At 44.2% G+C, this 71,834-nt stretch overlaps 1 protein-coding gene and 1 pseudogene across 1 annotated transcript; both read left to right on the top strand.

The window, feature by feature from the left end:
- Positions 1–29,182: 29,182 nt before the first annotated feature.
- On the top strand, positions 29,183–30,421 carry LOC123954667 (annotated as a pseudogene).
- A 21,570-nt stretch (positions 30,422–51,991) lies between these two features.
- On the top strand, positions 51,992–70,985 carry CPT2 (carnitine palmitoyltransferase 2). The gene is made up of 6 exons (XM_045978793.1): positions 51,992–52,091; positions 52,251–52,736; positions 62,501–62,581; positions 64,286–64,392; positions 68,089–69,393; positions 70,353–70,985. Exons 2-6 carry the CDS (start codon positions 52,582–52,584, stop codon positions 70,682–70,684), a joined length of 1,980 nt encoding a protein of 659 aa, XP_045834749.1. The 5' UTR covers positions 51,992–52,091; positions 52,251–52,581; the 3' UTR covers positions 70,685–70,985.
- The last annotated feature ends 849 nt before the right edge of the window (positions 70,986–71,834 follow it).

Raw genomic sequence — 71,834 nt, 5'->3', positions numbered from 1 at the left:
GCTTCTCTTGCTGCATCCCCTCAGTCTTCTTTCTGTACAGAGCAGGTTATAACACGCCATGTGGACCACTGGTCCCAGACCCAGCAGTACCTGCTTAACCTTTCTGCTTTAGCACCAACATGAGGAATAGCAGCCTCTGGGTCCAATCCCAAATTCCTGGAAGGTGGCTCTGTCTAAAAGAGGTGTCTACCTGGGGAAAGAGGACAGGGCAGCTGAGCCCACACTCCTCATGCAGAAGTCATGGCTGGGGGATGGGACAGAAAGATCATCCAAAGGGATGCCACCCCTGTCCGGCAACTTTTTCTTGCACTTCCAGACCTCAGACTTCAATGGGATCATTCGGGGTCAAGGAACTTGTGAATAGTACAACCATTCTGCAGGAAAAAATGGTGTCCTCAGAAGATTAACTCACTGGAGAGACCAAGGGGGCTTAGGGAAGAGTGGGCAGAGTTAGGGAGCCAACCTGAGATGGTGAAGCACTCTGGGACCAGTACCAGGAGAACCAGTCCCACCCATACATGGGCAAAGGAGGAGAGGCAGGAAGCTGTCACTGCTGAAACCAGAGAGGACTGAAGCCAGGAGTGGTGGGTTAGAGGGCGAGGGTCCAAACTGCAGCTAGAGCAGATGAGGCAAAGCAAGAAATAGCCAACCGCTCTCCCCTCCCTGCTCCACCCCTCCCTCCAACCTAAAGCCAGAGGACAAGGCACTTGGGTTCAGCCTCCTGGATCACAGAGCAGGGCAGATAAGGTTGCCGAGTGGATGCAGCTGGGGAGGCAGGATGGAAATTACCCAGCCCAGATGGTTATGACAAGTGTTTAACTCCTGACTTTGTCACCTTACTCCTGGAAATGTAGCTTGAAGCTATGAGACAAATTAAAATTTGTATTTGTACTACCTTTCGGGAGGCAGTGAGGCTTAAGGACAAAGCCTGGGCTTTGGAGTTAGAAATATCAAATCGCAGTCCAGGCTCTCTTGCTTCTTAGTGTCATGGGATATGGGGGCATGTGGACTGGCCTCTCAGAGCCCCATTTTCTTCATCTATAATACCTGTCTCCCCCTTAAGTAAGCCTTTTTTTTCCTTCAAATAATTCTTTATTGAGAGGCTTAAATAAAACCTTATGAAGTGAAGTGTCTGAGCATGAGGCATCATGGGTGCATCACAAATGGTGGTTGTTATTCCTATGATTTTTTCACTGTAACATTATCTGTAACAAAAAGTATGAAAATAGCCTGGATACCTAACGAGAGGGGAGATTAAAGAATCAAAACTTGCTATCCGGCTCTAGAACCACAACCATGACTCTCATGGTGGAGACAATGAAGCCACATGGGACAACGTCTCCACTGTAAAGCTGAATGAGAGGGAGGCATGGCCAACACTGGGTTTACAATCCTTATGAGTGTTGCGAATACAAGAGAACATGCAGAACATGAAATAATCGATATGCCTGGTGAGGACCGTGGGTATTTTGTTTCTTCTGAAAAAATTTTAGGTGATGTTGACAGTGTTTGTATGAACATGGTATTCAAAATCATACAATTGTATGACGTGAACAAAAGTTCACTCCTTCCTATGGGAGACTGTTTTTGTTTCCTGTGGCTATTGTAATCAATCACCGCAGAACTCAGTGGCTTAAAACAACAGAAATCTAGCCATTCACAGTTCTCAAGGCCAGAAATCCTAAATCCGGGTGTCAGCAGGGCCATGCTCCCTCCAGAAGCTCTGCTGGAGAATCCAATCCATGCCTCTCTCCCAGCTGCCAGTGACTACCGGAATCAAGCCTTGGCACTCTGTAGTCTGTGGCCACATCCCTCCAATCTCTGCCTCCATCTTCACACTGCTTTCTCCCCTGTGTCTGTGTGGTCTCCCTCTGACTCACTCTTTTTTTTTTTTTTTAAGATTTTATTTATTTATTGGACAGAGAGAGAGATCACAAGTAGGCAGAGAGGCAGGCAGAGAGAGAGGGGGAAGCAGGCTCCCTGCTGAGCAGAGAACCTGATGCGGGGCCCGATTCCAGGACCCTGAGATCATGACCTGTGCGGAAGGCAGAGGTTTAACCCACTGAGCCACCCAGGCGCCCCCTTCTCACTCACTCTTATAAGGACACTCATCATTGGATTTAGGGCCTGCCCAGATAATTGAAAATGATCCTAACCTATATACCCAATTACATTAGCAAGGACCCTTTTACCAAATAAGGTCATAGTCACAGATTCCAGGGAACAGAATGTAGAAATATTTTGTTTTCCTTGGGTGTGTGTGGTGGCGGAGGATACCATTCAACCCATTTTTTTTAAAGGGTGCATTTTTTTTTAAAAAGATTTTATCCATTTATTTGACAGACAGAGATCACAGGCAGACAGAGAGGCAGGCAGAGAGAGGGGGAAGCAGGCTCCCTGCTGAGCAGAGAGCCCGATGTGGGGCTCAATCCCAGGACTCTGGGACCATGACCTGAGCCGAAGGCAGAGGCTTTAACCCACTGAGCCACCCAGGCGCCCCGACCATTCAACCCATTTAAGAGAATTCAGAAACTGGAGGAAGAGAGATTCAGAAACTTGGGGGGAGAGGGGCCAACTGACATATCAGAACAGGTGGTGGTTACTGGAGGGAAGCATCATGGAGGAAACAGAAGACAACTTTTCACACAGAATTAACAAATAGAAATGTTTGTTGAGTGAATAGAATGAACACAAAGGAATTGAGGATGAGCCATAACAGAAGTCTGATGTTCCAGACTTGTCTCCCAACCTCACTGGGCAGAACGTGGACTCCAGTGTCTGCTGTCTGTCCGTCACTGTGCTCAACTCCACTCCTTGCTTCTTAGCCCAGTTTTGCCTCTGGCTTGTGTCCGGTTTGATGAACATCTCAAGTAGTCTGCGAATGAAAATCAGGGAAGTGTGTGTACTGAGAGACTGAATACATACATAATGGCCAGACCATAATGACAATGGAGCTCTGACCCACAACCTCTGCAGCAACCAGCTTGGGAAGAAAAACCAAAAAGCTCTACAGTAATCAGCCCAGAACAGTCAGGACATGGTCAATGACCGTCAACTTTCCTATTCTTTGCCCCAACATCCAACTCAGGACAGCCAGAGAAAGCCAAAGCCCCGCCAGTCACATACAGAGGCCCTGCTTCTAGTCAGCTGTTTCCAGCTTCTCTCTGCTAACAGCCCCCCCTCCCCCCACCACCGCAGGGCACCCCTGATGCCCTCCTTTGTTGTTGTTGTTTGACTATAAAGCTTTCAGGCTCCAGTGCTTGCCTTTGAGTTTCTTGTCAAATGCAAGTGATGGGAACTGACTCCTTTGCTACAGCAAGCTCTAAATTGATAGCCCCTGTTTGTTCACACTGGGATCTTTATTTCCACTGGGCAGTCTCTATTCTGCTGAGCTGAGCGAACTTGGCTTCTACACCTTGGTTCTGAGCATCGCCTGTGAAGTTGAACTACTACAACCAGTACAGTGCCTGGCACATAGCAGACACTAAATAAATGATTGTCAAGTGATTAAATAGCCCTCTAGGTTAAGGTGAGATGTATTGCTGCAACTCCAAGTTCTTAGATGAAGTTTAGGGAAGTAAATCCAGAACACTTATGTAAAGGACATTTCAGTGAACTCTTGGTTATTCTGAATTCTTTGAAAAATGGAATTTTCTAGTTAATAGACTATTCTGGTTTACTCAGTCAGAGGGCATAAATGCCCTTAAAAATGGTCCTCGTTGGGGCGCCCGGGTGGCTCAGTGGGTTAAAGCCTCTGCTTTCCGCTCAGGTCATGATCCCAGGGTCCTGGGATCGAGCCCCACATCGGGCTCTCTGCTCCACAAGGAGCCTGCTTCCTCCTCTCTCTCTCTCTGCCTGCCTCTCTGCCTAGTTGTGATTTCTCTGTCGAATAAATAAAATATTTAAAAAAAAAAAAAAAGGTCCTCGTTGAACAGACCTTAATACTTCTTAAAGATGCAGATGGCATGCTATTGTTTTACAAATAGTGCTGTGAAAAGTCTCAAGAGCCACACAGAATGGGCAGAAGTTGGATGGTGTTGGCTGTGGGGCTCCACTCACCTTGGGGGCTATTGTTGAGCTAAAGGTACAACTGGAACTTGTGTTTTTATTATTTATTGCCCATAAAATGGAATGCAAGCTACTCTCATTACCCACCACCCCTACCTCCCCCATAGGGTTCCTTGGTTTTTTAGATGGTGGGTAAACAGGCTGTTGGCCTGTTGGGTTGTTCCTAAGGAGAAGGGTTGGAGGTAACAGAGGTAACAGAGGTCAGAAAGGAAGGACCTGCAGGAAGGAGCTTCAGAAGAGGTTCCTGAGAGGCTACTGTGCCCATGAGAGGCTTGGACCACAGGACCTTCCACTTCTGTTCTCTACGCTAGGTGGTAGGCACCATTTCCAAAGCACAGAGAAGATCATTTCCATGAAAACAGCAAAAAGTTTTTTTACTCTGCCTTTTTTTTAAAAAAAGATTTTATTTATTTATTTGTGAGAGAGGGAGAGGGAGAATGAGAGGGGAGAAGGTCAGAGGGAGAAGCAGACTCCCCATGAAGCTGGGAGCCCGACGTGGGACTTGATCCCGGGACTCCGGGATCATGACCTGAGCAGAAGGCAGTTGCTTAACCAATTGAGCCACCCGGACGGCCCCTTGACTCTGCCTTTTTAAAAAAATTTCAAAACATTCTTTCCAAGTTCTGTTTAGGTCTGTTTATAGCTGTGTTTAGAAAAGCTGAACGAATGACATTTACTTAACACTTCAAACACTGGGCTTTTGGTGGATCACTGTATATTCTATGTTTTGAATATAATTTTGAATTTCATCTCAGCAGGAATTCTGCCCTGAGAATTTATTTACCACAAAAGCGAAAGACTGTTCTTGTCTCCATCTTTCTTTACTTTCCTTCCCCTTCCCCCTCTTCCCATCGTCCCATGCCCATACTAAAATTCTCTTCGTTTCCCCAGCAGACTCATACCCGATCTTGTCGCAGTCTTTGCACATGCTATTCCCACCACCCGGAACGCCCTCTTCTTTCAGTCCATCTGATGAGCCAAACAATCCTCTAAGACTAAACACAAGTGGGGATTCTGGGAAGATGGAGCAGTAGGAAGCACCGGGAATCTGTCTCCTCACCTAGACGACAATTGCACTGGAAGAATCTGTCTGATGTAACTATCTTGGAACTCTGGAGACTGTCTAAGGCTTGCAAATTCCAGGGAAAGACTTGGACAGTACATTGTAGTGAATTTTGATCAATTTTAGCTCTTAGCACAGTAGCAGCTGCCCTCCCCCCACCCCCCACCCCCCAGCCCCAGCCACATGGCAGACAGCTGTGTGTGTGTTCCTGGAGCAGACTGCACTCAACTTGCAAGAGCCAGAGCAGGCAAAAAGAATCCTGTTCTCCAAATATCTGTGCTCTGACACCGATGGCTACTGCCAATGGATCGCAGAAGGTGCAAAGGGGCAGTTGCCATGGTTGTCACACCTCCCACCATTGTTGCAAGCCCCTACCCCACCCCCCAGCTGAAGTGACTTGCTGGGAATTTTACTGGCTGGTGCCCACCGCCCTTCATTTTTCTCTTTTTTCCCTTTTGGGAAGCAGACATTAATGACTAGGACGTTGAAACAAAACAAAACAATTTTCAAGTGAAATTAGAATATGAAAGCACATGCCCAGAAAAGATCTGAAAAGATGTTGTTTATACCTCAGGCTGAGCCTCAGCACAAAGACAGCCTACAATAATCAGAACAACAAAACCAGTAAATAAAAATAACAGCAAAACCAGCAAACCCCCAGGAAGGAGGAGGATCTGATTTCCAGAGTTACCAGAATCTTAGATTCAAATGTCCAATTTCCAATCAAAAAAAAAAAAAAAAAATCACAAGACATACAAAGAAATGGGAAAGTATGGCCCATTCAAAGGGGAAAAAAAATTAATGAACAGAAAGTGTCCCTGAAACAGACCTCACGGCAGCTATACTGGATGAAGACGTTAAAACACCCATCTTAAAGATGCTCCGAGAATCAAAGGAAGAGGTGGAGAAAGAGAATAAAATGATGTCTGAAATAAAAATGCCAGTACAATGAGAGAAAACGTAAAAATCAAGCAAAAGGAAAGTCTGGAGCTGAAAAAACCAATAACTGAAAGGAAAAATATACTAGAGGGATGCAAAGGCAGATTTGAGCAGCAGAAGGAAGGATAAGTGAACTTTAAGATAGGACAACAGAAATTGCTTCCTTACATACATGTCCTAGCGCCTGGGGTGAGGAGAGATCAGTGGATGGCGTGGCCTATGTGAGCAATACAGGGCTGGAGACAGCATGAGATCCTCCCCACAGTGACCCCGTTGGAGTGTGAAAATACCAAGGGGGGGAGGGGGCACTGCTGTAGACCGCCGGCCCATGTCAGGAATGCGGCTGATTTCTAGAGTACTGTGAGGGTTAGTTGAATGCATCAACTTCTCCAGGCCATGACACCCAAATATCTGGTCAGTTATCCTGGATGTTTCTGTGAGGGTGTTTGGGATGAGAATACATTTAAATTGGTGGACTCTGAGTAAAGCAGATTGCCCTCCATAATGTGAGTGAGCTTCATCTAGTAAGCCGAAGGCCTGACTAGAACAAAGGCTGACTCCCCTGAGCAAGAAGGAATTCTACCAGCAGATGGTCTTTGAACTGCAACTCTTGGTTGGGTCTCCAGCCCGCTGTCCTGCCCCGCAGATTTCAGATTTGCATCTCCGTAATCATATGAGCCTTAAAAATAAATGAGTTCCTTTAAAAAAATGAATTCCTTAAAAACAAATCTCTGTCTCTCTCTCCCTCTCTGTACACACACACACACACAAGTATACATGTGGTATACACCTATCCTGTTGGTTCTGTTTCTCTGGAGAACCCTGACCAATACAAGTACCATCCATGCCAAGAAGTCAAGATGGGAACCAGTCAACCACAGCAGAATGTCAGAGGCCCCGTTTGAATAAATATTTGTTGACTCTTGGCAAACATGGTTAATTATCCCAAAGCTGTGAGCCAGATGCAGCAGCATGCCGTCCCCAACTGCTTCCGCTAACCCCTCACCCCCACAAATTCATTTAGGGACGGGTCCTTTCTTTTCCCCACATTTCATCTCTCTCAAGGCTGTCACCCTAGTCTGAGCCATCCAGAGAAATGCCCCGCCCACCCACAGGGCCTTTGATGGCTGAACCACGGCTAACTTCCAGGTCTGATCCCTGCCTTTCCCCATGTTTGCTTGGTGTACCAGCTGACAGAACTCCTCCCCACTGCTTGTATGCCTCAGGCTTTTTATGCTTCTGTGTTTTTCAGTCACCTAACAAATCTCTAGTGAGGACTGCCCTTGTGCATGTCCCCGTGCTAGGGGCGGACCCCACAGGTCCAGGCCTCAGGCACTCTAGTCTTGGGGGAATGTAGGCTTGGAAGCACACAGGTGTACCCCCAGGTCAGCAGTGCCTGAGAGAGACCTACACGGGGTCCAGGCACGTCACACAGGGCAGGATCATCATTGTGTCACCCCAGACTTCCTTTTGCTGCCTATGCCCCTTCCCAGGGAAACTGTCCTACTGCTCAGTATCAGCTACGTACCATCTCTGCTCAAAAGAGCCTATGGGGTCTCCTGGCTCTCTCCAGATGGCATCTGCTCCCCCTAACAGTTCATATTTACCACCTTCCTCACTTGCCACCAAAACCTGCCCCTCAAGTGGTCGCTCTGGGCTAAGCTCACCCTGTAACCCCCTCACACACCAGGGACCAGCATGGCGCCCACCACTCGCAGGGGTGACACTCCCTGCCTCAGTGTCTTGTGGCTCATGAGCGTAATCACTGAAAACCTCCATGCTGAGCACCTTTCCTGGCGCAGGGTAGATAGAAAATGTTTGTCCAATGGAACCACAGTACATTTTTCTTAAGTGTCTGGCTTTGCAAGCCGAATGGAATGGAACAAAGTAAACTGGGAGTATTTGTCAGGAAAGTCTTCAAAAGCAGAGGCCATTGGCTTTTCTTTTGTCATCACTGACATTTGTCACTGTCTGGGCGAGGGCTGGGAGAGAGAAGCCAGATTGTTCCCTCCTTGGTTCAGGTCACAGCACCTTGCTGCCACCAGCCAAGACAACGTGGAACTCGGCAGCTCCAGAATCGCCCAGGCAAGAAGCTCTCCCGGGCGCCATGTCCGTCTCCCTTCTGGGTGCCAGCTGGGGTCTCTCCTGACTGGGGCTGGCGCTGCTGAAGCCAGATGTCTGCAGACAGGATTTGCAAACAACTGGTTCAAGGTTCTGAGCTTTAGTGATCTCATCCAAATGCCTGACTATTGGGGGCTGGGGGGACGGGCTGGCTTATTTTCCTAGGCTACCAGCTCTGAGGGTGAGCGGATGGGGGGTGGCAGTGGAAATTGCACCAGACTTGGGTCCAGAGCCCTGGAGTTGGTTCTCAGCCCTGCCACTTCGGAGCTAAATGATGCTGAACCTCAGTTTCCTTTGCTATAAAATGGAAATGCTGACTGTCCCTACCTCCTGGGGTTGTTATGAGAAGTAAGATGATACATGTGGGACATGCGTTTGACTGTTTTTGCTGTAATGTGCAAGAGACTGTTAGTAATTCACAGAAGGCCAAGTTCCTCAAGCCACAGCCTCGGGACGATGTACCCACCACGGCAAGTACGCCCTCAATAGCAAATGCCAAGATGTCTAGACAACCCAGTCAGTTTATCTGAGTTCATTACTGAGATCCACATAACAGAGAAACTGCTTGTTGAGCTGATTTGGACCAGTTATTTATAGAGGCACCTTGGAACTAGACCAGAATCTGGAGACAGAAATTCTGGAAATGAATCTTGATCCCCAATTTCTGTGTAATGTAAGCATTGCTTTTCAACTTTAAAATGGGCACTAAGGGGCACCTGGGTGGCTCAGTGGGTTAAGCCGCTGCCTTCGGCTCGGGTCATGATCTCAGGATCCTGGGATTGAGTCCCACATTGGGCTCTCTGCTCAGCGGAGAGCCTGCTTCCCTTCCTCTCTCTCTGCCTGCCTCTCTTGTGATTTCTCTCTGTCAAATAAATAAATAAAATCTTTAAAAAAAAAAAATGGGCACTAAGTCGGTTAAGCATCTGACTCTTGATTTCTGCTGAGGTCTTGATCTCAGGGTCATAAAATTGAGCCTCGCGTCCAGCTCTGTGCTGGACATGGAGCCTGTTTAAGATTCTCTCTCCCTCTCCCCCTGTCCCTCCCACTCCCCCACTCCCGGAGCGCATGCACACGCATGCTCTCTCTCAAAAAAAAAAAAAAAAAAAAAAAATTGGGACGATGATCTCTGCTTTGCCTGTGCCCTATGACCGAGCAAGGCTGCTCTTGAATGATATCCCAGGGAAATTCTCTTACAGGGGACCTGGAAGGGGATGTGTAGGAGGATATTCATGGTGGTGGTGTCTTGGTAGCAGAGAGCAAAGGTTTTCCCTACCGGAGGAGTAGACAGGTCAGCTGTGGGGGCAGCTGTAGGATTCTGACAGCCGGCAGAGGCCATGGCTGGACACACATACAGCAACGGGGGCAACTGTGCAAAACAGTGTTGGCTAAAAACATAAGAAGCGGAACATGGGTATCACAATACCGTGGGCATAAACACGAAACACAAGCACACACACAACAAGAGAACACAATTTGCAAGAATACATGCCTATGCACAGATGTATCAAAGGAGTTAGAAGAGATGCCTGTGAGAGGACGGGAAGAGGAGCGGAAATTAGTGGTGGGCGCCGGGGATCAAAGCAGAAAAGAGCATCACGGGGACCAATGACAGCAACGAGCTGTTAACCAAGAGGTGTGATCGATTCAACTTCCTACATCAGAAGTTAAAGAGACATCCCACCTTGAGGTGTTGTCAGAATTGTACAAATGTCCATAAAGGTCCCTGGCACGGTGCAGGGCAGATGGGGCATGGCCAGCAATGGCAATGTTTTTATTATTCACTCATTGAACACCAAACCTATCAAGTGTCTGTATGGGAAGTTGTGCAAGGAGCTAGGGCAGAGACAAAGACTGAGTGTCTCGGGTGTGGGGGCAGAACAGCATCATGAGAGGGGGGCCCTCATCTGGGATCCCGGAAATTGTGCTGTCAGACCTCCTCACTTTCTAAATGAAGGCTGGAAATAGTCACTTTCTCAGGGTCACATGGCAAATTGGTGACTCAGTTAAGGACAACTGTCCAGGTCTCCAGGGCTCTTTCCAGAGCTTTAGCCAAGTGAGGACCTCTGAATCTTAGACCACTGGAAGGCTTTTACCCCAACATTCCTCTCATTTATATCTCCAGGGGTGTGTGTGTGTGTGTGTGTGTGTGTGTGTATAATGGAAAAGTGAATAAACTCTTTTAAAAATGCAGTTTGGTAGCTAAAACTTTTGGGGTTTATGGGGAAAAAAATAGAAATGTTCTGAACCCTGGCAGAGCTGGACTCCAAGCATCCCTCCTGCTCTCCATCTCCTGGGCCTTTTCAGATGGGTTAGTGGGTCCCTGTTCAGTCTCGCAATCAGAAGCAATCTCCAGGGGCACCTGGGTGGCTCAGGGGGTTAAGCCCCTGCCTTCGGCTCAGGTCATGGTCTCAGGGTCCTGGGATCGAGCCCCGCATCGAGCCCCGCATCGGGCCCTCTGCTCAGCGGGGAGCCTGCTTCCCCCTCTCTCTGCCTGCCTCTGCCTACTTGTGATCTCTCTGTCACGTAAATAAAAATAAAATCTTAAAAAAAAAAAAGAAGCAATCTCCACTCCCCACCCTCAAAATTGGCTCTGTTAAATTATTTTTTAAGATTTTATTTATGTATTGGACACAGAGAGAGAGAGATAGTGAGAGACAGAGCACAAGCAGGGGGAGTGGCAGGCAGGCAGGCAGAGGGAAAGGGAGAAGCAGGTTCCCTGCTGAGCAAGGAGCCCGATGTGGGCCTGGATCCCAGAACTCTGGGATCATGACCTGAGCTGAAGGCAGACGCTTAACTGACTGAGCCACCCAGGTGCCCCGTGGCCCTGTTAAATCTTCCCACTTAAATGCTACTCTGAGGAGGGGGGAGACATGTTCCTGTAATCCCCTTCTTTCCTTTCTCACCCTTTACTCGTCTCTAAAATAGCCTGTTCCCTAAAAATGGCAAGAAGGCCTCCAGCCAAGGAGTAAGGATGTTTCTAAGGAGTGCAGCTCTCTGAGATTCAGCGGAGGGGCGGGAAGAACTCTGGGCCTGGCTCATGGGGTGCTGTATCCAGGGATGTGAGAAGGTGGTCAGAGAAGGCCAGAGAAGGCGGGGTGGACATGGCAAAGGGGAGGAACAGGTCCCTGAAGACTCTGCCAACATCTTGCCAACTTTGATTCAAGGGGCTATCACAGCCTTTCCTACGATTTCAGGAAAACTCAAAAGTTTTCCCACAGATTCCAAAATGAGATTGGCAAGAAACTAAGTAACATGCTGATTTTCCAAGAAGAGTTTGGTTAGTTTTGTGTCAGATATGAAGAGAGATGAAGAGGAAAGAATTCTCTCTGATGGGAACTCTCCATCTCTGGGGCATTTGGCACGGCCCTGAGCTGGGACAATGGCTCACTGAGGAGGAGTGTGGCTAATATTTAAGGAACACTTACTCTGTCCCAGACACTGTGATAGGCTCCTACTAGATTGTGTCATTTACCTCTCGCATGGCAACTCTGTGAGCCAGGCACTGTTTAGGGCCTAGTTTTCTGGTAAGATGTGGGGAATTAATGAGTTGCCCCAAATCGTGCTGCTGGGAAGTGGTGGGAGCAGGACTTGAACCCCTGGTCCATGGGCCTAACTGCTAAATGAACCAGCAGCTAAGCCACGGTCTGGTCACTAGGGATCTCCCAGAATAAGGCTGGGTACGTGCCCTAAACAAATGCTTTCCTCTCAGGGCAGGAATCCAAGTGCCTGTCACTCACTGCTCATTTTTGCTGAAGTGTATTTCTTAGGGCCATGCATTCTAGGAAATGATCAATCATCAGCCTCTGTAGCATACTTTTGCTTTGTATATTCTTGGTATTATCTCTAATATTTTATGGTGTGGTCTCTGCTAATGAGCAAACAGCAGAGGATATCATGGGGTTATACACAGCTCCCTTTATTAATATCGATACTCAGCTCTCTCAGTAGCACTGCCCCTGATGGAAGGTTTGGATGACATCGTTATAAGATATTTAAAGAGATTTTAAAGCATAAAACTACATAAAAGCCACCACCATTATCAGAAGACACTGTAAACCCCAGCCTGGTTTAGACAGTACCGACAGGACCTGGGAAGATTTCTGTTTACTGGCTTAAGTGGCGCCACCGTGTGGCAGGAATGTAAACACCATTCGCAATTTGCCGCAGCTTTGAAATTATTTCCTGATAGATTTTTTTTTTAATTCCAGTGAGTTGCTTTAAAGTTGTATATATAAAATCAGTCTTTATTGTTATCTCCTATTGCACTATTTCAAATTATTAGGGACCCTGTAACATAAAGACAAAGGTTTTCCTCAGAAAACGGTCTTTTGTAATTATAATCGCATCACACGTTCACGGTTCGAAATTTCTCAAGCCCTGTGAGGTAAGTGGAAATTCTGATAACCTGACATTAGGTGTATCACAGAGAGGCCTCCGCTGCACCCCATCTAACAGATCCTCAAAAATATGGTAACGAACTGACTTAAAGTAGCACTCTGAAGTTGAACCAAAGAACCTTGGGATCTCTGGGCCTTTTAAAAGAAAGTGTCAGACAAGAGGGTGACCCTTCCAGAAGGCACATGTTAGTCATGTGAATTTAGTAGCGGTCACAAGCTTGCTCTGGCTCAGTAGGGTGTCTTCAGATCAGTTGGATTTGATACTTTTATCTGCCTACCCAGTGCCTCCACTTTTTACCTTCTATGTGGCACTGCTGTCTATATCCTATCCCTCTCCACCTGTCAGTCATCCACCTACATATCTTAATAGCTGCCTCTATCCAGGGGTCTGTCACTTAACCTTTCTCAGATAACCCTGTTAACTGTGAATAATCAGGATGTGGATATTGGCCAGTCGTTTCTTTTATTTCAAGCCAAGACTGTTGTAAAGGCCATCATTTTATTGACCTGTCTGTAGATACTCACCATCTTTAACGGGCATCTTTGCCTCTGGGCACCCTTAGGAAGCACTGATCTCCCCATAGACCTGGAAGTTGTATGTGATTTTTTTAAATGCCAGATTCTTGACATCAGCTCCTTTTGTCATTATTTGTTCTTTTCTCATACAATCTTTAAAAAAAAAGCTGACCAAGTTTTCTGTGTGGTTGAGTTCTGTTAGGTTTTTACTAAACCAGAGCACACCGGTGCGCACACACACACACTCCCATAAAGGTTCTTGCCCACTGAAATCTGCAAAGGGGCCCAAAAGAACTGGGGCCTAAGGACCCAGTAAAGACAAAGGTTTTCCTCAGAAAACGGTCTTTTGTAATTATAATCGCATCACACCCAGGAGGTGGGATAAGGCCATTATTTTTGTGTCTTGAGAGTACCTTCCCTCTTCCCCTCCAGTGCTGACCTGTGGCTATGGGCAGAGGGGCCTGCTGCTACCAGAGAAGTCTACAGGGGAAAATGGCCACAATGGGAAGAGGCTGGAGGTAAGCCTCACCTTCTGCACTTTGGAAGAAGAGTGCACACAGGAGTGCCCTAGAAGTCAGGACTCTATTGCCATGGGGTCCAGGGAGGGGCAGTCTCCCTTAGGAGGCGTAGCGTGCTCAGCTGTGGGTGCAGTTTCCACCTCACCCTGGCCCCGCTCAGGCCCCTTCACAGCCACTTCTCCAGTGCATCCTTATAACCAGGGACCTAGAGGCCTGCCAGCTTGGATGACCAGAACCCGTGTCTGAGATTCTTGAACTCAGTCCTCTGGACCCCTCAAAAGGTGCGCCTTCCATATTACCTGGACCCTGTGAGACCTTTATGCTCTGGCCCTCTGTTCTTTTCCTCCAATAGTTCTGATGTGGAGAAGAAAGGCAAAAGAGGGCGCCTGGGTGACTCAGTGGGTTAAAGCCTCTGCCTTCGGCTCAGGTCATGATCCCAGGGTCCTGGGATCGAGCCCCACATCGGGCTCTCTGCTCCGTGGGGAGCCTGCTTCCTCCTCTCTCTCTGCCTGCCTCTCTGCCTAATTGTGATTTCTGTCAAATAAATAAAATATTTAAAAAAAAAAGGCAAAAGAAAAAGAATTAAACTTGTTTATACCTTACTGCCCATTCACAAGTCCCTGAGACAGGCAGAGTGACCTCCCTCAGAAAGGTTAGCTGCCTCCATGTTAACACATTACTGAGGCAAAAGGCAACCTTAGCTTGACATTAGCCCAACCTCCAGGATCCTGTAAAAATCCCTCTGGAAACTTCCTTTATCTTCCCCGCCCCACCCCAAGACATATGTCAGCAATCATCCTCCAAGCATATGCCCCACTGGTATACATCTGAAGGGTCTCAGGACTAAGGGTTTACTAGATAGTAAATGACCTTTTTCTAACAATGGCTAGCCCCTCAAGGTCGTGGAAACTTTGCTTCCAGATTCCTTAGAGACTTACACTATCCCTAACCCCCTCCCAACTTAGAAGTATGTAATCAGTCACTCCTCACAATGCCAGTGCAGCTCTTTCTGCCTATAGGTCCTGTCCCCGTGCTTTAATAAAACCACCTTTCTGCACTGAAGATACCCCAAGAATTCTTTCTTGACCATTTGCTCCCAAACCCCAATATTTCACATCAGGTCTGGGCAATGCTTCAAAAAGTGAATGTTAGCTTAGTTATAAGTTGAAAGGACAGATTTTTTTTCACATACCATGAATTCCTCATTCATTGGTTTTATCAAATATCTAATGTATCCACACATGAGTTTAAAAGGTCTTTTAATGAGTGTATTGGTCAGGGCTCTCTAGAGAAACAGAAGCAATAGAATATATATAGATAAACAGAAAGAGATCTATTATGAGGGATTGGCTCATGAGATGATGGAGGCTGAGAGGTCTGTCTGCAAGCTAGAAGTCCAGGGAAGCTGGTGAGGTAGCTCCAGTCCAAACCTGAAGGTCCGAGAACCAGGGGTATTGATGTTCTTAGGCAGAAGATGGATGTCCAGTTCAAGCAGAGAACAAACTGACCCTTCCTCCACCTGTTCTATCCAGACCCTCAATGGATTGAAGGATGCCCCCTGCACTGGTGAGGGCAATGTTCTTTACTCAGTCTATTGATTCAAATGCTAATATCTTCCAGAAACACCCTTACAGACACACCCGAAATAATGTTTGCCACCTACCTGAGCACCCCTTAGCCCATTCAAGTTGATGCATATAACCAACCATCACAATGGGGCAGAGAACACATTTTTTTTAAAAGATTTTATTTATTTATTTGACAGACAGAGATCACAAGTAGGCAGAGAGGCAGGCAGAGAGAGAGGGAGAAGCAGGCTCCCCGCTGAGCAGAGAGCCCGATGTGGGGCTCAATCCCAGGACCCTGGGATCATGACCTGAGCCGAAGGCAGAGGCTTCAACCCACTGAGCCACCCAGGTGCCCGAGAACACATTTTTTATACTTCAGTTTCAATTTTTTGTATTTAAATACTTTTTCACATACTGTTTCTCTTTAAAGGTTTGGGGTTCATTACAACAAACCGCACTAAGTCAATTTTGAGGCCTGGCCTGTGAGTTTCCTTATTTTAAGCAATATTTGGTCCAGGTAAGAGCCGGTAGAGCCGAAGAACATGGGGCTGACAGGCCAAGTCTAGGTACTAGTTCCTGTCATTTCTTTCTTTCTTTCTTTCTTTCAGATTTTGTTTATTTGTCAGAGAGAAAGAGAGACAGCACAGCAGGGGGAGCGGCAGGCAGAGGGAAAAGTAGGTTCCCCACCCAGCAGGGTGGCCAATGCGGGACTCAATCCCAGGACCCTGGGATCTTGACCTGGGCTGAAAGCAGACACTTAACTGACTGAGCCCCCAGACATCCCCTCCTGCCATTTCTTTAAATACTTGGATCTCTTTTCATCCAGATGTGAAATCTTCTGATGTTTATTTAAAGTTCATTGTCCTTAAGAACTTTGATTTTGAATGAGAATATTACCTCAAAGGTCATCTGTGTGGCTCAGTTGGTTAAGCATCTGACTCTTGATTTTGGCTCAGATCATGATCTCGGGATCCTTGGATCAAGCCCCATGCTGGGCTCTGTGGTCAGTGTGGAGTCTGCTTAAGATTCTCTCTCTCCCTCTCTCTCTCTCCCCACATGCACACACACACACACACACTCTCTCTCTCTCTCTCTCTCTCTCTCACACACACACACACACACACACACATACACAAACCCCCCAAAAACTATTTTAACTTGACCACCACGTTCTGCTGTTTCATATTAATTTGAAGCAGAGCAGAACTCTGGGATTGCTTCAATACAAACAGTATACTCTTTAGGATTTTTCTCTAAGCAGAGAAAAGCAGAGAAGCTTTCTGACCTTTACATAGCCAAAGCTGATGCTTCTAGTCTTCCAGCTCCGGTTACCCTTAATGTGAACCCGGCATCAAGGCCACCCCAAAGAAAAAGAAAGAAAGCCGCCATCCATGACAGGCCTTGTGTTAGGCACCTGGGTACATTAGTAAAAGCAAGAGCCTTATCTTGGAGGACCTCGAAGTTATTGGGGGAGATGCACTGCAATGAGATCGGTCATAACCTAGTTAGGGTTTATATACACGACACTAAAGGAGGGTGAATGTGCAGTGAAGGGAGGAATGTGTTCTTGTGGGAAAGAGGAGCGATGAGGACTGAGGAAGACTTCCTAGAGGTTGTGGGTTTTGAAGCAGGATTTGGAGGATGTTGGGGTACATTAGGCAGAGATGCATGGAAAGAACATCCTTGATGGAGGCACAGCTAAACAAAAGGCACCAAGTAAGGACAAGGTCTGGGAATGAGGAGTGGTTCAGTGTTACTATGGCATTAAGATCCCTGGGATGACATGATGGGGTTGAGGAACCAGAATTCCTCTCCCTTTCAAGGGTCTTTCTAGTTGGACTAAGAATCAAACTGACATGAGACAGAGTAACAGGGGAAAATCGGATCTAATAGGAATCCACACAGACATGGATACCCCAAGGACAGTCAGGCAAAATGAGGTATTTACCTGAACTGTCTCATATTACATATGTGAAACGACTATCAGATACACATCGGAAGCATCCTGAACTAAGGAGAAGTAGGATAGGAGTCTCGGACTGAAGTCCAAGGAAAGGAACACAATTCATAGGCCATTAAGAAGAAGAGCAGATGTTTGGTAAATTCGATATATGTTCTGTAATGCAGGTGGATCACTCAGATAAAATTTCTCTCTGCTAATAACCCTCATCCTGGGAAAAACTGCTAATTTAGATTCTTCTACGTAGTTACAGGAGGGGCAAAAGTTTCTCTTGAGCCTGCACGGTCTTTTAAAAAAATTTTTTAAAAATTTTTTTGACACAGAGAGAGCAAGCGCACAAGCAGATGAAGCAGCAGGCAGCGGGAAAGGGAGCAGCTGACTCCCTGCTGAGCAGAGAGCCTGATGTGGGACTCAATCCCAGGACCCTGGGAACATGACCTAAGCCAAAGGCAGCTGCTTAACTGACTGAGCCACCCAGGCATCCCTGAGCCTGTAGGATCTTGTTGCTTTCAGCTCAAAATAATTTTCATGTCAAAGTGGCCCATCTTGGGGTGGCCTGCCTTCGACCCTACAGTGGAAACTAGAAAAGCAGGTGAGGGCCAGAATTAGAAGGCCTTGGACACTGGTGTGAGCGGTTAGATTTATTCCTATCAGCTCTGCACCTACGGAAGACTTTGAGCTGTTATATTGGATGCGCACCCTTCCTTGGCCCTCTGTCTCTCGAAGGAAGCCTCTGCTCTTCTGCTGGGCCTGCTGATGCCCTTAGCTCTACATAGCTCCTAATGATTGCTTCAGGTTTCAAGGCTTTGATTTGGATTTGGTGGAATGATTTTTATTATTTATTATTATTATTTTTTTAACTAGACTCCATGCCCAGTGTGGAGCCCAGTACAGGGATTAAACTCACAACCCTGAGATCAAGACCTGAGCTGAGATCAAGAGTCAAAAGTTTAACTAACTGAGCCACCCAGGCATGCCTGGTGGAATGATCTTTTTTTTTTTTCTTTTAAAGATTTTATTTATTTGACACAGAGGGAGAGATCACAAGTGGCAGAGAGGCAGGGAGACTCCCTGCTGAGCAGAGAGCCCAAGGTGGAGCTCCATCCCAGGACCCTGAGATCATGACCTAAGCTGAAGCAGAGGCTTAACCCACTGAGCCACCCACACATTCATAACTTTAAAAATACTCCTGACAAACTAAGAATAGAAGAAAACTTCCTTAATTTGATAGAGGGCATCTATGTAAAAACCTACAGCCAGCCAGTATCATACTCAAAGGTGAAAGATCTAGAATACAAAGAGGTCTACTCACACCACTTCAACATTCTACAAAGGTCCTAGAAAAGGCAATTTAGAAAAAGGAAATAAACAGGCCCTGGGTGGCTCAGTTGCTTCCCCCTCTCTCTCTGCCTGCCTCTCTGCCTACTTGTGATCTCTGTCTGTCAAATAAATAAATAAAATCTTAAAAAAAAATATTTACAACATCAAAAATAGGGATCAATTTAACAAAACGTGTAAAAAGATCTTTACATCAAAATCTACAATGTGTAAAGGCAACATACACAAACGGAAAAATAGATATTAGCAAAAATGCATTCGTGCATTGTATTAATTTTTTAAATTAATTAAAAATATTATAAATAAAGCGAATGTATACAGTACACTATGATACCAGACAGAAAATGGGTTGATCACTTTTCTAAGGAAATCTGTTTTAATCCCAGTCAGCGGCAACAAAAAATGTGCTTAAGATACTGTTAGCGCATACTTAAAAACCCAACTTTTTCATCAGCTATAAACAAATTTACAAATCATACAGCAGCATTTAAAAGCGAGTCCAGGGGCGCCTGGGTAGCTCAGTCGTTAAGCGTTTGCCTCAGCTCGGGTCAAGATCCCGGAGTCGTGGGATCCAGCCCCACACTGGGCTCCCTGCTTGGCGGAAAGCCTGGTTCTCCCTCTCCCACTCCCCCTGCTTGTGGCCCCTCTCTCGCTGTGTCTCTCTCTCTCTGTCAAATAAATAAATAAAATCTTAAATAAATAAATAAATGTGAGTCCAAAAGAGTACAGGAGCACAGACCAGATCTTTGCGGGGCACAAAAGCCTTCGGACAAGGCGTTGTATGCAAACTATCACCTCAGTGAATACTTCCTTCCCTCCGTATTTTAGGTTCACTAGAGCCTTCACCAGATTTTGAGTTCTAAGAGGGCGCCCCTTGAGGCCTTATAGAATGTGGAATCTGACTTCAGAACACCTCCTGTCAGGTTCAGGTTCTTGAGTAAATTAACTTTCAGAGTTCTCAACTTCCCTACACACCAGTAAAAACTGGAGACTATCGATGCGTACAAAAGACGGGAGATAACCAAATTACTCAGTAAGCAGCAAACACACTCTTTTGGTTTGCATTTTGATAAGTTTAGTTTAATAGGAATTCTGCTGGGGCGGGAGAAGAACACATGAAATGAAGGCATTTCAGTCTTGGGGTTCCACTTCCCCCCCGCCGGGCTCAGGAGGGTCGTCCAGTTAAGAGTTGCCAGTTCCAAGACCTGGTGTAGTCGGGACTGCTGGGTCACACCCTCTGTGGGGCACCACGTCCACAACGTACGTGGCAGTACGGTCGAGGTTTGGGGCATTTGGCTCCATTTTGACAGTAATAAGCGCCACCGTCTACTGTCGGCCAAGCCTAGTGCCATGACCCGAGCTTACGTCCAAACTCATCCTACCCTGCAAAATACCGGCTGCCATAGACACAGGCAAGAGTCGGAGGCCCGAGGAGAGGACTCACTCCTCCCCAAGGTGACCCAGGGGGCGGCACTTGCCCCGCCCGCGCCTCCTTGCTGCGGCGCGAGGTCAGTGCGCTCCGCCCTGAGGTTGGGACGCCCGGAGAAAACTCCCTTCCAGCGAGCACTTCGCCAGCGACGACAGGAGCCCAGCCGAGGCTCAACCCTTTCAGCTTTACCCCCGCGTCGGCCGAACAAACAAGCAAGTGCCTTCGCACAGCCTCCGACGACTCCATGACGAGCGTGGCATCCCGCCGAGGTCCGCGTCCGCGCTCCGGTGCTCACCTGCACTACGCAGCAACCCAGCGCATCCTTCTGAGCGTCAGGCGGGACGAGAGTCCGGGGCGAGAGGCCCGGGTGCAAGAAGTGAACCATGGCGACCCCCGTCGGTGGGACCTCAAGAGAGAGCGGGCGTCGAGCTGAGACCCGGATCCCGCGAGAGGACGAGGCGTCTCCAGCCGGGAGGCAGTTGAGCAGCGCCGGCTCCCAGGCAGCGCACGCAGCCCTCACGGCGCTCCGTCCCCGCCGCAAAAGTTTTGAAACGCCCGGCGTGGCGGCGCGCACGCGCCCGCCGCAGCCTCGCCCCCTCCCGCGGAGGCCGGACCGCTGCAGACCCCGCCCCCAGGATGGGCTCTCCCCTCTCCTATTCTCCCCTCCCCCCCCCAAAGTCGACCCCTACCCTACCCTATCAGGGCCCAATCGTCTCCTTTGGGGCACCCGTTCGCCGCCGAAAGCCGGCTTATACTTCTGTGCCACTCACCCAACTCCTACTCACCCCTCTGAGACCAAATTCCCTCAAACCCACACCTTAAAGATTGATATCGCATTCCCGTCACTCCTCTAAATCCTGCCCAGCGACCACTTCAGTGAAGTTGGGGAAGAGGTTATATTTTTATTTTTGCTTTAGTAATCTCTGCACCTATGGTGGGGCTCGAACTCATGACCCAAGATCAAGAGTCGCGTGCGGTACCCACTGAGCCAGCCAAGCACCTGTAGAATATATGTTATACATTAAAAACATATATATTTTAAAGACCGTTCTCCTAAAACTCCGGCACAGGCACCTCTATTATATCGACCTTCTCTGTTTCAACTCCTACTGACATTGGATGATCAAATACCAAAACCACTTCTGACCTTTTAAGTCCGCAAAATGAACTAGTCCACTTTCTTCCAACCTACAAGGTCCAAGAAAGCAACCCTCAAAGAGCAGTGAATTAGTACACTTTAGCTAATGTAGAATAAAATATATCTTGAAAAGGGTACTTCTAAAAGTGTATGAGTCTTGAATTTGAATCTTGGAATGTTTGCTCAGTCCTACCTACTAAGTTGTAAACCTTGGGCAAGATTCTTTATTTCTTTAAAACTCAATATCCCCGGGGCACCTGGGTGGCTCAGTGGGTTAAGCTTCTGCCTCCGGCTCAGGTCATGATCTCAGGGTCCTGGGATCAAGCCCCGCATCGGGCTCTCTGCTTAGCAGGGAGCCTGCTTCCTTTCCTCTCTCTCTGCCTGCCTCTCTGCCTGCTTGTGATTTCTGTCTGTCAAATAAATAAATAAAATCTTAAAAAAAAACCACACATAAAATGCTTGAGACATAGCAAGTCTTTGATAAGTGGATTCAAAAGTTAAAGTAATTTTTCAAGTACACATACTTTGCAAAATGCTTTCCTTTCACATTTATTCTTTTATTTAATCCTCATACCAAAAAAAAAAAAAAAGAAGAAGAAGAAGAAGTCCTTGTCAGTAGGTACCTCCATTTTACCCACAGAGAAACTGAACACCTTGAGAGGTTGAATAGACAAGTTAAATTGTTGCATCTGATGAGTGGAAAACCTGATGGTCAAAATCTAGTTTTCTAACTCCTAGTCCAGCTAATGTTTTGTGTTTTTTTCCAGTGGACTATTTCATAACTTCTCCTCTATCCTCAAACTTCCAAAACTTCCTCCCCCAAAAATATTCTCAGCTGCCTGTTTTACTGAAAAAAGAAAAGCAACTTAAAAAAAAAAAAAAATATCCCAAGCTCCCACCATCACCACCACATCTACCCACCTATGTGTACTATCACCTATTTTGTTCTTACCTAAACCCAACTCCGGCACTTGGACTTGCCCGCTAGATCTAATTCCTTCTTGCTTACTCAAAGATATCATCCCGCAACATCCGTCCGATCTCCTGCATTATCATTTTTCCCCTTTCTTGGATAGTTGCCACCAGCATACAAACAAGCTGGGGGGTACTTAGGGCTCAGTCAGTGCAGCGTGGGACTCTTGATCTTGGTTGTAAGTTCCAGCCCCACGCTGGGTGGAGAGATTGCTTAAAAATAAAACCCTTTAAGGGGCGCCTGGGTGACTCAGTGGGTTGGGGCCTCTGCCTTCACCTCGGGTCATGATCCCAGAATCCTGGGATCCAGCCGGGCATTGGGCTCTCTGCTCAGCGGGGAGCCTGCTTCCCTTCCTCTCTCTGCCTGCCTCTCTGCCTACTTGTGATCTCTGTTTGTCAAATAAATAAATAGAATCTTTAAAAAAATAAAATAAAATCCTTTAAAAAATAAAAAATTGGGGGCTCCTGGGTGACTCAGTCATTAAGCATTAAGCGTCTGCCTTCAACTCAGGTCATGATCCCAGAGTCCTGGGATGAAGAGGGCATTGGACTCCCTGTTCAGTGTAGAATATACTTCTTCTCATTCTCCTCCTTCTTCCCCACCCCCCCAACTGTGCGCTCCTCTCTCTCTCTCTCTCTCTCTCTCTCTCGTGTATAAACAAATAAATATCTTTTAAAAATAAATAATAAGTCAAGCTAATACTTTTCCCATAATAAAAAACAAAAATACTACTTTTGACCTAATTTCTCCATTCAGGTTGTTAAAAAACAAATGGATACCAGCTAGAAAATTCCTTGAACAAAAGAAAAAAGTTTAATTTAGCTTATTCTCCAAAGCTAACTTGACTGGGTCATTTCTTGCTTAGCCTTTGAAAATCATATGCAAAATTTAAACTTAGGGTGCCTGTGTGGCCCCTTCCCACGGCTCATGCTCTCTCAAATAAATAAATAAAATCTTTAAAAAAAAAAAGAGGAGTTAAAAATGATTTCCAAGATTTTTTTAAATATTTTTTTTTATTTATTTGACAGAGAGAAAGAGATCACAAGTAGGCAGAGAGGCAGGCAGAGAGAGAGGAGGAAGCAGGCTCCCTGCTGAGCAGAGAACCTGATTTGGGGCTCCATCCCAGGACCCTGGGATCATGACCTGAGCCAAAGGCAGAGGCTTTAACCCACTGAGCCACCCAGGTGCCCCTGATTTCCAAGATTTTATAAGAAATGAAGAAGTAGATCTATACTGAAATAGGAAGGACTGACAAGAAAAGCAAGTTAGGGAAGGATATTACTTCTTTACTTTTGGACACACTGAGGCTGTTTACATAACCAGGTGACTATGTGAATGGACAGCTGGATATGAGCCTGAAGTTAAAAGTGAGCCATAGGGTAGACATCTTAAAATAGGGATACATCAGCATACAGATTGCTTTTAAAACTATGAAACTAGATAAAATCCCCATGAGAATGGATAGAGGAGAGGTACACAAGTATTAAGTCCTGGCATACACAAAGATGGAGACTCTGGGAGCACCTGGGTGGCTCAGTGTGTTAAGCGTCTGCCTTTGGCTCAGGTCTTGATCCCAGGGTCCTGGGATCGAGCCCACATAGGGCTCCCTGCTCAGCAGGAAACCTGCTTCTCCCTCTCCCACTTCCCTGCTTCTGTTCCCTCTCTCGCTGTCTCTCTCTCTGTCAAATAAATAAGTAAAATCTTAAAAAAAAAAAACAAAAAACAAAAAAAAAGATGGAGCATTCTGGAATCAAGAGGATGAGAAGTGAGAAGGAGCTATCAATGAGGTAGGAGGAAGAGAGAAAGAAAGAAGAAAGGTAGGGATCGGGGAGGAGGAAGGGATGTGTTCTGGAAGCAAATAAAAGTATTTTGGAGAAGAAGATATCACTTGAGTCAAATGCTACTGAATAGTCAAGAAAAAGAATGAAATGTGACCACTGAATTTAGCAACTTGAAAGTTGGCAGGAACTGTTTAATGGAGTGGCCAGAGTGAAAGAAAATGGCAGGAGACTGTGAATACAGACCACACTATGGGGAAGCTTTGCTGTAAAGCATAGAAGAGATGTGGGGGTAATACCTTGTCAAAAGTTCAGAAATATTTGAAGTAAAACCAATGAATCACCAAAGTAGTGATTAGTAAGAGTTTATTGTGCACACCAAAACTCTGCAAAACAAGAGCTCTCAGAACCAAAATAGGGATTATGGTTCAGGGGTATAAAGCAGCTTATATAGTGAGAAAGCAATGATTGTTTATTCTTCACAGTGATTGATTATAATACTAGAGTTTTTTTTAAAATGATAGGGAGTCAGTCAGTGGTTACCAAATAGGAACTTTGGCAAACAGTTTAAGTTTTGTTTGTTTGTTTTTTAAAGATCTTATTTAGGGGCACCTGGGTGGCTCAGTGGGTTAAAGCCTCTGCCTTCAGCTCAGATCATGATCTCGGGGTCCTGGGATTGAGCCCCACATTGGGATCTCTGCTCAGCAGGGAGCCTGCTTCTCCCTCTCTCTCTCTGCCTGCCTCTCTGCCTACTTGTGATCTCTGTCTGTCAAATAAATAAATAAAATCTTAAAAAAATAATAAAAAAATAAAGATCTTATTTATGTGTTTGACAGAGAGACAGAGCATGTGCATGGGAGTATACAAGCAGGGGGAGCAGCAGAGGGAGAAGGAGAAGCAGACTTCCCACTGAGCAGGAAGCCTGATGTGGGGCTCAATCTTAGGACTCTGGGATCATGACCTGAGCCAAAGGCAGAGGCTTAACTGACTGAGCCACCCAAGTACCCCTCTTTTTTTTTTTTTTTAAGTATGCACTACCCCCAACATGGGGCTTGAACTCATGACCCCACGATCAAGAGTCCCATCTTTTCCCAAATGAGCCAGCCAGGTGACCCCTCCTCTTTTATTCTTATATCCCCTATCCTCTCTGTTAAGAAATTCTGTTGGCTCTAGGGGCGCCTGGGTGGCTCAATCGGTTAAGCCTCTGCCTTAGGCTCAGGTCATGATCTCAGGGTCTTGGGATCAAGCCCCACATTGGGCTTTCTGCTCAGCAGGGAGCCTGCTTCCCACCCCCCCACCCCCCCACCCCCGCCTGCCTCATTGCCTACTTGTGATCTCTCTCTGTCAAATAAATAAATAAATAAAATCTTTAAAAAAATAAAAGAAATTCTGTTTGTTATATCTTCAAAATATATCTGGAGACTGTCTATGTCTTACCTCTTCCCTGAATCAAGTGCCTGTGATTGCCCACTTGAATTATTTTTTTTTAATATTTTATTTATTTGACAGAGAGAAATCACAACTAGGCAGAGATGCAGGCAAAGAGAAGAGGAAGCAGGCTCCCTGCCGAGCAGAGAGCCCGATGTGGAGCTTGATCCCAGAACCCTGGGATCATGACCTGAGCCAAAGGCAGAGGCTTTAACCCACTGAGCCACCCAGGTGCCCCTGCCCACTTGAATTTTTACAATATCCTCCTATCTGGTTTCCCAGCTTCCACCCTTGCTCCATTGAACTCTATTCTCAACATGGGCAGCAAAAGTGATTATTTATTTATTTATTTATGAAGGACAGCGAGAGACCAGGTGTGTACGTGGGTACACGAGGGTGGGGCAGGGACAGAGGGAAAGAACAGAATCTTGAGCAGACTGCGCTGAGCTCAGAGCATGACCCGGGCTCAGTCTCAAGATCCTGAGATCATGACCTGTGCTGAAACCAAGAATCAGATTCTTTTTTTTTTTTTTAAGATGTTATTTATTTATTTGACAAAGAAAGAGAGAGATCACAAGTAGGCACAGAGGCAGGCAGAGAGAGAGCAGGAAGCAGGCTCCCCTCTGAGCAGAGAGCCTGATGTGGGGCTCCATCCCAGGACCCTGAGATCATGACCTGAGCCTAAGGCAGAGGCTTAAACCACTGAGCCACCCAGGCACCCTCAGGAATCAGATATTTAACCCACTGAGCCACCCAGACACCCCTAGAGTGATGATATTAAATGGTCATGTCACCCTTCTGCACAAAGCTCTCTAGTAACTTCCTATATCAGGAAAAATTAAAAAAAAAATTATGAAGGACGGTGTTCTATAAGATTCTACATAGTCTGTTCTCTTCAAGCCCTTCTCTCCCTTTACCTTCTGCCGTTCTCCCCTGTGCTTTTTCCACCCCAGCACTGTTGGACTTTTTGCTATTCTCATGGATGGCTCTCTTATCTTCTGCAAGTTTGGGCTCAAATGCTGAGCCTTATCAGTAAGGACTTCCCCGGCTGTGATACATTAAATAGCAGTCCTCACAAGCATCACCACACCATCCTCAAAACGCTTGTTCCTTTTGCTCTGCTTTCATGCTTAACACTATTTGTCACGCTATTTATTTTATTTCTTTTAATTTTCTGACTGCTCCTCTCTATGGAAAAAAGAATGTAAGCTAGTGAGGACAAAGACTTTGTTTTGTTGTATCCCTGGGCCTAGAACAGTGCCTAACTTTTTAGAAGGTGGTCAGTATGGGGTGCCTGGTGGCTCAGTGGGTTAAAGCCTCTGCCTTCGGCTCATGTCATGATCCCAGGGTCCTGCGATCAAGCCCCACATGGTGCTCTCTGCTTGGCAGGGAGCCTGCTTCCTCCTCTCTCTCTGCCTGCCTCTCTGCCTCCTTGTGATCTCTGTCTGTCAAATAAATAAGCAAAATCTTAAAAAAACAAAACAAAACAAAAACACTTCCATGTTCCCATTGTCGTCAGAATGAAACCCGAACTTCTTAGGATGGTTTTCAGTGGCCCTTCGTGATCTGGCTCCTGGTTACCTCTCTAGTTTAAACCACAAGTACTCTCATTATAACCTTTCCTTTGGCCATAGAGTACTGAAATTGTTTCACTTCCAGAAACGTACTTTTGCATACTCGTTGTTGTCCACTCTACCATCCCCTGCTAATTCCTACAGATCCTTTAGATCTCACGTAGGTGTCACCTCCTCTAGAAAGTCCTACTGATATACCCCACCCTCTTCCTGCAGCTCTGAAGAAAAGGTAGGGGAACGATAGTGCAGATGCAGACAAACGGAGAAGTGTAAAGAAATTAAACTTCTGAAATGAAATTAGAAAACCCTAGCTAAGATCTCTTTAAATTACGGTAGAATTTCTTTAAGAATTTTATAAAATCTCTGGGGTGCCTGGGTGCCTCAGTCGTTAAGTGTCTCAGGTCATGATCTCAGGTCTTGCATGGGATCAAGCCCTGCATTGGACTCCCTGCTCTGTGGGAGGCCTGCTTCTCCCTCTCCCAGGCCCCTGCTTGTGTTCCCTCTCTCACTGCCTCTCTATCAAATAAATAAATAAAATCTAAAAAACAACAACAACAACAACAACAAACAAAACCCACAAAAGAACGTTATAAAATCTCTTAAGTTTTGCTGTCCTGAAGTATAGGGGAAAGATCACGAGCTTTGATGTCAAAAAAGCTTGAATTCAAATTCCACTTCACCTCTCCTTTGGGCAGTTACTTAACCTATGAGCTTCAGTTCCCTTTTCTGGAAAATAAGATTAATAATAACACCAAACTCGCAGAATTTCAAAAACTATTAGAATATCTCCCCATGTGTTATTTTTGGTTTCTCAAAGAGAAAGGATGCTTTCTAAGGGAAAGGGTCATGTGAAGCTCTGTAACTTTGAGCAAGTTTTTGTCTCTTCCTGGGCATTAAAGAAACACAAAAATGAGCTATTAACATTTGTGGTTTACCCATATCTATGTCTGTAAGCTTTGGTTTATTTCTCCCATTGTAGTGATCAGCAATAAAACTTTTATTATGGAAAAAGCATGCCTAGGAAATAAAGGAACTGGAATCACAGAGCGGTACAAAGTGTCAGCAACCCTAAGCAGGAAAGGTTTAAATTGGGTTTGAGATTGTCCTTAAAGGTTAAATTGGATTTTCCCTCTTTATAGCACAGTGATTAAGAGCATAGATTTCAGAGCCTGACAGACCTGAGTCTTACTGTGACTCATGCCTAAGAGCTTATGATCTTGGCAAAATTATTTAATACCTCACAATTTCTGTATCCATAAAATGGAATAATTATCATCTTTACAAGGTTGTTGCAAGGCTTAGCTGAGAAAATAGACATAAAAAGGCTTAGCATAGTGCTTGCCTTGATATACTTTCTGGTTATATTGGAATTCCAAGTCAACCATTGGAATCTATCAAGTAACTAGTAGTATTTGAATTTATAGAGCCCCTACAATTGCCACATGGTGCTAATTGATTGCCCCAAATCCTAGACTGTTGTTGGTTTATGCTCATAGGTCTTTAAAGGGGAAAAGTCTTTAAAACCATTGCTAATAGCCACAAACAATGTGATTTTATTTCATGAACCGTTTCAGAGGGCTTTTGATTATAATTATACCTTTGCCTTCACATTGAAAAACATCAGTACTAATATTTTACAAAGTAGCCAAGGTTCTACCAATAGTGGGGACACTAGTGTCCAAACAGTATCTAGGGTTTTTTTTTATTTTTTAATTTTTAATTTTAATTTTAATTTTTAAAAAGATTTTATTTATTTATTTGACAGAGAGATCACAAGCAGGCAGGGGGCGGGGGAAGCAGGCTCCCTGCTAAGCAGAGAGCCCCATGTGGGGCTCCATCCCAGGACCCTGGGATCATGACCTGAGCTGAAGGCAGAGGCTTTAACCCACTGAGCCACCCAGGCACCCAATTTTTTAATTTTTTAATAAATATATAATGTATTATTAGCCCCAGGGGTACAGGTCTGTGAATCGCCAGGTTTACACACTTCATAGCACTCACCATAACACATACCCTCCCCAATGTCCATAAACCCACCACCCTCTCCCTACCCCCATCCCCCACCCCCCCCACCCCCAGCCCCCCTGAGTTTGTTTTGTGAGATTAAGAGTCTCTTATGGTTTGTCTCCAAAACAGTATCTAGGTTTAATCTACAAGTTCTTCTATATTTGACCTCTTTAGGCTTCCTTTCATCTGTAAGATAGGGGATAATTACCTTCTCTTGCAAGATCTTAGAGGGTTAAACGCAGCACTTGGCTCATTATTCATAATATCCACAGTTTTGAAGTGTTTTGTTTAAGGCTGAACTGATGAGACAACGAATTAGGTAGAAAATATGTTTGGGCTTTCTGCCCGTGGACGCCGCCCAGTAAGCATCGTTTAAGTCTCCCTTCCCACCGCCGTCATGTCTAAGTCAGAGTCTCCCAAAGAGCCTGAACCGCTGCGGAAGCTCTTCATCGGAAGTCTGAGCTTTGAAACTACCGATGAGAGTCTGAGGAGCCATTTTGAGCCATGGGGAACACTTACGGACTGTGTGGTCACGAGAGATCCAAACACCAAGCGCTCCAGAGGCTTTGGGTTTGTCACATATGCCCCTGTGGAGGAGGTGGATGAACCATGAACGCAAGGCCACACAAGGTGGATGGAAGAGTTGTGGAACCAAAGAGGGCTGTCTCAAGAGAAGATTCTCAAAGACCTGGTGCCCACTTAACTGTGAAAAAGATTTTTGTTGGTGGCATTAAAGAAGACACTGAAGAACATCGTCTGAGAGATTATTTCGGACAGTATGGGAAAATCGAAGTGATTGAGATCATGACTGACCGAGGCAGTGACAAAAAGAGGGGTTTTGCTTTTGTAACATTTGATGACCATGATTCTGTAGACAAGATTGTCGTTCAAAAATACCATACTGTGGGGGCGCCTGGGTGGCTCAGTGGATTAGGCCACTGCCTTCGGCTCGGGTTGTGGTCTCAGGGTCCTGGGATCGAGCCCCGCGTTGGGCTCTCTGCTCAGCCGGGAGCTTGCTTCCTCCTCTCCCTCTGCCTGACTCTCTGCCTACTTGTGATCTCTCTTTCTCTGTCAAATAAATAAATAAAATCTTTAAAAAAAAAAAATACCATACTGTGAATGGCCACAACTGTGAAGTAAGGAAAGCGCTCTCTAAGCAAGAGATGGCTAGTGCTTCATCCAGCCAAAGAGGTCGAAGTGGTTCTGGAAACTTTGGTGGTGGTCGTGGAGGTGATTTTGGTGGGAATGACAACTTTGGTCGCGGAGGAAACTTCAGTGGTCGAGGTGGCTTTGGTGGCAGTCGAGGTGGTGGTGGATATGGTGGCAGTGGGGATGGCTAGAACGGATTTGGTAATGATGGAAGCAGCTTTGGAGGTGGCGGAAGCTATAATGATTTTGGCAATTACAACAATCAATCCTCAAATTTTGGACCCATGAAAGGAGGCAATTTTGGAGGCAGAAGCTCTGGCCCTTATGGTGGTGGAGGCCAATACTTCGCCAAACCATGAAACCAAGGTGGCTATGGTGGTTCCAGCAGCAGCAGTAGCTGCGGCAGTGGCAGAAGGTTTTAATTCCTGCCAGGAAACAAAGCTTAGCAGGAGAGGAGAGCCAGAGAAGGGACAGGGAAGCGACAGGTTACAACAGATTTGTGAACTCAGCCAAGCACAGTGGTGGCGGGGCCTAGCTGCTACAAAGAAGACATGTTTTAGACAATACTCATGTGTATGGGCAAAAAAACCTCGAGGACTGTATTTGTGACTAATTGTATAACAGGTTATTTTAGTTTCTGTTCTGTGGAAAGTGTAAAGCATTCCAACAAAGGGTTTAAATGTAGATTTTTTTTTTTTGCACCCATGCTGTTGATTGCTAAATGTAATAGTCTGATCATGACGCTGAATAAATGTGTCTTTTTTTTAAATGTGCTGTGTAAAGTTAGTCTACTCTGAAGCCATCTTGGTATACTACCCCAACAGTGTGAAGTTAGAATTCCTTCAGGGTGATGCCAGGTTCCATTCGAAATTTATTTGCAACCTGCTTGGGCACAGAAGCCATTGTCTCCACAAACCTTGGTGTAGTTGAACTGACAGTTAATGTGTTGTGACCTGGAGTTCACCATTAAAAGGTCACCCAAGCAAAGTCCTGGAGTTTATTTAGTTATTAATATGATTGCTGGCACATCCGATGCAATATATCTAAATTGAATTATGGTATCAGATAAAATTATAGATGGGATTAAAGCTTGTGTATCATCCATTATCATGTGTAATCAATAAATGATTTAATATTCTCTTGAAAAAAAAAAGAAAATATGTTTGGTAACTCCTTAATATCCATATTCAAATATGACAATCACAATGCATATGTAATTGAAAATGGTTCCTTTTATAATGTGTATTACTGGGAAGTGACAGGAGATCAAATGTTTTTTAGGTTAGCTTTAAGTGATTTCTGTGCCCAACATGGGGCTCAAACTTTTGATCAAGTGTTGCTTGCTCCACTGTCTGAGCCAGCCAGGCACCTGCACAAAGGTTTTTTTTCATTTTGGGGTCTGACATTCACATCCCAGTCTAGGAGGGATACTCACGAGAGATGGTCTTTGACTGAGTCATTACAAGATGATTTTAAACAGGTGTCCTGCTGAATGCATGGGAGTAAGCCATTTATTTGCAGCATCTGGCTACTAGTGCCATTTCTCCAAACCTGTTCCAAAGACTTACTTCTGGAAGCTAAGAGCTCCCCGTGGGTAGTCCTACCCTACAATTTGCTCTTTCATAGGCAGGAGCCTGTGTAAAGGCTGAATTCTGAGACTGCATTGGAATCCAAAATTATGATTAATGTGAATGCTCACAGTTTCTACCATTCATCGCCTCCTCCCAATTCCAGGAGTTATGCAGTTACTCAGAGAAGTTCACTGGACTCCTGAAATGAAGAAATGCAGATTAAGAATAGAGAATAGGAGATGCAAGGGTAATGGGGAGGAAAGGAAGAATTTAGTCAAGAGAGATTGGGTTAATCTACATAATAAAAACTGTGACAAAGAGTGAGGGAGGGGGAAGAGTGGAGGACTTAAATTTTTCCTTTTTGGACTGTTGGCTATAGACTGCAGGGCTCATCCACTTACCTGGTTAAGTATTAGCCAGAAGTATTTGTTTTCCTCAGTATGTATGGGCCATAGTAATGCCATGTCGCTGTTGAGTGAATTATTGGACAGATAACAAGTTAAAACTAGTAATTATTAGGGCGCCTTGGTGGCTCAGTAGGTTAAGTCTCTGATTTCAGCTCAGGTCATGATCTCAGGGTCCTGGGATGGAGCCACATTGGGCTCTCTGTTCAGCAGGGAGCCTGCTTCCCTCTCTCTCTCTTCCTGCCTCTCTGCCTACTTGTGATCTCTCTCTCTCTCTCTGTGTCAAATAAATAAATAAAATCTTAAAAAAATAATAATAATTCTATAGCATTTAAACATTAATGCTTAGAACACTTCCTCAGGGACAATCTCTACTTCTCTGACCATTTGGTGCACATTATTTTCTGTACCATTCATTTGATGCTTAATCAAATAATGCTAAGAAATCTCATGCTATTATGTAACAGTATGATAGGGAAGAGAGGCCCACTGGATTGGAAGTTGGAAATAAGAACTATAGGGCATTAAGGCCTCTCCCTTCAGCTCGGGTCATGATCCCAGTGTCCTGGGATCGAGCCCCACAGTCAGCTCTCTGCTTGGCGGGGAGCCTGCTTCCTCCTCTTTCTCTGCCTGCCTCTCTGCCTACTTGTGATCTCTGTCTCTGTCAAATAAATAAATAAAATCTCTGAGGAAAAAAAAAGAACCATAGGGCAGAGTCTGTTACTGACTTGCTGTGTGACAGACAAGCTCATTTTATCCAAGACGACGTTTCCTCAACTACAAAATGAGTTTCTGAAACTAAAATAACTAAGGACTCTTCCTGGCTATGGGGTTCTTATACTTTGTTGTTTGGTAATCTCCCTCATTAAATGTACTTAATATACATAAGATCAGTTAATTATCTCAATAGTTGTGTGAATGGATGTCAAACCAGGTATTATGCTCTCTAGGAAGTCTTGTTGGGCTGTGTAATGGGTCCCCACTTTAGATTAAGTGGGATCTCCATGCCTCTATAATGAGCACTTTGGACTGGTCTGTGATACAATGTTAAAATGATATTTATATGTTTAATATTTCTTCTCCACAAAACTGTAAGTTCCCTGAGCAACTTTATAAAGTATAAAAATTCCAAAACTTTAACATTATCTACCGTATTTATTTAATGAAATGAATAGAGTTCCAATACTAGAAACTTCTGCAGTACAACCACGGGTAAGCAACTGTTACAAGTCAATAACCAAAGAATCTAAATCTTTTTTTTTTAAATTTATTTTTATTTATTTTTTTAAGGGATCTAAATCTTGCGTTAGATTTAAAGCAAATGTCTAGAAATAAAGCAGACAAGACACACTTTACATAAAATTTATAACACTTATTTAGGCCAAAAAAAAAAAATTCCCAAACAAAACTCTGTACACACACAACATTAATACCTAAGCGATGTCCTGATTTAAAATATAGCATGATTCATGTACAGAACACTCCCACTCATCTGGCCCCAGTGAGAACAGTGCCTTCAGTCCAGATAACTGAGAGCCCTTAAAATGAACACATTACACTTCCCAATGAATTTTTCATATCCTTTGAAAGGAGTTAAACTCTTCCATCAGAATTCAAGCAAAAGATAGCTCTTCTCTCACAAGTCCATGGGAATTTGACAGTGGGAATTCTACAAAAGTCAAGGATTTTAAAATTTTATTCTTGCAAATTATCTGAGTAGAAATCTTGACATTAACATCATCCCATTTTTAAAGAAAAAAATGCTCTCAAGAATTTCTTGCTTTTATCAAAGTGTCTCAGCTTTCATTAGCTAAGTAGCTTCTTGCTTCTAAACTGATTAAAATAATCTTAAAAGAACCCATTTGAACAGTTTTCCCAAAAGTAAGTTCAAAATTAAGCACATACTATTAATGAACTAGATTTATGACTTCAAAGAATAATTTTGATCAATGTGGATTTTCTAAGTATTCTTAATAGCCATTCTATCTAGCTCTAAAGTTTGGTTGTGCCATCCAAACAAACTTTAATTCATCCAGAGAAATGAGAAATAGCACTGATTTTCCCATAATTTACCCCCAAAAACTGGTGATGGGAGAAACAGGCAGAGAAAGCTCTTTCTCAGGCTACCAATCAGGTAACATAGAATGTCTTAGATTAAGATCTGAAAACTAAAGAATGCATAATTAGGAGTGTACCGTGTCATGCAAAGTCTATGAGATACTAAAAAAGATAAAGCAATTACTCATTAAAAGCACATTCAGCAAATTCCTATTATACTGTTATTCTCATCACTGGATGAAGGCTGGATTTGCATTATTTCTAAAATAGTGTATGAGTTGACACTAAAAATGAAAAATGTGTCCATACAAAGCATATGGTAAAGATTCAACATCCACACAGTCACTTGAAACTGCTACAATAGATTTGAGAGGGAAACTAAGTTTTGCAAACTGCTCTGTAAGCTGTCCTGGTATACACTACTCTGAAGCCCTACCCATATAAGGTTCCTAAACAAGTAACATACAGATAAAAGTGCCCATATCAGCTGGTATTATGATACTGCCTTTTATTTAGATTTTCAATTTAATAATACTGTTTATTCTGTAATAAAAGTTGCACAATGACCAAATAGTGTAAACACACCAGTAGAGGGCAGAAGAGGGGTGGGTTTCAACACACACAAAACGAAGTTTGTTTTCCCTGCTACTCTTGACCTCTTTTCAACCTTGGGGCCTGAGGCTGCATGCTGCTGTTCTATGGGCAGTGATGCACTTTGAAAACACTAAGCCAAAACCTTCATTAACCTAATCTATCATAATTTAGCACATAAAATATGTTTTCATAAAAATATGCTCCAAAGGGCTAGGAGATGGCCCAATGCTCTCTTGACACATAGCATAATTAAACATACAGCTAAATGAAAGTGACGAGGGAGAAAAAGGGCCAACTTAAAAGGTCTCTAGTTAAGAACAAAGAACAACTTTCTAGGTTGGAGAGACTGATGTTTTTAAACATGAATGTTTTGATTCTTTGGAAGTCTGCAAACAAAAGAGATCATGAAATTAAATCCCTGTAGCACCTTTTTATGGTGATTCACCTCCACTTTGGGGAATTAAGTTGACTATTGCTACCAACTGGCATTTCCGTCCAGGCCTAAAGAGCAGCAATATTAAGGTCAATTCCTGGAACTGTGGGTCTGGTAATCTAAAAAAGCCTCAACTAAGATCAGTAACCACTGAGTCCTTGGCCAGAGGGTAAATTAGCCCCTTATTATTACTTGATTTATGTTTTTTTTTTCAACTGCCAACAGGAAAAATGATTTTTTAGAATTTAAAGACCACAAGCAAAATGTACTTGATGGAAAGAACAAGATACCTTATTTTTGCTTTAATTTCAGACCATTTTTGTTTTACTCAGTGATACCAACATGCATCATTATACTCTAAAAAGTCTAATTCCATTTTCTTTGGTAGATCTAGACCTTGCCGCTGCTTGTGGACTGATGGAATGACATTTGACAATATCTGAGTGCACCAGTGATTTCAGCAATGAGTGGTTCAACCCTAGTCTAAGTTGAAACAGCACCTCTAAGCCACTGAAGAGGTAACCCTTGAAGACACCAAGTACTGTTAACATTCCAGTATACACATGTAAAAGGGAGGCCTAACAGATTCTAACTGCAGACACAGGCCAGTTATGCCTCATAATTTCAATATATACCTATTATATTTTAGCCAGATTCAAGACCTTAGAAACAATTCTGTGCCTTAGATACACAATTTTAAGAATCATCCCAACCACAAAGTCACCTACAATTTTTATATATAGGATGTGACCAATTATTTTGCTTTAAAGACTCAGAAATATCCGACCATTACCAATGCTCAAAGTAGTAAGTTTAGAATTAACTTTAAATATTTTTGAGTCTTCATCTATCAAGTTATTCTGAATAATGAAGGGAGTTATTGTTTTCTGTACATTTTTAGCTATTTCTGAAAACAATTTGTAAAGATAAAAACCCAAGATTAGCATATAAGGAACATGCACTTTTGTCTTGAACAAGACATAAGAGAAACTTGAAGCCAAACTTCTCAAACAGACTTTCCCTTAACTATTCAAGCTAAGAGACCTGGAGATAGTAGTCAACATAGCCAGCAACTTCCAAGCTAGTGTAGGCCATCCTATTTTCTACATTTTGCCTTAGACATTAAAATCTGAGAAAAAGGGGGAAAGTTAAAAGAATTTTCCACTTCCTCTGAAATAGACAATCTGTGAAAATTTATCTTGAGCCTATAAAAATTCCTTAAACCAATTAAGTCAGAAGTAACCCAGAATATAATATGGTTTTTAATGGTTCTAAATACCTATTTTCTTTCAGTTTAAGTTTTCATCCCTGCGAAGGAGTACGAAATAATTCAAGTATGATTTTTGTGATAGTGGTTTGAAATACGTATGTCAAAAATGTTATCAGCATATTACTAAGCCAGGTCCTTTCTAAATAAAAATGCATCTAAATAATCACCATAATTTAAACATACCATTTAAATCTCTATTGAAAACATTCTGGCCATCTATGAAGAAAACACAGTCATTTCAAATTGTCATTAACCTTATTCACAAACTAAAATTGAAAATGGAAATTAAGTTTTGTGGTGACTTCCTGCCTCCCAGCTTTCATTATTGATATAATAACTGATTCTTTACTATGTTATAATAGGAATCATAAAGGAAAGGCAATTGTCTAAAAAATAACCCATCAAAAAATATTTCCTTTTTATGCACCGCAACTAGAATCATTACACTTAATAATAGCCTAGTGCTTCTCATTCATTTTTGGCAGTGAGATGTGGACATCTTTCTCCAACATGAGAACATTAAGATACATGTATTTTGAAAGAAAAGAAAATTTAACTTCTTGTGACAAAATTTACTGTTGTTAACTGTGCTTTAACTGAGCCGGTAATACCATGTGTCGTCTCTATTTCACTGAACAAAATGACTTTGAAATAGAGGAAAAAGAACGGTCAGTTTTAACAAGAGACAATTTTATAAAAATTCACATTTCACAACAGTATGACATATAGAGATCCAGACAGTTCTTCTTTAACACAGAATGCTGTAATATTTTACACTGTGATGCCTGGGGAAGTATTTCTACAGAGTAACCAGCAGTCTGTGTAGGAAGCAGCAGCCCATGCTCCCAGGAATAAATATGAACAAGCTACTGCTCACTGCCTCAGGAGGGTTCCAGGACAGCTTGTTCTAGTTTAAAAACTATACTGTAAGAGCAGACCCTTCTCCAGTTCCGAATCTTGTTTCTCTCTTACTTGTTTTCTTTCTAATTTATTTTTTTTTTGCCAACCACCCAGGCTCTCATCAGTGAGTAGCTTTCCAAGAGGACTCGAATTTCTGTTCTTTCACACTAAGAAGGACATCTGATAAAAGGTACACAGACAGAGAATAGAGGCATTTTATACAGAAGCAGTATAAAACTTATAACTGAAGCAGTGCTGGAAATCAGGTTAACAGCTCATCCGAAGCTGCAAATTGATTGGAAGAGACTTTAAGATCAGAAAAGTCTGGCCTAAGGGTTCGTGCAAACTTGATCATAAAACCGGAGAATTTCAAGCACAGGTAAGTTCAAACACAGAAAGATGTGGAAAATTTCCTAAAAGGCAATGACGAAGGAAGAGCCCCTTCATGCCTCAGAAGTTAAAAATCACAAGACAAATTAGAGACTGTTCACATGGCAGTACTGTACACCATCACACCCAAACTGATCTTCTGACTCTTGTCATAGAAACCCCTAAAACAGCACAGAGGATAAGATATTCCAAATGAACCTATCATGAAAAGGATTCCTGTGATTCAGTTATCCAACTACCTATGGCTATCAATTTAGTCTAGCCTGGGGCTGCTTTTTACAGGGAGGTGGTCTGCCATGGCGCACAATATGTTTTTCTAAGCTGTCCAGAATGGCCACAGCGATCTGTTGGACATGGGGATCAGTCTGTTCGTGTTCTTTGATGTTGTATAAATGCTGCAATCCTCCTTCCTCAATCAGCATGCTGCAATACCTTGAGGCTGAAAAAGAGGAGAAAGAGCTTTTCTTACAACACTTAAAAATTATCCCGCACACAAAAAAGTTCTTTTTTCAGAGATCTTAACTATTTTGTTATAGACCACTAACATATGCTACAGCTTGATAAATACCTCTGTAGTGATGTTATGTCTACACTGCAAGTCCCCACAAATAATGATTCTCTCATATATATACACAATATATAGATATATCTATATAGAACAGCCTCATACATATATACTATGTATATATATGTCTTAAAAGATCTTATAAAATACATTTTTAAAAGATTTTATTTATTTATTTGACAGACAGAGATCACAAGTAAGCAGAGAGGCAGGCAGAGAGAGAGGAAGGGAAGCAGGCTCTCTGATGAGCAGAGAGCCCAATGCAGGGCTTGATCCCAGGCCCTGAGCTGAAGGCAGAGGCTTTAACCCACTGAGCCACCGAGGCACCCCAGATTGTATAAAATCTTAAAAACATTTTTTATCAAATAATAACATCTTTTAAAAATTTTTTTTTCTTTTAAGATTTTATTTATTTACTTGAGAGACAGAGATCACAAGTAGGCAGAGAGGCAGGCAGAGAGAGAGGGGGAAGCAGGCTCTCTGCTGAGCAGGGAGCCCGACGTGGGGCTCAATCCCAGGACCCTGAGATCATGACCTGAGCCGAAGGCAAAGGCTTAACCCATTGAGCTACCCAGGCGCCCCTCAAATAATAAAATCTTAAAAAAACATTTTTTAGGGGTCTGGGTGGCTCAATCATTGGGCATCTGCTTTTGGCCTAGGATGACTTCCAAGGTCCTGGGACCGAAGGTTAGGTCAGGCTCCCTGCTGGGCCAGGAGCCTGGTTCTCCCTCTCTTGCTCCCCCTGCTTGTGTTCCCTCTGTCTGTCAAATACATAAAATCTTTTAAAAAAAGCTTTTTTAGTTTTAGTCATATTTATTAAAGTATAATTTATACACAAAAAAATATACCCAAATTTAATTTACAATTTGATGAGTTTTGGCAAATGTATATGTAAAGTTTCCCAGGCGAGGTAAACACAACACCAGGCAAGGTGGGCGCAAGGAAAGATTTATTAAAGGCACTCTCCACCGAAGTTTCAGGGCTCAGGAGAAGGGGAGCCAGGAAAGTCACGCCGGGAGGAGGTGGGCACCCTCAGGTGAGGTTCCTCGACTCTGGAAAGACTAGTCGGGGAAGTCACACTGGGAGGGAGTTGGGGGGGGGTGTCTTTTATCCGGCCAAGGCAGGGCAAGGGCTCACATCCATATTTGGTGATCGGAAGGTATGGGGTGAGGGTTCCTGATACTCCTGTTTCCTGCATAGGTATCGGGTTACCTATGGAGACATGACCTGGGCGTACACCCTTTTGGCGGGAGAGTCTAGGTTAAGGAAGGGGGTGGGGAGGGGACTGGAAGATGGCGGCCCAGGTGGTCATTTCTATTGTTCCTCCTGCATTCCCAGAACGGCGACCCAACAGTATACACTTGTGTAACCACCATTATAATTAGAATATGGAATATTTAAAAAAAAGTTTCCTTGTGCACCACTGTAGTCATTCTCCTCTGTATCCTAACCCAGGCAACCACTCTTCTAATTTCTTTTTTTTTTTTTAAGATTTTATTTATATGACAGAGAGAGATATAGGGAGAGAGGGATTATAATCGGGGTAGTGCGAGAAGGAGAAGCAGGCTCCCTTTGACCAGGGATCCCGATGCAGAGTTCCATCCCAGAACCCTGGGACTATGACCTGAGCCGAAGGAAGACACTTAATGACTGAGTCACCCAGGTGCCCCACTTTTCTAATTTCATGATATAGACTACCCTTGGGTGTTCTAGAACTTCATGCAAATAAAATCATACAGTATGTATTCTTTTGAGTCTGTCTACTTTTGCTGAACATGACGTTTTTGAGATGCATCCATATTGTTACATACATATGTATGTAGCAGTTTTAGGGTTTTTTAAAAAGTATTTTTAGGGGCACCTGGGTGGCTCAGTGGGTTAAGCCTCTGCCCTCAGCTCAGGTCATGATATCAGGGTCCTGTGATCCAGCCCTGTGTTGGGTTCTCTGCTTGGCAGGGAGCCTACTTCCCCCTCTCTCTCTTTGCCTCCCTCTCTGCCTACTTGTGATCTCTGTCTGTTAAATAAATAAATGAAATCTTAAAGAAAAAGAAAAAGTATTTTTAAAAATTTCAGTATTAAGTACAAGTATTTTAAGTAAGCATTCCATTGCATTGAATATAGTACAGGTTTTTAATGTTATTGTACTAATGGACATCTGCTGGATTCTTTTCTCCCAGTGTTTTGTTACAATGACTAAAAATATTCTAATCATTCCTGCAAAAGTTTTGAGGAAATACTCAGAAAGCTGGACAAATGCTAAACGTATGCTTAACTTTGTAAGAAGTCACCAAACTGTTTTCAAAACTGGTTGTATAATTTTTCAATCCCATCAGTAATGAATGAGAAAGCTGTTTCACATCCTTGCCAACACTTGTAATCATCCATATTTTTGTTTATAGGCAGCCTTCTTAGTAGGTGTGAAGTAGTGTCTCATTGTGGTTTTAATTTCTATTTCTCCATGACTAATGATGTTGAGCTTCTTTTCATTTGCTTTTTGGTCATTCATATGCAGTCTTTGTAGAAAGACTGTTTAGATCCTTTGCCCACCTTTAAACTGGGTTATTTTTATTGAGCTGTAAGAGCTCTTTGTATGTTCTGACAACATGCCCCTCATCAGATATATAATTTGCAAATATATCCAACCATTCTGTAAGTTGTCTTTTCACTTTCTTGGTGGTATCCTTTGACGCACAGAAGTTTTCAAATGTTTTATTAAACCCAATTAAATTAGTTTTTCTTTCGTCACTTATGCTTTTGGTGTCCTACAAAGCTATTGCCTAATCTAAGGTTATGGTGATTTATGTCTATGTTCCCTCCTAAAAATTTTATATGTTTATATATATGTAGATGTGGTTCTTACATTTAGGCCTAGGCCTCTTTGGAGTTAATTTTATGTTGAGATAATTTTTATATACAGTATGTGCTAAGGAATCAAGTTCTCTCACATGTGCCAATTCAGTTTTCCTAGCATCATTTGTTGAAAAAACAATTCCTTCCCCATTGAATTGTCTTGACATCCTTGTCAAAAATCAATTGACCATAAATACATGGATTTATTTCTGGACTTTCAATTCTAGTGCACTGATATATATGTTTATCCTAATGCTCTTCAATACCTTTAATGGGCTTATTTGCCTTCCATTAATCTTCTTTGGTAAAGTGTCTGTTCAACTCTTCCGCCCATTTTCTTTTTACTTGTTTTGTTTTCTTATTATTAAGTTTTGAGAGTTCTTTTTGTTTTTTGTTTTTTTTTTAAAGATTTTATTTATTTATTTGACAGAGAGAGATCATAAGTAGGCAGAGAGGTAGTCAGAGAGAGTGAGAGGGAAGCAGGCTCCCTGCTGAGCAGAGAGCCCGATGTGGGACTCGATCCCAGGACCCTGAGATCATGACCTGAGCCGAAGGCAGCGGCTTAAACCACTGAGCCACCCAGGCGCCCCTCTTTTTGTTTTTTTAAATATTTATTTATTTGAGAGAGAGAGAGAGAACACACAAATGGGGGTAGTGGCAGGCAGAGGGAGAGGAAGAAGCAAGCTTCCCGCAGAGCAAAGAGCCCAATGTGGGGCTCAATCCCAGGACCCTGAGCCCAAATCAGATCCTGACCCCAGGAGCATGATCTGAGCCGAAGTCAGATGTTTAACTGACTGAGCCACCAGGTACCCCTAAGTTTTGAGAGTTATCTTTCTTTCTTTCTTTCTTTTTTTGACAGAGGGAGAGAGAGAGCACAAGTAGGCAAAGAGGCAGTCAGGGAGAGAGGGGGAAGTAAGCTCCCCCTGAGCAGAGAGCCAGATGCAGGGCTCAAACCTAGGACCCTGAGATCATAACCTGAGCCGAAGGCAGAGGCTTAACTCACTGAGCCACCCAGGCATCCTTAAGGATTTTTATTTATTTATTTCTTTGACAGAGAGAGAGAGAGAAAGAGAGAGAGGGAGAGAGAGAGCACAAGCAGGGGGAGTGGAAGAGGGAGAAGCAAGCTCCCCATTTGCTTCTGGATCCCAGGGCCCTGGGATCATAGTCTGAGCTGAAGGCAGACGCTTAACTGACTGAGCTACTCAGGTTCCCTGAAAGTTCTTGTTTTTTTTAAAGATTTTACTTATTTATTTTGAAGATTTTATTTATGTATTTATTTTTCAGAGAGAGAGAGAGAGAGAGCACACACAAACAGGAGTGGCAGGCAGAGGCGGAGAGAGAAGCAGACTCCCTGAAGAGCAAGGAGCCTGATGCGGGGACTTGATCCCAGGACCCTTGGACCATGGCCTGAGCCAAAGGCAGTGGCTTAATCGACTGAACCACCCAGGTGTCCTGAGATTTTATTTATCTGAGGAAGAGTGAGAGAGTACAAGTGGGGTGAAGGGCAGAGGGAGAAACAAACTCCCCGCTGAGCAGGGAGCCTGATGCGGGCTCAATCCTAGACTCCAGGATCATGACTGAGCCGAAGACAGACACTTAACCAATTGAGCCACCCAGGATCCCTGAGAGTTCTTTATAAAAATTTTGAATACATGGGCGTCTGGTTGGCTCAGTGGGTTAAAGCCTCTGCTTTCGGCTCAGGTCATGATCTTGGGGTCCTGGGATCGAGCCCCGCATCTGGTTCTCTGCTCAGCGGGGAGCCTGCTTCCCTTCCTCTCTCTGCCTGCCTCTCTGCCTACTTGTGATCTCTGTCTGTCAAATAAATAAATAAAAATCTTAAAAAGAAATTTTTTAATACAAGCACTTTATCAGACATGTGATTTGTAAATATTTTGATCCAGTATGTGCTTTGGCTTTTTATTTTCTCTAACAATGTCTTTCAAAGAACAGAAGTCCTTAAGTTTGATCAAGTGCAATTTAGCAATTTTTTTCTTTTGTACATAGTGCTTTTGTGCATAGTTAAGAAATTTGTGGGGCACCTGGCTACCTCAGCTGGGAGAGCATGCAACTATTGAAATTGGGCTTGTAAAGTTCGAGCCTATGTTGGATGTAGAGATTACTCTTTATAAAGTCTTTATAAATAAAGTCTTTATAAGATCTTTAAAAAATTTTGCCTAACACAAGGTCACAATGATTTTCTCCTGTTTTCTTCTAGAACTATTAATTGTTTTTTTGTTTCATATGTAGGCCTATGATCAATTAAAAACTAATTTTGGGGGGTGCTCGGCTGGCTCAGTTGGAAGAGCATGTAACTCTTGATCATGGGGTCATGAGTTCAAGCCCCAAGTTGGGTGTAGAGATCACAGTCAACCAATCAATAAGTAAATAAGGGTTAATTTTTGTATGTTGTCCAAGGTAAGAAAAGGTCACTTTTTTAAAGTAGACTTTTTTCTTTTTTTCCAGTTAATTTTTTTAGTAATCTCTATACCCAACGTGGGGCGTGGACTCAAGACTCCCAAGATCAAGAGTTGGTCTTTAGACTGAATCAGCCAGGCACCCTGCACTTTTTTTTTGCATATATATATACAATTGTTGTGGCACCATTTGTTCAAAGATTATCATTTCTTTATTGCATTTGCTTTGAACTTATGTCAAAAATTAATCAGCCATATATGTACAAGTCTATTTTTGTATTTTCTATCCTGGTCCATTGAACCACATTTGTCTATTTCTATGCTTGGATTTGTAACTGAAGTCTAAAGTGACAGTAGTCTTGAGGGACTGGCCCTTAACCTAAGGGATCTCCAGGTAAATAATGTCAGAATTGATTCAATTTGTAGAACATTCAATCAGTGTCTGCTAAGAACCAGTGTGTGGAAAAACAGATTAGAATTGGTGTCGAAAGTGGAATTTGTTATAATGGCCCCTGCTCATAAAAACATGTAGTTTGGGGGCACCTGGGTAACTCAGTGGGTTAAGCCTCTGCCTTTGGCTCAGGTCAGGATCTCCGGGTCCTTGGAAAGAGCCCTGCATGGGGCTCTCTGCTCAGTGGATAGCCTTCTTTCGCCACTCCCCCACCCCGGTCTGCCTCTCTATCTACTTGTGATCTCTTTCTCCCTGTCAAATAAATAAATAAAATCTTTGAAAAAACAAAAAAATGCGTGTAGTTTGGGAAGAGAAAAGATGAAAGATGGGATGAAAACCCTCTGACTCCTGGGTGGCCAGGTATTCACCATGGTATGGAGTATAGCTGTGTGTTGTAATCAGTTACTAAAGGAAACAGTTGCCAAGGGAATTTAAAAATGTATCTAAACCTGACCAGCACTTGTGGCAGTGGTTAAGCCAAATTATCAAGATAAAGATTGACAAAAGGTCCATGTTTCCTTGGCATGACCCCCCAGTGAGGACTCAAGTCTTTTAGGTAATAAGGCCGGGTAAATTGGTCAGGAAATGGAGAAGTTACAAAAATGCATAGGTGAAGCCCTCTAATTAGATTGAGAGAAAATAAAATGTAAGGGTTGATGGAATTATGAAAGTTGGAATGTTTAAACAGGTTTTATGTAACGAAGTTGTGTTTCCTTTACCTGAATGTTTTATGGGAATGAGACTGGCTGGAGCACACTTCACCTACCTAGTAATATAAAATCAAAATCTGTGGATGAAGTCCTAATGGAGGTTACAGTTAGGAACAGAAGCATTAAAAAAGGGGGGGGGTAAGCATTGATGGAATTAAACTAAAAGTCTGTAGGAGAACTGGTATAATTAAATAGGCTTTAGGTAAAGTTATTGTATTTCTTTTACCTGATTGTATTATAAGGATGGTCAGTTTACTTGAATAGGGAATGTTTTTCCTACCTAACACTGTAAGACAGAAAGCAACCAAATCCACCCTTCAGGCAATGTTAATTAGACATGTTAAATGGGTACCAGGAGATTAAGAAAAGCCTATAAGCAGTAGAATACAAGGTGAAGTGCTGGTCGGGACAATTTCTCTGTGCCCTACATGAAAGACAGACTGGGGTTCTGGCAAAAGCCTGTAAGTGCCTCCCAGAGATGACTATTGGGACTCTGAACTAGAGAACTTCCATTTGAGGGGCAATTACTACTGTGCTATTTGATATTATCTGAAACTACCCTTATGACTGAAAAACAAAAAATGATCTTAAGACCTGAACTATGCCTGGTGTTCTGGGTAATGTCAGAGAAACACTCTAATGGGGATGGCAGTGCTGGGAGAGTTCTATAGTAATGTGGAAATGGTTTATATAGGATCATGCTACCTGGGGGAATACAATGAGGATATGATCATGAGCAGGGAGCCTCTTTCTCCCCAGGACCAACTTTGAAAGTGCACAAAGAGCTGCTGAATTCTATCATCATTTGGATAGTGCCCTATAGACAGCTTTCCACTAATCAACAAAGAGCTACTCAGTTTGTGGACAGGAGTTTCAAGGTGAACAGACAATATCCTGTTTGAAAGGCCAGCACTGACTTAAAAAAGGTAAAAACAAATCAGCTCTGTGGGCTGAACTGCATGCTCAGTGGATTAAGCCGCTGCCTTCGGCTCGGGTCATGATCTCAGGGTTCTGGGATCGAGTCCCGCATCGGGCTCTCTGCTCTGCAGGGAGCCTGCTTCCTCCTCTCTCTCTGCCTGCCTCTCTGCCTACTTGTGATCTCTCTGTCTGTCAAATAAATAAATAAAATCTTTTAAAAAAAAAATTGAAAAAGTGGGGGGTGCCTGGGTGGCTCAGTCAGTTAAGTGGCTGCCTTCAACTCAGCTCATGGTCCCAGGATCCTGGGATCGAGGCCCACATCAGACTGCCTGCTCAGCAGAGAGACTGCTTCTCCCTCTCCCTCTCCGTGCTGCTCTGCCTTCTTGTGCTATTTCTCTGTCAGACAAATAAAATATTTTTTAAAAAGAAATAAAATAAAAAATTGAAAAGTGATAAAAAGGCTGTTTGGGTTTTAACTGACTCAAGGGCAGTGGCCAATAGCCTGACCATATGGTTGCACAACAGCAACAGACACAGGACCATTAAAGGGATGCTCATATGGGACATGGCTATATGGAAATCACTGTGGGAATCTGAGAAGTATATTAAAATAGGACATTTCTATGCCCATCAGAAGAACTCCCTTCCAGGTTCAGAAGATAATTGAGATAGACAAGCAGATATTCCTGTGAACTTGCTCGGGATGGCCATGTGGGTCCATGAAGTAAGTGGGTATGGTGGTACGACAGCAATGCAGTTATGGGCGGAATCTAGAAATATTCCCCTTGCAATCTTGAGGTACACATTGCCAGTGAGAACTGTTCTATCTGCCAGCAAAACAGACAGAGACTGAAGTTGGCTACATGGTAAAGTGGGGAGAAGGCCCTGATCATAGCTGGCAAGTCAGAATAATGCTCATAGCCCTAGGGAGGCAGGGAGCTATAAATGGATCTTGACAGAAACTGACGTTGACCCTGGACTGGGCTTTGCTCAGTCAGTGATAGATGTTAAACTTAGAATGCTATAAAGGAACCAAAACATAAGACATTTCTCCAATTTGGACAGCCAACTGCCATTTCTTCAGATCAAGGAACATACTTTACAGTGTGTAATGTTGATGGAGTTAGGACACACTGCCCCAAAATACGGGCTCTTGGCATACTGACTACCTTAAGCTAAAATAGTTTGAGAAAACAGCAGAAGCAGGAAGGTCAGTCTGACTTCCCCCCCCTCATCCTTCTTCCCTGAAACAGGTCATAAAATTCCCATGTGAGAAGTACCCTCCCTAGGTGCCTGGGTGGTGCATTTGGTTGAGTGTCTACCTCTTGGTTTCAGCTCAGGTTGTGATCTCAGGGTCGTGGGATTGAGCCCCAAGTTGTGCACTGCATGGAGTTTGCTTGTGATTCTTTCTCCCTCTCCTTCTGCCCCCCTGCTTGTGCTCTCTTGCTTTCTCTAAAATAAAGAAATACATCTTAAAAGAAGAAAAAGAAAAAGTACCCTCTCTGCACTAGGAAGAAGGAAGATATTGTTATCATCAGAGACCATGAATCTGGGAGCTGGGGAATCTGTATAAACCTTGTTTAACTAACCCTTCTTCTTCTAGTCACTCTTCACCATTCACTACCACTAGCCCAAACATCTATGTCCTGTCAATTTTTCACAAATTTCTTTCTTTATCTAAAAGGTATAAAATCTTCCTGTTCTGGTCACTTAAGGGCTTCATTCTTTTTTGAAGATTCCCACATACAATTAAAGTTTTAATGAAGTTGGGGTGCCTGGGTGGCTCAGTCAGTTAAGCGTCTGCCATTGGCTGAGGTCGTGATCCGAGGGTCCTGAGATCAAGCCCTGTGTGGGACTCCCTCCTCAGTGGGGAGTTTGCTTCTCCCTCTGCCCTTCCCCCTCATGTGCTCTCTGTCTCTTTCTCCCAAATAAATAAATAAAATCTAAAACAGTAATAATAATAATAAAGTTTTAATAAAATGTGTATGCTAGGGGCACCTGGGTGGCTCAGTCAGTTGAGCATCCCACTCTTGATTTCAGCTCAGGTCATGGTCTCAGGGTCCTGGGATCTAGCCCCACCTGCGTGCCACAATCAGTGGGGAGTCTGCTTAAGCTTCTCTCTTTCCCTCTGCCCCTCCTCCTGCTGACGCACTCTCTAAAATAAGTAATCTTTAAACATTTTAAAAATGTGTCTGGTTTTCTTTGTAAATCTGTTTTTGTCAGTTTAATTTTCAGACCCATGTGCTCCCTTGAGGTAGCCACCTGGGTCCACGGAATGCGTGGATCTGGGGTACTGCAGCATTGCAGAGACAGGCTGAATCTAGAGAGATTCTTTTTTTTAACTCTGAGGCACAAATTGCCAGAGAGTTGAGTTAAACTTTTTCCTCCCTTCCAAGGTCCAGCAACTGGCAGAGAGAGAGATCTTCCTCAGGTAACAGTTTCAAAGGATTAGATTGGGCAATTCACATATTGGTTATTTTAAAAAGGAAGTAGGGTAGAGGTGAGATACAGGCCTGAAGAGCTGGATTTCATGTCTTTGTGAGAGTATGCTCATGTTCAATATGAGTGGGGCTAAAGGAGTGTCCCCAGGAGATATTCTTCTGTTTTTCTCATAGAGCTAGAGAAGAGGCAGTAGCAAAGGATGCTCTGATGACTATGTAATTCTTGCCAAGGGAGGATACTGTTAAAATGACTATTATATATTTCTCCTTCTCCTTCTTCCCATACCACTTAAACTTTAAAAAAATTCCCAACCTGATGCAGTGGTACAACTACAAATGGTGAAAGCAGGAATTATTATTATTATTTTAAGATTTTATTTATTTGAGAGAGAGAGAGTGAGAGAGCATGAGAGGGGAGGTCAGAGGGAGAAGCAGACTCCCCACGGAGTTGGGAGCTGGATGTGGCTCAATCCCAGGACTCCAGCGATCATGACCTGAGCTGAACGCAGTCACTTAACAAACTGAGCCACCCACGCACCCAGCAGTGATGATTCTTAAGCAAGAAACTGTAACCATGTTGTAAAATGTTTTTGTCAGAATTCCCCAAGGCCTAATGGGGATGAGCTGTGCCTTCATTCCACCTGACAGAACTGGGATTAACAGTGAATGCAGTTACACTGCCTGGAGGTAAAACAGCCCACAAGTTCTGTGACTTAACATAACCTTACCTCTCTGAATGAGAGCTGACTCAGTGGGAGTGTTATTGCCTGCAAGCTAGACCAGCACAGAAGTCAGAACTTACGTCCCTTCTGAAGGTGGAAAAGTTTGGGTATAAATGAAAAGAAAGAGAAATAGTAGCTAAGGACTGAAATGAACAAATGGGTCATGTCACGAGAGAAATCCATTACAACACTAATACTTTGAAAGAAGCTCAGAGCCAAGAAATAGCTCTTGGCTAAATTTAACCAGCTTCCTGATAACAAATATATGCCTTCACCTTAAGATCACGTCTGCCTTTGGAATATCTAATATCTAATGGAAGCCTACAAACCTCAGTGGCCTTGCCCTGGCAGAAATTTTCATATGATGTATTAATGACTGAATGGGACTCTCATAATGTACTAGTATCTGTTAACTGTTATGATCCTTTTGTTGTAAAGAATCTGTAAAGAATCAAAGACTGGGGTGGCCTGTGGTAAAATAAGAAATGTATTTGGTCTTTGTCTCAGGTTCATGGCAGAGCTCCTCAAACCCTTGGATCCCAACAGGAGTATCTTGTCATTACTAGGAGTCCCTTTTGAGTACATGCTAGTAAGGGACAGAGTAGAGTCCTTAGCCAGCCTCAGAATGGAGTTGGTCACCAGAAAGACCAAATGATTAGAAGCCTGGACCTTTCAGCCCCACTCTTGGACCCTAGTAAGGGTAAGTGGGGAGGGCACAGGTTAAGCTCTATAAAAACTTTTTTAATATTTTAATTATTTATTTGACACAGAGAGAGATCACAAGTAGCCCGAGAGGCAGGCAGAGAGATAGGGGGAAGGAGGCTCCCTGCTGAGCAGAGAGCCTGATGTGGGGCTTGATCCCAGGACCCTGAGATCATGACCTGAGCTGAAGGCAAGGCAGAGACTTAACCCACTGAGTCACCCAGGCACCCTCTATAAAAACTCTTGAACAAGAAGATATGATGAACTTTCATGTTGGTGAATACATCCACATGCCTGGAGGATGGTACACCCCAGTTCTCTAGGGACAGAAGCTCCTGTACTCAGGACACGTCTGGAACCCACCCTATGTACCTCTTAATCTGGCTGTCCATCTATATCCTTTATAATATCCTTTATGATAAACTGTTAAGTAAGTGTTTCTCTGCATTGTGAACTGCTCTAGCAAATTAATCAAACAGAGGAGGGGGTTGTGCGAACCTCCAATTTTTATAACCAGTCAGAAGCACAGGTAAAAACCTACACTTGGTCCTGGCGTCAGAAGTGGGGACAGCAGCCCTGTGGGACTGTGAGATCTGATGCCATCTCCAGGTAAATATTGTCAGAAATGAATTAAATTTGTAAGTCACCCTGTCAGACTTGCTGATAATTGGAGAACTGTTGGTAAGGTGTGGAAAACACACATCTTGGAGCCACAAAACACTGTCTTGGTTACTGTAGTTTACAGTAGACCTTGAAGTCAGGCAGTATACGTCCTCCAATTTTGTTCATTTTCCTAAGTTTTTGTTTTGTTTTGTTTTGTTTTGAGAGAGCAAGTAAGTGGGCAGGGGAGGGGTGGGGAGAAAGAGAATCTTTTTTTTTTTTTTTAAACAGATAAAGGAGGCTAAATTTTATTTCCAGTTTGTAAGAAAAAGAAGTTGCATACATAAGCTGTAGTACAAAGGACTTGGCTTCAACATAATGAAGGTCTCTTTCTCTCTCTTTCTTTCTTTACATACAGGAATAATACTGGTTTAACGAAGATGAGAAAACACTTCATTTTCATGAGAGAGAGAATCTTTTTTTTTTTAAGATTTTATTTATTTATTTGACAGAGAGAGATCACAAGTAGGCAGAGAGGCAGGTGGAGAGAGAGGAGGAAGCAGCCCCCCTGTTGAGCAAGAGCCCGATGTGGGGCTCAATCCCAGGACCCTGAGATCATGACCTGAGCTGAAGGCAGAGGCTTTAACCCACTGCGCCACCCAGGCACCCTGGAATGATCTTTTTAAGAAAAAATTTGATATTCTCTCTCTGGCTCTATACACTGTAGGCAAATATTACCAGTGTTTTAGGTTTGGGTCAGCTTTGTCTGTTCTCCCCTCAGGGAAGGAGGCTTAGATATTCAGTATTTTTGAGTTTTATGTTCAGTTCTGTAGGATTTGTAGTCACCACTAAGTGAGTGTCAGAGGTTGTTGGTGATCTTTCTGTTCAACCAGGGGCACCTAAGTTAAAGACAAAGCTGAGACAAAAGCTCAGGTCTTTTGACTTCCAGTCCAGTGCTCTTTCTGATGTGCTCCAGCTTCTGCCACTGCTGAGCCAGCTGTGGGACAGACCAGCTACCTCAGACACACGGGGCCATGACTGAAAGAGCTGAAGGTAAGAAAATCCAAGTTCCCACAATGGAATTCTGTACCTCAAGCCAGCCTACATGGTTTTATGTCTTTTTTTTTTTTTAAGATTTTATTTATTTATATGACCTAGAGAGTACAGCAGGGGGAGCAGCAGTCAGAGGGAGGAGAAGCAGACTCCCCACCGAGTCGGGAGCCCAATGCAGGACTTGATCCCAGGAGTCTGAGATCATGACCTGAGCCAAAGGCAGCCACCCAACTGACTGAGCCACCCAGGCACCCTGGTTTTATGTCTTTTGATACTCCTCTTTCTTCTATGGAATGGGAGCAGAGCCCACCTAATAGTTCAGCTGCCACTGAGAGCAGGGATTGGAGTGTAATAGGGTTATTTGTTTTGTAATGGGTGAGGGACAACAGATCTCTATTCCAGTCCTATAATCTTTTTATTTTTAAAAGATATTTATTTATTTATTTGAGAGAGAGAGAGAGAGAGAGAGCGCGCGAGTGACAGAGAGCACGAGAGAGAGCAAGCCCAAGCAAGGGGGCAAGGGCAGAGTGAGAGGGAGAAGCAGGCTCCCCACTGAGGAGGGAGCCTCATGCAGGGCTTGATTCCAGGACCCATGGATCACGACCTGAGCCCAAAGCAGACGCTTAACCGACTGAGCCACCCAGGTGTCCCCAGTCCTATAATCTTAGAGTCAGAGTTGGAAGGAAACTCAGAGGTGATTGGTGGTGACAGGTAGCTTCATGTAGGCCACAGAGCCCAGAAGTCTCCCTAGAACCAGGGGCAGAGCTTCCTGCCTTTGGAAGTATTCAAGCTGAGAAAGCATGTTGGAGCAGAAGAGATCCTGCTCAAAAGGGGCGTTCTGCACAGAACAGGTGGCTGGACAGGCAACTCCATGGTTTCTGGCTCCTGCATACATTTCCTCTAATAGCAGCTCAGGTGACGTCGCAGGGCAGCTGGGCTGTGAACTGTGGTAGGTCAGGGATCTTCCACAGGGCGAAGGTCAGGGGTCACTAGTAACAACAGCCGTCATCACCATCTACCGCTCACATGCCCGGCACTGCCCATACCAAATTACCTCATTTCATATCTAGGATCGTGAAAGGTACGTTGAATGATCGATCACAAACCTCTATTTCTTAGACGAGGAAACAGGGGCTTAAGATCGTGCCCACAATCTCCTTGGGATGGACCCTAGATTAAATTTAGGTTTGTCAGATTCTTTTTTCCTTCTTTTCTTTCTCCTTCCTTTCTTTTCCTTCAGCTCCAGTTTCTGTCTTGCGCCGAAGCCCTGGGAGCTGAAGGACGACCCGCAGGAAGACCGGCAGGAAGATCTGCGGGGGAGGAGGCGGTGACGCTCTCCGCCCGGCAGGGGGCTGGACCCTGCGAGGCCCAGGGGCGCCCGGGGCGGGCCCGACGGCGGTCGCGCGCCCCCGTGGGCGGGGCCAGGGGCCGGAAGTGGCTCAGGGGACCGACGCGAGCGTGAGTGGAGTTCCTGACGCAGCGACCTGGGGACCTAGTGGGTGGCGGTCTCGTCTCTGTCTCCGCCAAGTCCCATCCCCCCAGCCTTCTCGCCGCCTCAGCCTCCCGGGACGATGGTGGCCCGCCTGCTGCTGCTGCGCGCCTGGCCCCGGGACCCTGCAGTTGGCCCGGGATCCCTGCGTCGGCCCCTTAGCTCAGGCTCGGGGTCCCGCGAGTACCTGCAGCGCAGCATCGTGCCCACTATGCACTTCCAGGACAGCCTGCCCAGGTGAGCCCGGCCTCCCGCTCCCCGCCGCCCGCTGGGATCGGCCCCAGCCTTCACACCAGTCACTCACGACTCGTGCTGAACCCGCGCCCACGCCCCAAACACCTAACTGGGACGCTGTTACAACTTGGAATCTGGAAATCCTGTCACTTTGAGAATCTCCTGACACAGGAACCTCAGAACGTTTGCATTCCCTTCCAGAACGCCCCATTTCTCGCTCAGATTCTCTCCAGTGACCCAACTCCCATCCAGATACCGAGGGAGTCCCTCACATTTCTTCCTGAAAAATGCTCACCCTGCATTTCTCCAGCACCACCCTTATCCCTCCAGCTAGGGTGTCCCCTGAAGTACTTTCATGACTGCCCCTCCTCCCTGCCCAGAATATGGACAGGCCAATTCCTGATACATAGTACTTACCCTCCCTCAACTTTTCCCAGCACTCCCACCTTCTTCAGGCCTGTTGCTCAGCCCCACTCACCATGTCTCCAATACTCTGCTCTTTTAGCAGCCCATGGGTCACCTAGCACACTCCTTAAGGGCTCACCTTACCCTCCTCCAGCCTCAGCTCTCCAAGTCCTGTCTTCACCTGAGGGCCTTTCAACCCTTCCAAACCTTCCTCAACTACTGGCAAGGTTTCTCTCCCTAATATATCCTCCCCAACCCACAATTAACTTCTGCAGGTTCAACCCCCTCACAGAATTCTAGACACCACCCTCAGTGCCCCTCCCAAACTCTAATTCAGCTTAGATCCAGAAACCCCTCTCCCCCAATTTTTCTGTGTTCATCCTCACCTGAGCTACCCGCCCCTTCTAACACTTTGCCCGGAGTTTCCTCTGTTGGAAAAACAGTCCCAATAAATCATCCTCTCTTTTTCCCTCATGCGGTATTTTCTTTTCTTTTCCCATCTGGTATTTTCTTTAAGTCGACTTCCATTTTTCCTAGGCTTTGAACTGCCAGCCTTAATCTGAGCCTACCTGGGCTCCTTTTCCAAAGTTAGAAATTTCCTGAAATGTATTTACCCTCTAAAACCAGACTTTAACTTCTCTGCTCACTCACCGGTTGGTTCCTGGTGCCAAGTCCCAAAATTGTCTCACAGAGCCTTCTCACTTCCTTTCTCACCAAACTGCCACCCGGGATCTCCCAGTCCAGGGACTGGAGGCTGGGGCTCCCCACCCCACAAACAAAGATTGTATCATAGGGGTTACCCCAGCTGCTAGATTGCTGTTTTCTCCACATCCAGCAACAGTGTAACCCACAGTCATCTTTGCCCACCCCCACCCTCTCAGAAATAGCATCTGAGGTGGCACTTCTGAAATAACGGCGTGCAGACACCTAACATGGACAAAAATGAGATTATCTCGCTCCAACCCTACTGCTTAAATTTGGCAGGGGGAAGGGAGGAAAAAAAGTTGCCTGTGGGCGAAGTCTCCTTAACAGCCTAGGGGTGAGCTGAGTGAGCCTGTATGTGGGGGAAAGGTGAGGAATGACAGAACCTGTCTTCACTTGCCAAGCCCTGGAGCATTTGACCTTAAGATCAGAGGGATTTTCTCCATTTTAGAATCAGTAAGCTGGTAGGATTTGTTTTCAGAGTCTAGATGTGATACTTAGCAGTTTCAGGCGAGTAACTTCTTTCAGCTACAGTTCTTACCAACGTGAGAATGAAACACACACTTCATAGGGCTGTTGTGAACACAGAGTGAGGTAAGATGCCAAAAATAGGGAACTCTCCTAATTAGTTTTCCTGGAAGGTCTAGTCTCTTTGTGGTAGTTGAACTGGATCTCCTTCCCTCCCTCTTCCTGTTCCTGTCATAGCACTGCTGCCTTTTTTTTTTTTTTTTTTTTTTAAGATTTTATTTATTTGAGAGTGAGGGAAAGAGAGCAGGAGCTGGGGGAAGTGGCAGAGGGAGAAACAGGCAGGTGCTTAACCAAGTGAGCCACCCAGGTGCCCCTATCCCTGTTGCCCTTTGGCCACTTTCATCTATGTACCCTTGCATGGTCACTTTTTGCTTTTTAAGTGTTAACGATTTTTTCTTTCTCCTTTTTAGTGTGCTTAAATATGCATCATATAAAATTTAGCATTTCATCTATTTTTAGGTGTATAGTTCAGTTAGGCATTATTAATTAAGGACCACATTTATATACACTGAAGAGTTAACCTCAGAATATAAAACTGCAAGTCCTGGGGGAACAAAGGGTGGGCCAGCCTGACCCACTCATTCACATTATTAATTTGAGAAACATTTATTGGTGTGGATTAATTTTTATTTATTTATTTTTTAAAGATTTTATTTATGTATTTGACGACAGAGATCACAAGTAGGCAGAGAGGCAGGCAGAGAGAGGAGAAGCAGGCTCCCTGCTGAGCAGAGAGCCTAATGCGGGACTCTATCCCAAGACCCTGAGACCATGACCTGAACCGAAGGCAGAGGCTTAACCCACTGAGCCACTCAGGTCCCCCTATTTGTGTGGATTTAGAGACCAAATTGGTCATGGTGAGGAGCATACCACACAGTGGGGAAGATTTGACAGATAAACAGGTAAAGATAAAATGTGATAAATGGGAAGCAGCATTTCATGATGTAAGAAAGAGCTACAACGGGAGGCAAATGAACATTTATTTGGGATCAAAGAATCGCTATGTGAGGAACACAAATTCAAGTAAGTACCCAAATAGGGTTCCCATCTGTAGGGTGAAAGCAACAAGTTCTTATGAGGAAGAGAAAGGGGCAATTACATGAGTTGAATAAAAGTTGAGTTACATTACATGAGTTGAATAAAAGGGGGGAAACTGTTTTCTATGCATGTTTACAAGTCAAACTACTCCCAGTTATATATTAACTGCTGACTTTTTTTTTTCTAGACAGTCCATAACCACCAGTCTTGTGATCAGGTTGTCTGTTCTTCCGTTGACTTCTCAAACAATTGCTTAAGACAATTGCCATTTTGTCCAGAAGGTTTCTGGCCAGTTCAAACAAGAGCAAGTGAGGCAGTTTCTCTACAGTGGCTGCTCCAACTCTATTTTAAAATGGCTCCAGTCCTTCAGTTTTCCACAAGATCATGAGTCAGGAGTCAGATCTGATTTTTAGATCACTCCACTTCAGACTAGCTGCATGGCTGTGAGGAGATCATCTAACCTAGGCACTGGGATGATAATATTACCTTTCTCTCAGGATTGTTAGAATTAAATGCCCTGATACGAAGCACTTAGTACACATCTGGCACTTAGTGACAAGTACTCACTTGATATTCACAAGGACTGTAGCTGCATCAGGAATGTGTTTGCAGGTGTGGGATGTGCTTGGTGACAATTACTGTGTTATGTCAGTGTGCTGGTCAGGGTGACAGTGCCTGGGCAAGCAAGGGAAGCTTCACAGAGGAGGTGGCATTTGAGGACTTTGAAGATCCCTGAGTGAGAGGAGTGAAGGAAGGGTAGAGCAGCTCATGCCCACGAACAGAAGCCTGAAAATACATGGCATGTTCAGAAATGTTGAGAAGTTTCTGGAGGGTCCATCTCAAAGTAAAGAATCACCATTTGGGCCCTAAGTTATTAGAACTGGGCTGGGTGTGTGTGTGTGCACGTGCACATGCGCGCTTGTGATGGGATTGTGTTTGGGGGCGACCTATTGTGTCTTTAAAAAAAATATTAGTCACCATTTTAGGCCTATAGTTTATTCACAATAAATGTCAATCTGTTTTTATCTTTTAGCCTCTAATCACTTTAGATGATAATTGGTGTTCCAGACAGAATGGGCAGAATTCAAATGGGAGGCTGGGGAGGCCAGAATTTCCGGAGTGTGGAGGATAACAGGGCCCCAGAGGCATATCCTTAAGATAGATTGGCCTTATCTCAATGTTAACTAGATTGTGTACAAAAGTCTGTTTAGCAATGTTCTTTTCTTCCGTCTCTATAGCAGTTCATGTTCAGATGGGGATTCTCTAGAGGCGGGTGGGGAAGGGGAGCCCATGTGGTTCAGCAGGACCTGCCAGACCTCTCTCAGGGCCCTGTCTCTACCCCCTTCAAGGCACCTGATGCATTACATTGCGGGGAGCACGAGGGGCTGCAGGTGTGTGTGGGCGTGGGAAACCACTTTTGGTGTTCTTTAGAGAACTGCAAGGACACGAGGGGTGACCTCGCAACTTGATTTCTAAAGATTAGTGAATCAGTTGACTGTAAGGGGACACTTACTGAAAAGCAGTAACTGGCCTTTGCGGTAACAAGTTACAGAAACACCGCTTTACATTGGCTTAAGGAAACCGGAATAGAGGACTCACAGACCTGAAAAATCCAGGTTGGGATAAGGGCTCAAATGATGTTGTTAAGACTCTTTGGCCTTTCCATTCAACCCTTTGCATTGCTGTGATTCCATTCTTAGGCAGGCTGTCTCCTTATGGTGACAAAATGGCAGCCACCACTTATGACATAGTTTATACCTTGGTCTCTTAGTGATCTCAGCTAGTAGGGATTTCCCCTTCCTCACAGTTTAAAAAAAAACAAAAACCTGTAATTTTGTTTTATGGGTTCTTCCTGGTCTGAACCAGTACACTCTAAGCCCACTCCAGGGTCGGCTGGTAGGTCAGCTCCACGTGAATCAAAGGGACTTGAGTAGGAAGGAGCGCTGTTACCAGAAGAAGAGAGAACACGTGACGGGCAGGCAGAACAACAGAAATGGTGAAATCCATGCTAGGCACTGAGGGAGGGGCGATGTGCTAGTTCCCTGGGGTTATCAACAGTCTAGTGGCAGAGTTGAGATCTATAAGACTTGAGTCCTCAGTAGTTAATAAAATGTAATATTTATTGAGTGCTTACTATGTGTCAGACACTGTTCTAAGGTAGTGACGTGAATTGCCTCATTAAATCTGCACAGAACCTTAGGAGGTACATATTAATATCCCCATTTTATAGATGAGGACAATTACATAGAGGATGGGTAGTGTGCCCAAGTCTCCGTGCCCAGTCATGGAGCTGGGAATGAAGAAGCATCATAAACTACCATGCAGTGAGCGGGCTCGCCAGGGGGCAGAGCCACGTGATTCCTGAGGCTGCAGCCACAGAATTGTGGAGGGGCCTTGGAGACACCCCTCTTTCAATTCCTTCAATTTACTAAAGACAAAAATGATCACTAGAGATGAAGTTTCTTTTTCTAAAGATTTTATTTATTTATTTATTTGACAGAGAGAGATCACAAGTAGACAGAGAGGCAGGCAGAGAGAGGGAGAAGCAGGCTCCCTGCTGAGCAAAGAGCCCGATGCGGGGCTTGATCCCAGGACCCCAAGACCACAACCTGTGCCGAAGGCAGAGGCTTTACCCACTGAGCCACCCAGGCGCCCCTACAGATGAACTTTAAAAAAAAAAAATTTAACAGCTTTATCGAGGTACTGTTCACTTTTTAAAAGTATACAAATTCAGAGATTTTTTTTTTTGTATAATCACAGAGTTCTGGGATTGTCACCACTCTCTAGTTCATTCATTCCCTTCTGTACCCTCCCCCCAGAAAAAGACCACCTGCACAGTGACTGCACAGTAGCAGTCACTCCCCATCCCCCCTCCCATCCCTAGTAACCACTGATCTACTTTTTGAAAAGTGACTTGTTTATAACTAAACTCAGGTTTGTCTGGCTTCGAGGTTTCCCCGTCCCTAGACAGAGTCGCTCTGCCTTTGGCAGGGTCACGCTCCCTTGCATTCCTTGCATTTTCTCCCTCAGTCCCTGTTTAGAGGAGCCTGTGGAAGTGTCAGAGTTGAAAGTATCAGAGCAGAGGGGCTCACTGACAGTGTACAGTCAGGAGAGGGCGGAGGACGCAGTCTTGAGAAAATATGCACTTTTAGGGCAAAAGGACATAATGAGGGAATAGAGACTCAGAAGAAGATGATGAAAGAAACCAACAGGGCAGAAGAGAGAATAATTTCTAACTCCCATCTTCAGCGTCCTTCAGGACCTCACAGTTGGCGGTCTGGTGGGGGAGAGGGACATAACACATAACCTACTAAATGTGATAGAGCAGAATCAGGGATGGGGAGTGGGGCAAGGAAGGAGAGATTAGTGCCTATTCTCTGTCAGCCCATGTGCCGGCGGAGGTCAGAGAAGAGGTTTTGAGGAAGGATCTTGGTAAGTGGCGAGCTCCCCTGTGTGTGTCACCGTGGTCACGAGAGCCAGCTCTGCAGTTTTTCCCAGCTCCGCATTCAGTGACATTGTGTGGTACCTGGAATTTGGCCTGGTGGGAGATGTCTAGAAATTGGTAAATTCTAAAAACCAGGGCCTCACCCCCCTGCCCACGTGAGAGCTGGTTTACTAACCCACCACCCCTTGGAGCAGCAAAGAGATGAGGATGGGGAAGAGGTGGTGCAATTGGCTTGGAGAGGAAAGAGGCCGGTTTAATGTCAATGGCAGGTGGTGAGAGCAGGAGAGTCCTAGGAGAGTCCTGGGTCTTCCTAGAAGCTGAGGAGTGGCTTTTTTGAGAGAGAAATCTGAAAGCAAATGGTATTTTCAGAATAGTTAGATTTTAAGAAAGCTGAGGAGGTAGGAGAAGTCCTAAGGAAGTTATAGAATACAGGGTAGTTTATTCAGAATGGAATGGGGATTCTGAAATCTAGTGCAGGGGCGCTGGGCTGGTTCAATTGGAAGAGCATGTGACCCTTGATCTCAGGGTTGTGAATTCAAGCCCCATGTTGTGTGGAAAGATTACTTAAATAAAAATTTTAAAAACTCAAAAAACAGAGGCACCTGGGTGGCTCAGTTGGTTAAGCATCTGCCTTTGGCTCAGGTCATGATCTTGGGGTCCTGGGATTGAGCCCCACATTGGGCTTCCTGCTCCGCGGGGAGCCTGCTTCTCCCTCCCCCTGCTCTCTCCTTTTGCCCCTTCCCACTGCTCGTTCTCTCTCTCTCTAATAAATAAATAAAATCTTTAAAAAGAAACTTAAAAAATACATAAAAGATCTAGAGGAAATGGCTAGGGAGGAATAATAGCTAGTCAGGGCCAAACTGGAAGTCGCTGAGCTGATGGAAGGAAATAGATAACACATCTCCAAGTTCTTGATATTTCTTCAGTTTTGATCCCCTAGTAGCACAGTGAGCTATTATTTCACGAATGGAAAAAGAAGGAGGCAAAGTGGTAAGAAATTTACATGAATAGTAAGTGACAGTCCCGGGTGCAAACGCAGATCTGTGGGATTCTAAAGGCTGTGAACTTCACCTTTCCATATGTTAGACATGTTGGTGATGAACTTGTGCTAAATGGAGCTGGAACTTGATAGGTAGGATTTCACATGTCTCTGTGAGGCGGTTCCTCTCTCCATCTCCTGCCTAGGACATCAAGAAATTTGCCACCTGTAACCCTCTAACTAGAAATGATGTGGTAGAGTTGTGAGTTAAGCCTGAGTCTCCATCTCAGTCTCTCTCTACTGTGCCAGTAGTTCTCACACTTTTTGTGTTTGATAAATCACTAAAATTATGGGGGAGAATATTGTTATTTCTTTCTTTTTTTTTTTAAAAGATTTTATTTTATTTGAGAGATACAGATCACAAGTAGGCAGAGAGGCAGGCAGAGAGAGAGAGAGGAGGAAGCAGGCTCCCTGCTGAGCAGAGAGCCTGATGCGGGGCTCGATCCCAGGATCGATCCCAGGATCCTGGGATCATGACCTGAGCTGAAGGCAGAGGCTTTAACCCACTGAGCCACCCAGGTGCCCCAGAATATTGTTATTTCTTAAAATAAAGGACCACCGTGAACCAGTAACTCATAACCATGGCCGTCATCTGCCAAAGAACTAGGTAATCCAGTGATGTGTTCGTTATTGCTATTTGGCATTTACACTGAAGTCATTTTATGCAAGGCAAAAATGAAAACCTGGTAAATTTGGCATATTCTTTATCTTTTTAAAAAAATTTATGTAGAGGGATGCCTGGGTGGTTCAGTTGGTTATGTGTCCGATTCTTGGTTTCAGCTCAGGTCATGATCTCAAGGTTATAGCATCGAGTCCCGCCTTGGGGCTTGGTGCTCAGTAGGGAGTCTGCTTCAGATTCTCTCTCCCTCTCCCTCTCATTCACTCTCTCTCAAATAAATAAATAAAATCCTCTTTTTAAAAAAAGATTTTAGGGGCGCCTGGGTGGCTCAGTGGTTTAAGCCGCTGCCTTCGGCTCAGGTCATGATCTCAGGGGCCTGGGATCGAGTCCCGCATCGGGCTCTCTGCTCCGCAGGGAGCCTGCTTCCCTCTCACTCTCTCTCTGCCTGCCTCTCTGCCTACTTGTGATCTCTCTCTGTCAAATAAATAAATAAAATCTTTAAAAAAAAATAAAAAAAGATTTTATTTATTTATTTGAAAGAGAGAGAGAGAGAGCACAAGCAGAGGGAGTTGGAGAGGGAGAAGCAGTCTTCCCACTGAGCAGGGAGCCCGATGTGGGGCTCCATCCCAGGACCCTGGGATCATGACCTGAACTGAAGGCAGACTCTTAACTGACTGAGCCACCCGGGTGCCCCAATAAATAAAATCTTTAAAAAATTTTTATATAGAAAACAGGTGATTTACAAAAAACTGGTATCCATGATAAAAAGTTTATACTTCTTTTATCCATACTTCCTTAATTTAGTTCCATTGAGACAATTCAATTTCTGTTGTATTAATAACCCCAAAATAAATAATCATCCTGAAAATATGCTTTTCCCACTTTCATGACTGTCTCTATTGTGTAAAAGTGTTGGGAAAGGTAAGTAGGTGACTTCGTAATTATGAGGTAGCTGAGGTAGTATTTGGGATTTGCTGTGTAAGTCCATGAATGTAAGAGCAGTACTCGACCGTGTTAAAGTGTTGTGAGTGGTTACTCAGTGCAACCCATATTGGCTGTAAATAATGCAGATTATTTTTGACATCCTGTTTTTGATAAATATGCGTTGAAAAATAAACTGAAGAATCACAGTATATCTTGTAGTAAGGTTTTAAAGTATATTTTATGGATAACTTTCCAGTTTCCCAAAATGGCTGCCATATTTAGATATCTTGACTATATCGGTCTTAATTTTAAGTTGGCAGTGCTAACTTGGCAACTATGAGTAAGTTTTGGTACAACAGGATATATCATTCAGTAAAATCACTGACATGAAAAAGCAAGTACACCTCACTAGGCTGTCCATGTGTTTTCATCTTGCTGTGGACCAGTAACTTGTCACCATCGCTGTGGTTGGGAATGCGGTGGTAGAGAATGATGAGTAAGGAAGCAAACAGGAAAATCTGGTTCTCCGCATAGGACTCTTGGTGAGTGTGTGTGGCTTGATGGTCGATCCCATATTTGGCTGGCCCTCGGACAGACGTGTGTTTCATTTCTGTGTGATTCTCTGTCATAAAATGCCCAAGAAAATTTAAAAAGAGAATTTTCTTTTTTCATCTTTTTTCATCTTTCTTCACTAGAAGAATGCAGTTATTGAAACTTCAAGTAGAATTAACATCAGTGCCAGGACAGGGTTAGCAGAGGTATCATACTTGTGAACAGGAAACAAGATTGCTTCGGGCAGCTTCTGCTTCCCCATTTTGAATCTGTTTGAATATTTTGCTTATAAAATTCATCATTAAGACATTAAAAAGTTCTTATTTTACTTTAAAAAAAGTTACCATTGATATTTGCATTAGTAAATCCTATTCTGATTGGCCTGTGGCTTCCCATTTTTGGTTTTTGGGGGAAGGAAATTAATTATCCAGTCATTATTTATTAGTTTGGTTTAGGAAGCTAAATGACTTCTTCCACATATTGTCACCTTTACACTTAACTTATTTTCTTCCCAGGCTGCCTATTCCCAAGCTTGAAAACACCATTAAGAGATACCTCCGTGCGCAGAAGCCTCTCTTAGATGATGACCAGTTCAGGTAAATGCTGAGACCCCCGGATGACCGTGGTTGGGTGGTTCAAGAGAGGCTGGCAAGTGCTAGTGGACCAAGCTTCGGGGAGTGTCTGTGATTTGGTCAGGTCTCCAGGGCCCTGGGACCTAGTCCTGACCTTTTCAAGTTCAGGAAATGGGTTTTTGTTCCGGAATGACTGAGCAGACCCTGGAGTGAGATTCTCTTTGACCAGACTGAACAGGCAATGGTTTCTAAGCCAGAATGCCAACTTTGTACTGTATCTTGTCAGGTGGACCTGGAGGCAGGCTGGCCCTGGTCATTGGCAGAGGGCATGTGCTCTTGGTAGGGAGTTCATTGAGGAGAACATATGGCAGGCCAGAAGTTTGCTTGGTGAGCATGTGTACTGCGTCGGATAGTATGCCCTGCAGATTCGTTCCATTCTTGGAACCTTGTGTGTGACTTTATTTGGAAATAGGATCACTGCACGTGTAATTATTTAAGGTAAGGTCATACTGGATTAGGATGGGTCTTAATCTGGTATAACTAGCGTCCTTATGAGAAAAGAGACACAGACACGGCCATTGATGGCGGAGGCAGATTGGACTGTATCAGTTAACCAGGGAATGCCAAGGACAGCTGGTAACACCAGAAGCAAAGAGAACAGAGTCTCCCCTAGGGTCTTGGGGAGAATATGGTCCTATCAAGACCTTGGCTTTATACTTCCAAGAACTATGAAAGAATAAATTTCTGTTGTTTTAAGCCGTGCACTTTGTTGGTGTTATGGAAGTCCTAGGAAGCTAATTCAGCATAGAACTAGACAGTAGTATTGGATATTGTCAAAAGTGGGTTGTGTTAAGCTTTTATATCCCAGTGCAGTTCACGTGTTCCATATTGGAAGGTTTTGTACAAATAAGTGGCATTGTTATTGGGATCACATCCTTCCCTGGGCAGTGATGGAAAATGTAGATGGATTGTTCATGATCTAGTCCTCTAGTCCTCTGCTTTAATTTTTTTTTTATTTTTTTTAAGATTTTATTTATTTATTTGACAGAGAGAGATCACAAGTAGGCAGAGAGGCAGGCGGAGAGAGGAGGAAGCAGGCTCCCTGCTGAGCAGAGAGCCCAATGCGGGGCTTGATCCTAGGACCCTGAGATCATGACCTGAGCCACCCAGGCACCCCTAGTCCTCTGCTTTTAAATATTCTATATTAGTCACTTGAAGCTTCTCTTGACATGGTAATGATTTAATTGCTACCAGTTACTAAGTATTATGTTTTAAACTATCCTGAGTCCTTAGCTTTAAAAGTATTTTTATCCTTATAAGGTGGTATATTATCCCTGTTTTGCACATAAAGAAACCAAGACTCAGAGATGGAGTAACATGTTCAAGGTCACATAGTTTGACAGTGACAACGCTAAAATTAAGACTCAGCTCTTCTGGATTCTAAAGCCCATCTCCTTTTCTCCATGCCAAGCTGCCTTCTAGATTACACATTGTTTTATGAGATGTTGATTGATCGTCCCGATCAGTCATTTTAAGAAGATATCCTAAATTTTTCTGTTTTGGACTGATTGCTGTTCTTCTGATCAGAGGGCCTTTCTGATCTCAGTCCTAGGTTCTAGGCGTGTGCTGCCAGGGACCCAAGTCTTAGTGTAAGAGCTCTTGGCCATGAGTCTAGAAATCATGTATTCCCTGCCATGGATTGATCCTGTCTTTTCATGAACATTTCAGGAAAACAGAACAGCATTGCAAGAGTTTTGAGAATGGGATTGGGAAGGAGCTGCACAAGCAGCTGGTCGCTCGGGACAAGCGGAATAGACACACGAGCTACATTTCCGGTAGGTGCGCCGGGCTGCGGGCGCGCTAGTCCCCGAGCCTTCTACGGTGGACAGGAAGGCATCTTTTCTCCTGGTTTGGTCTCAGAATATTTTTGGTGAGACCAGCCCACCAGTAGAATGCCTCATCCACTCTTTCTGAGGTAAACTTCAAGGCCGAGGGAGCTCCTCCTCCACTAAGATCTCACCTGAAGTTTGTCCTCAGGAGCAATGTTTCGTCTTCTCTGCAGGTAGGACCCAGGCAGAGCCTAATCCCTGGCTCCATGAAAAGGATGCAGGATTAAGTCCTGTGCCCCGTGTGTGTCACCCTGGATCCTTCACAGTCTCGCGTAACTGCCCTTTCCAGCCTCGTCTTTTGTATGACCCTGAAACTCTCATGGCTGACAAAACTCAACAGCTCACTGTTCCCTCAACTCTTTAGTCTTTCATTCTTCTGTGTCTTTGTCCATGTTGTTCCCTCTACCATTTTTTAGCCTAACAAATTCTTTTAAGTCCCAAGTATGTGGTTGCCATAGATGCTGGCAAGGGTTGGGGGGCATGGGGAGTGAATTGGGTGAAAGGGGTCCAAAGGTACAAACTTCCAGTTAGAAAAGAAGGAAGTCATGGGGTAGAATATACAGCGTTGTGGCTGTAGTTGATGATAGTGTTGTATATTTGAAAGCGCTAAGAGTATAGATCTGAAAAACTGTCATCACAAGAAAAGACAACTTTGTGACCCTGTGATGACAGATGTTAACTAGACCTATCATGCTGATCATTATACAATATATGCAGATACCGAATCATTGGGTTGTACACCTGAAAGTTGTAACGTGTTTTATGTTAGCTGCATCTCAATTTTTAAAAAGAAAAGAAAAGGAAAAAAAAACCACCCAGGTGGGATGATTTTTCCAGGAAAACTTTCAGTCCTCCTCCCTCTCCATTCAGAGCTGGTTGGTCCCACCTCTGTTCCCACAGCACTTCTTTTAATTTAGTGTATATTTTGTTTATTTTAAAAAAATATTTTATTTATTTATTTGATGGAGAGAAAGCACAAGCAGGGGGAGCAGCAGACAGAGGGAGAGGGAGAAGAAGGCTCACCATGGAGCAGTGACACCCAATGTGGGGCTTGATCCCAAGACCCTGATATCATGACCTGAACTGAAGGCAGACACCCATCTGACTGAGCCACCCAGGCACCCCTATTTTAATAAGGTTATACATGCACAGGGTTTAAAGAATCAAAGAGTTCTACCAGGCTGGTCTGGAAAAATAGCAAGTTCCTGACCCTCCCCTGGTTTCCCACTCCTCACTTCAGCTGCTCCTTCTTCTGACCTATCCCCAAATCCCATGCCTGAACCACTGCGTCTTCACTTGTTCAGTTGGAGGCATAATCTCTGACGTCTCACTGTGGAAGACCAGAATCGGGCAGCCTGTCCTCTCCTTATCACGTGCACGTGCATACACGCGTAGGTCTCGTTCCGTGATGATCACGGGGCTCACTTGGCATTTTGGTTTGCTCCATACTTCGTGTTTATACTATTAGGACCATATAAACACTATCGTCAGCTGAGCCGTGGAGCCTATTGAAATTGTCTTTCCTGTTCCCATATGAACTTGTTTCCCCTGAAGTTAATAATTATTTTATGCTTTCTTTTGTTTAGTTTTCTATGTGCTTAATAAGTTATAGAAGAAGTTTTTTACGCTCTTATATTCCTTCATAGTCTGTCTCCAAGGTGCTTTTTTCTTTCCCATTTGTTTTGCCCTCTTTTCTTTCTTCAGATCCTTTGCATTCCATCTCTGATGCCTTAGATTTGAGTGAGATATTAAAAAGCTTTTGGAAGCTCTGTGGATAAGGGTGGATCCAGACCGTCCCAGCTTCACTGTAATGGGACCTGGCTACACCGTTTCCTTGGGGGGCCCCTAATGTTAATATCTCTGGGTCAGACTCCCAGAAAAGGCTTTTCCATTAAACTGCCGGTTGCTACTGTTGAAGGAGTAGGGTAAAGGAAGAGGGCTTGTGATCTCAGCTGTGACTTCTGTCCCCCAGTTTTACTTTCTCCAGAGTTGAAAATTTAAGTCTTCTACTGGTACAGGAAGGGAATGTGGGGAGTGGGAGAGGGGGTCTAATTAAATAACCTTTCAACCAAATTTAACAAGGCTTCCAATTCCTGAGCCCCCTGGGGTTCTTCTGTGTACGTCATGTTATCTCCTGGCATTCTCAGCCACCGGCTCAGGCTTGGCATTCTCAAGTCTGCCTTAGTCTTTACCAGTTGTCTCAATGCTTTCCGACTGCCAGTATTTGCCCTTGTCTCCTCTTTCATTCTCTTTGCCTTACAGCTCTTTAAAATTCTTTTACTGCAGGGATCAGAGACATAAATTCATGTCTTCTTTCATCAAATGGATCTTCCCCCAATACTTTTTCTCTTACCATTTCAGTGTGTTACATCATGTTTTAATTCCGTTGGTGTCCTTCACCAGAGTTCATCCAAATCAGAGTCCTGATCCTCCTCTTCTCTCTATCCCCTAGGCTGGGCAGGGCCTGGCGCAGCATGTTCTCAAGCAATGAAATGGAATGAGTAGACCAACAAATGAATAACAGATAAATGTGTGTCCATTAATCCTGTCCCCAGTGTTCTACATGTGAAAATTATTTCCTCGTGGGAGATGGTTTTTATTTGTAGACTTTATCCATGCTTGCTAATCCCAAAGGAACTTCCCCCGAAGACACATTTTCTAATAAACCTTGCTTCTGGAGTTTTTGCAGGTAGAGTCCACAGGAATGCAGAAGGCTAGTTTAGAGGATTCACACGAACTAACTGTTATTTCTAATTGCTTTTTGGACATTTCTTAAGAGTGAGGGCACACATGTACAGAGTATATAGAATGATGGTGAATACTCTCCCCCACAGGTGTGAATGTTGACCCCAAGAGGAGATGAAACAAGAGAAACCTAAGGAAACGGGGTGGGAATGAACAACTATTCTGTTCGAGATGAATGCAAGTGAGGTGTTACTTTATTTCTTTAAGAGTCAAGAAGGGAAACAGAATGAGGAAGAAAAAGCGATAAGCCTAGGGAAATGCAAATCCAAACCACAATGATACACCCACCGGAATGGCTCCAGTCAAAAGGACAGATAGTAGCACTAATAAATGTTGCCGAGGACATGGCGAAATTGGAACCCTCGTGCACTGCTGGTGCTAATGGTACAGCCACTTTGGAAAACAACCAGGCAGTTTCTCAAAAGGTTAAACTTAGACTTACCATGTGTTTGAGCAATTCCACTTGTTTCCCCAAGAGAATTGAGAACATCCATCCACACAAAAACTTGTGCATACCAGCATTATTCATAATAACCAAGAAGTGGAAACAACCCAAGGTCTACCAACAGATGAGTGGATGAAAAGAATATGGTGTATCCATGTAATGGGGTGTTATTCAGCAATGCAAAAAAGTGAAGAACTGATATGTGCTACCATGTGGCTGAACATCAAAGACATAGTAAGTGGTAGAAGCCACATACAAAAGATCACATGTTGTGTGGGCCCGTTTATATGTCATGAATTACTGCAGATCAAAAAAATAATTAGGAAGTTTCACCCTCTGAGGTTGAGGTTTTTCTGCGTCTGCTTGATTATTTTTCTTTTCTCAAATTTTTATTTTTAGGGACTGTGTTAACGTCTTATGATGTTCTCTTTTTACATTTTTTTATCTTTTAGACCCCTGGTTTGATATGTACCTAACTGCTCGAGACTCTATCGTCTTAAACTTCAATCCATTCATAGCATTCAACCCTGACCCAAAGTCTGAGTATAATGACCAGCTCACCAGGGCCACCAATATGACTATTTCTGCCGTCCGGTTTCTGAAGAGTCTGCGGGCTGGTCTTTTGGAGCCAGAGGTTTTCCATTTGAACCCTGCCAAAAGTGACACTGATACCTTCAAGAGACTCATACGCTTTGTGCCTTCCTCCCTGTCCTGGTATGGGGCCTACTTGGTTAATGCATATCCCCTGGATATGTCCCAGTATTTTCGGCTTTTCAATTCAACTCGTTTACCCAGACGCACTCGGGATGAACTTGTCACTGATGAGAAGGCCAGGCACCTCCTGGTCCTAAGAAAAGGACATTTCTATGTTTTTGATGTCCTGGATCACGACGGAAACATTGTGAGTGCCTCGGAAATCCAGGCTCATCTGAAGTACATTCTCTCAGACAACAGCCCGGCCCCCGAGTTTCCGCTGGCGTATCTGACCACTGAGAACCGAGACGTGTGGGCAGAGCTCAGGAAGAAGCTGGTGAGTGGTGGCAATGAGGAGACCCTGAGGAAAGTGGACTCTGCTGTGTTCTGTCTCTGCCTAGATGACTTCCCCATCGAGGGCCTTGTCCACTTGTCTCACAGCATGCTACACGGTGATGGCACCAACTGCTGGTACGATAAGTCCTTTAACCTCATTATCGCCAAGGATGGCACTGCCGCCTTGCACTTCGAGCATGCTTGGGGCGACGGGGTGGCAGTGCTGAGGTTTTTGAACGAAGTGTTTAAAGACAGCACTCAGGCCCCTGCCATCAGCCCACAGAGTCAGCCGGCCCACACTGACTCCTCTGCGGCCGTGCAGAAGCTTACCTTCAAGCTGAGCGATGCCCTCAAGACTGGCATCAGCACCGCGAAGGAGAGGTTTGATGCCATTGTGAAGACCCTCACCATCGACTTCATCCAGTTTCACAGAGGGGGCAAGGAGTTCTTGAAGAAGCAGAGGCTGAGTCCTGACTCGGTAGCCCAGCTGGCCTTCCAGATGGCCTTCCTGCGGCAGTACGGGCAGACCGTGGCCACCTACGAGTCCTGCAGCACCGCAGCCTTCAAGCACGGCCGCACCGAGACCATCAGGCCAGCCTCCGTCTTCACGAAGAGGTGTTCCGAGGCCTTTGTCAGGGAGCCCTCCCAACACAGCGTTGGCGAGCTTCAGCAGATGATGACCGAGTGCTCCAAGTATCACGGCCAGCTGACCAGAGAAGCAGCGATGGGTGAGCTGGGGGTGGGGAGACTGCCCTTGGGTCACGTTGCCCTCCGCTCTGGGGTAGGCCTCAGTAAGATCCTCCTCCGTGTCTGATTTCTACCATTTCACCAGTTCAGTCCATCTGCCAACCCCCAGATGGTGATTATTTTCTGCCCTAGCAGTCTGAATGGCCAGATTAGCCATTAGGGATCAGAATGTTCTTTACTTCTACACAGGGATATAGAAATGGATCTTAATTTATCCTCGTTTAAAATCACCTTTCAGCTGTGACACACGATTCTCTTTCTGTTGTTTGTTGGTCATCTGACTTGCTTTGGACAGGTCAGGGTTTCGAGGCCTGCAGCCCCTCTTACTTTGCCTCACTTGGCGTGTGTTGGCTTCCTAGAAAGAAGCCATTTCAAAAGCTCTTCCCAAATCCAAGTGTCATCCTTCCTTTGCCTCTCCATGGTAAAATTCGAGACCTGGAAAGGACCTGGAAGGTCACATAGTTCTGTCCTTTCCTGCAGCCAAAAGTCCTGGAAGGAAAAGAGATCTCTGTGACATTCTGGTTGGTAGGAAACTCAGGCCACGGGCTCCACATTACCCAGCACGTGAGCAGGAAAGCTGAGATTAGAACCCTTGTCAAAACCCTTTCCATTTTGTTCTAGCAACTCAATCTTGTCTTTTACACTAGACTTAGACTTTGGATTTTATTTTAGTTTTTGAATCCACAGCTCTCTTGTATTTTTTTTTTTTTTTGACTGACTAAACTGATTCAGTTTCAGAATTTTTAAAAATCATACTTTCATTTTAGGCTCAGCTGCAGAGGTTAGTGTGTTGGATGTGTGCATATGTAAGCAGACAGAGCCTTCTTCTACTCTCAAAGATGCTATGAAGGGGACTCCGACAACAGGCGGGGGGTTTTACCAGGATCCCTTTCCGTCCTGGGATTCTGAGACTCTGGTTTTCTATTTTTGTCTCTGACAGGCCAGGGCTTTGACCGACACTTATTTGCTCTGCGGTACCTGGCAGCAGCCAAGGGGATTGCTCTGCCAGAGCTCTACCTGGACCCGGCATATGGGCAGATAAACCACAACATCCTGTCCACGAGCACCCTGAGCAGCCCAGCAGTGAACGTTGGTGGCTTTGCCCCTGTGGTCCCTGATGGCTTTGGCATTGGGTATGCTGTTCATGACAACTGGATAGGCTGCAACGTATCCTCCTACCCAGGCCGCAATGCCCGGGAGTTTCTCCGATGTGTAGAGAAGGCCTTAGAAGACATATTTGATGTCATAGATGGTAAATGCATCAAAACTTAGCATCTGGATGGGTGAAAAGCCTTCATCGCTTCAGTTGACATAAAAATTGGGGCCTAAAGGTGCTATTCTGTATACGAAGGAAACTAACCATGAGGTGCCTAGGCAGCCAGTGCTGTAAGGCTTGAGCTTTAAAATATGGTTTTAAAGCTAAACATGTAATTGCCAAGTGGTACTAGATCACAACTAAAGAGAATGGGAGATTTCAATTTTAAGGGCATTTGATCAGGAGGTGGGATTTGGAAGGATAACTTAGGTGTATCTATTGTTGAAACAGAAATAAAATTTAATTGTTGCTTGGCAATGGTTCCTTTTAGTTGCTGTTGTTGTTCAGCCTACTTTCCTAATCCCCACAAAGAACTTTCTAACATTAAGTTCGGTAAGTTCAGGTAACAGTAAGTTCCCACTGGCTGGCTTTTTGGGTCAAGTAGGAAGTGCTGTTTCATCCTCCCTATTAACTTCTCTCTCACCTGGTACATCCTTTGTAAAAATCCTCTTCATTTTTCTGGAAAGTGCTGGTGCTTGATTTTGATAGTCCTGCAGCAGTAAAAGGTATTCCTATGGATTTGGGGAGTACTATTTGACTATCCAGCCAAATGAAGATTTATAATTGGTGTGTATTTAATCAGTTGAATCTTTTCTGCCATCTATGGCCTAATGTACACATGACTACTCTACATTTCAGACTTGAAATCTCTGGTTTTGAGTGAACACAGAATTTTTGTTAACAGTCTGTTGTTGAACACTGCTGTAACATGAAGGGTGTTTGGTTCTGTTCTGTCTTGGGTTTTGAAAAGGAAGGGTTTTTGTTTGTGTTTAATTTTAGCTGTGTTTATGGTGGATCGCCCAGGGGCTTACTGGACATCGGGATTTGAATTCTGATATGAGCCAGTCACAAAGCACTTGCAGTGCATTATCTCAGTTCCCCTTCCAGTTCACATAAACCCACCTGCACATCTTCTAAGTTGCCTCCACCTGTCCTTACTCAGTAGTCATTTACTGACTACCCAACAGGTAGCAGGTTCCCTGTATTCCATGGTTTAATCAGAGTGGAACATCTGTTAGCTGCCAGTGCACGTGAACATCACGTTGTTCTCATCTGTGAAGCACGATCAAGAAAACCTGATCAAGAAACCTGAACCGAATGTTGGCT

This window comes from Meles meles, chromosome 1 (genome assembly GCF_922984935.1).
Source record: "Meles meles chromosome 1, mMelMel3.1 paternal haplotype, whole genome shotgun sequence".
Classification (NCBI taxonomy): Eukaryota; Metazoa; Chordata; class Mammalia; order Carnivora; family Mustelidae; genus Meles; species Meles meles.
Note: the sequence above shows the minus strand (reverse complement) of the source record. Positions and strands in the feature narration are given on the sequence as shown.

Bases quoted from the DNA above. Each gene is read 5' to 3' on its own strand.
- CPT2 (XM_045978793.1), top strand. From the start codon at position 52,582: ATGGTGGCCCGCCTGCTGCTGCTGCGCGCCTGGCCCCGGGACCCTGCA. The intron at 62,582-64,285 runs GTAAATGCTGAG...TGAACATTTCAG, and splicing joins TTAGATGATGACCAGTTCAG to GAAAACAGAACAGCATTGCA. The intron at 69,394-70,352 runs GTGAGCTGGGGG...TGTCTCTGACAG, and splicing joins GACCAGAGAAGCAGCGATGG to GCCAGGGCTTTGACCGACAC.